The sequence below is a fragment of the Sapajus apella genome, unplaced genomic scaffold (genome assembly GCF_009761245.1).
Source record: "Sapajus apella isolate SASKATOON/1434 unplaced genomic scaffold, GSC_monkey_1.0 scaffold108, whole genome shotgun sequence".
Classification (NCBI taxonomy): Eukaryota; Metazoa; Chordata; class Mammalia; order Primates; family Cebidae; genus Sapajus; species Sapajus apella.
Window position 1 is genome coordinate 3,248,798 of NW_022437048.1, and position 72,089 is coordinate 3,320,886.

Below are 72,089 nucleotides of genomic sequence, written 5' to 3' on the forward strand. Positions count from 1 at the left end.
TTTTACAGGGACATGGATGAAGCTGAAGCCATCATCCTCATCAAACTAACCCAGGAACAGAACCAAACACTGCATGTTCTCACTCATAAGTGAGAGTTGAACAATGAGAACACATGGACACAGGGAGTGGAACATCACACACTGGGGCCACTTGGGGGATGGGGGGCAAGGGGAGGGAGAGCATTAGGACAAATAGCTAATGCATGCAGGGCTTAAAACCTAGATAATGGGTTGATAGGTGCAGCAAACCACCATAGTACACATATACCTATGCAACAAACCTACACATTCTGCACTTGTAACCTGGAACTTGAAATAAAATAAATTAAGAAAAAAAAGAAGTAAAAGAAAGTATTATCTAGCCTACCAGATATATATTCCATTAGTATTTTAACCTTTAATAACTCAGAATCTATACTAAGAAAAGTGCCCGAATGCAGTGGTGCCATCATGGCTCACTGCAGCCTCTACCTCCCTGGAATCCAGTGATGCTCCCACCTCAGCCTCCTGCATAGCTGGATCTATAGGCACACACCACCATGCTCTACTAATTTTTGTATTTTTGTAGAAAGAGGGTTAACCATGTTGTGCTTGAACTCTTGGGACTCAAGCCATCTGCCTGCCTTATCCTCCCAAAGTGCCAAAACTTTTGGAAAAGCTTTTGAAAGATTATTTAGTGAAGTTTAAAACAAGTGCATTGTAGACTTTTCTCCAAATGTATTTTGGTGTCAAAATCCATAATAAAAAATAGTTGCTCATAAGATAAATTTTCCTGTGGCTACAATCTCTATCCAAAGTGAAAACAAATTAAAATTTCCTTTTAATGCTATTGACTTTTTTTTTTTAAAGAACATACATTCACTCACTTGACAAGAATTCATTGGATATCTATTATGTGCTCTGAATCATGATAGGGATTCAAGATGAAAGTCAACTACATTTTAATTTATTGAAATGTTAAATCTGCATAAGAATTTGGTGGAAAGATGTTTTTGCATGTTTAATTGTAGTCAACTGTTTGCTCTAAACTTTCTTGAAAAATTCTCTTAGTTCACTATTTTAAACTCAGGAGGATTCAGTTTTAGTGCTAAATATTCACTGTTTGCCACATTTTAAAATTGATTAGTATGTGTGTTTTTTAAAATTGGTTAGTATGTATGCTGAACAGGATTTTCCTTGTTAAATAACTTTCCACAACTGAATTAGGGTGCTAGAAAGTCTCTTCCAGAGCTCCCAGAATCATTTTTTAAGTACTGAAACCATTTATAAATCACCACTCCTCCATAACTATTCAAAATTACTTTCATAAAGCCACGCATAGTGTCAGGAAAATGGATTCATTAGTACATAAAAAAAGAAGCTCTTAAAATAAATGCTCTCCTAGTTTTCAAATATGTTTTAACAAAATATGCATATTGTGTTAAATAACTTTTTATTGTTTTCAATAAATAGTTGAATTTGCCCTATTTTCTGCTAAATAATTGTCTTCTTTTACATAGCTTTCAATATATAAGAATAAACACAAATATGTCTGCTATTATATGAGGGTACCTGCACACACAAATAAACGAATACACCCAAGCACAAAGACTCCCTCCCCTTGTGGCTTACTCTAAATTACCAGTTTAATATTGTCTTCATAGGGTGCAGCCAAGGAGTGTCAAGCTGGAAGCTTGCCTCAATTACAGCACTTGATTAAAAGGCAGCAGGAAGTGCCAAGTCTTTACTAGAGTATAACTGTTGGTGCTTTCATTGCAGAACCAATTAAATAAATTGTTTTAAATTATCCTTCAAAAAGTCATAACTTCCATAAATAATTAGGCAGGGAAATTATTTTATTTTAAAAGACTTAATTTGAAATAAAGTATAGCAAAGATTTGTTTGTACATTTTGCCAAGAGTTGGTTGCATTTTGTTGTTAGAAAGTACTACATAGTTGTAAAGCACCTGAGAAGGTGGCATAGGTATATTGATTAGCTTCTCTATAAAATAGATATAGTCTCTCCTTTCATGTAGATGAAGGATATTTTTCATGATGAAAAATATTTGTAATTCTTTTGGTCTCAGTTGAGGAGTGAACTATTTTCGCTTTTGCCTTAAATAGCTGAAAAGTGTCAGCTATTTCCTATGGGAGCATGCTCTTAGGGAATAATTAAGATTAGGTTATACATATAGTACAACGGTTTCACATTTTCAATTTTAGGACTCTTAGTAACTATAAGATATTGAGTAAATAAAAACTTTAAATACATATTATTTCTTTTGCCTCATACTGCTCTTTTGTCTTGAATATTATTCCATCACTCTTTTCCTTTGCCTATTTCCACACTTTGCTTATGTATCAGCCCCAGTGAAACCCTCAGAGAAGACCTCTCTGATCCATTAAACCTGTGCAGGTTCCTTTACTATACATGCTCAAGTTGCCTGTTTTTCTCACTACTAGCATTTAGCACAACTGTAATGAAATTGTTAACTTTGTAATTAGTTTAGTGTGTTTCTTCTGTTACACAGCCACTGAACTATATAACATTCATGTAGTTATCTTGATGAAATATAGAACCTTTAATAATAAAGAAAGATTAAGCAGTATTTGTTCAACCATATTTATGTAATAAGATATTAAATTAGATCATTTCTGGTTTCTTTATCAGCTGAAAAGTGATGCTTTGGAATTCAGGACAGGCACACCTGCATACAGACTTTGCAACAGGGATGCACTTGTTGCATTAGATCCCAGTTCGTTGCCTGATCCAGTCAAGGTAGGCGGTCACTCGAGTATACACTCCTGGCTTATCTGGCAGGCCACACTCCTCTCCCCAGCTTACTATCCCCACAAGAAACCAAAGCCGTCGTGAGTCTTCTTGTACTAGCGGGCCACCAGAGTCACCCTGTAAAAAACAAAATGACTGATTACTTAAGTGCAAAGACAAACCCAAAATATTAAGGAGTTTCTATGGTAGTCAAGGAAGCAGTCACATCCATTATATGAATAAAGCCAGACTATTTCCTTTTGAAATATTATACCAAGTGGTGGAAAAATTACTGAAATCCTCAAAGTACCCAAGTTATTCCTTCAGCAAGTCTGAGAAGATGGGAAGTAACATTTCTCAGATTTCCCTCAGTCCCTGCCTGGTTGTTTCCTACTCATCCAGGCTTTCTCTCCTTCAGGAAACCTCTGACCAACCCTTTTCCTTTCCACTCTCACTGTTCCCAGCTTTGGGCTCAGTTGTTCTCCACTGCGTCCTTACATCCTGTGTGTGTCTCTGTCATTGCTTCACTATTTTATAAAAGCACATTTATATGCCTATTTACTTAGTCCCACTTTGTTTTGATAATAGCAGCTGCATGTCTCTGAAACACTCACTTGCATTTATGATATTTGTTCAATGTCTGTTTTCCAAGATATACTGTAAAGTTCAACAGGAAAGAGAACGTACCTATTCTGTACACTGCTGAAACCTAAGCTTCTCATCCTTAGGAGATATTTGTTGAATGAATGAGTTTCTAGAAGTCTCACTTATCTTCCTATCCTTAGCAGCTTGCATGATGTCTGATGCATAGAATATCATCAAAAAGTCTTTTGGTGAAAAATTTTATATAGTCATAAGCAAAACACTCCTTATGAGATATTTACCACCCAGTCATAATAATGAACCAACCAACTAATAAATATCTGTGCACATAATAATCTAGTTGGGGAGACAGATTGAGTATATCTTACATTCTGCACAATGAATTAAGTCTGTGGGTTCTAGAACTAGATAGTCTGGGTTTAAGTCCTTCACTTACCAGCTATGTGACCTTTGGTAAGTTAGTGAATAGCTCTCTTTACCTCAGTTTTCTCATTTGTAAATAATGTTTGTACGAGTTTAAAACTCAAAGCACTTTGAATACAGCTTATCATATAGTATAGTCAGTACTAAAAAATGTCAGCTATTATTACCAAGTGTGCTTCTAAATTAGTTTGCTATTTATTTGGCTGCTCTTAGTAGTTAGCTCACCCATACCTGTTTAATTACTGGTATAGATGGGGAGAAGGGTCAGTGTGTGAAGCATCAATATGCATGGCAAGTACTTCATGAAGCTGGTTGTCACCTGCTTCTTTTAGATGACATGTGTTTCCTTCAGTTAACCAGTTCTCAGTACTTTCTATTGTTTTTGTGGTGATTTTTTCTATAGTGAGAAATTATTTTGCATGATGTCTGAGCAAACGTGGGCAAGCAAATGTTAAACCAAAAGGGACTTGTAATTTTTCCATATCTGGCCAGCTTCACTGCCTGACTGCAGACATTTGAATTTGTGTCCTCTCTTCTAGACCATAAATTTGCTGAGTTCAGGGATAGTATTGTGCTAACACATTGTCTAGTGCATAGAAAGTAATTAACATAATTCTTTTGTATTAATGAATGCACAAATGAACAAAAGAATGGATAGAAACAAATAGGGTCTTGTAAGCCCTTATGTAAAGTGCTGTATTTTTTTTAATTTTCTTGAGGTGTAAACTATGCATTATAATATTTCAGTTAAAAATCAGTGATGTCCAATGAGAACACGTAGACACAGGGAAGGGAGCATCACATACTGGGCTCAGTTGGGGGAGACCAGGGGAGGGATTGTGGGGGGTGAGGATGGTGGGGAGGGATAACATGGGGAGAAACACCAGATATAGGTGATGGGGGTATGGAGGCAGCAAACCATCTTGCCATGTATGTACCTATGCAACAATCCTGCATGATCTGTGCATGTGGCCCAGAACCTAAAGTACAATTTAAAAAAAAATCAGTGATTCCTAGAGTGGAATACACATGGACAGTATAATGATGAGTTATGGCTTGAACTGGGCTTGAAGGAAGAAAATAATTTGTATGCACAGAAGGACAGAAGGTAAGGGGCATTATAAATGGGAAAATAATGAATAACACCCTTTTAAATCTCATGTTTATTTTTAAGTCTTAATGGTCTTACTAGATCTGGAATTTGTCAGTGTGGAGGTATGTTGCTTATTTGATTGACAGAATCTTTGGAAAGCTATCATTAAACTTGAGAATTTGTTGTTTTAGGGCTAGCAGTAAAAGAGAAACAGGAAAGAGAGCTTTCCTACCACAGAGACATCTCCACCAAAAGGAGATAAAAGACTGGGTAATTAACAGTATCTTGACAATCGAAAAACAAATCTCCACCTATACACAACTTGCAGTTGATAAAAATGTTTCATTTTGGGAAAAGTGCTCATGGATTGGGAGCTTTGCATAAATTGTGAGAACTACTTTTTATCTACTTTTTAAAGACGATGAACACTAAATATAAAAGTTAGTGACCTTTTTAATGTATTTTTTAAAATTGCATTTTAGGTTTTGGGGTACATGTGAAGAACATGCAAGATTGTTGCATATGTACACACATGGCAGTGTGATGTGCTGCCTTCCTCCCCATCACCTATATCTGGCATTTCTCCTCATGCTATCTCTCCCCAGGTCCCCACCCTCCGCTGTCCCTCCCCTATTTCCCTCTACGGACCCCAGTGTGTTATGTTCCCCTCCCTGTGTCCATGTGTTCTCATTGTTCAACACCCACCTATGAGTGAGAACATGTGGTGTTTGATTTTCTGTTCTTGTGTCAGTTTGCTGAGAATGATGGCCTTTTGATGTAAAGAATAATTCTTATCTTTCTTTATACAATTCACCCACAAAAATAGTAACAAATTCCTCAAGAAAACGGAATGATTTTTTAAAACTCCAGGCTAAAAGAATATTTAATTTCTGGCACTCGCTGTTCCTGTTACTACGTGGGGTTGGATTTCCTTAACCTCCATTACCAAATTTCTTTATCTAAAAGCTGGGGATAATCATAATGGCACCTATCTTTTTAGGTACTAAGAAAAACCTATTAAAGATATAGCCACATCAATTATGTTTAGATAATTTAATTTAAAATTTTAAAATTAAAATTTTATTCTAATTACTTTAAAGTGAGAATTTTATATTTATTGTTTGTTTTTGTATGTTGGTTAAAAATTATGGGCTAGATCCAAATATAATAGTTATTTCTTTTCTTTTTCATTTGCACTGTTTCATTATTGTAGGAGCTTTTGTCACTCAAATTACTAGGCTTTTTGTATAAATTTTATATCTTCAAGGTGCTCCAAGAATTTATTATTTATCTCTTAAAATTCAATCATTATATATTGATTAATTTTTATAATATAGTGATTAACTTTTTATTTAATCCTTCATAGCAGTTAAAAGGTTGAGGTTAAAGTTGTTGGCACCAGTGACCATGGTCTATATTAACAATAGTAAAATAGATGAGATTTCTTTGTTGCTTAATAGGTGCCTGATATAGTTAGTCTTCATTTATTTTTTCTTAGTACCTAAAAAGTTAAGTGCTATGATGATTATCCTCAGATTTTAGATAAAGAGACTTGGTAATGGAGGCTAAGTAATTCAAACAGAAGGCTTTCTAATTCTTGCACTTTGGATGGTTAACTACTCTGTAATTTGGCCTCTCAGAGTTAATGTTTTCATGATAGATAAACTTCATAAAAATTTTTATTTCTAAAATCTAGGTCATAAATTTTAGAGTTGTGTATGTTATCTTTATGGCTATCACATTATCTTATATACTTCTTGAATGATGACATGGACGAGATTGTCTTGAGCTTACCTGGCATGCATCCACTCCACCTTGAGGTAATCCAGCACACAGCATTCCAGGCAAGATGGCTCCATTATAACTATATGGTGCATTACATACATCATTACTTATTATTCTGACCTGTCCTTGCCTTAGTTCTGTAACTGTGGGGCCTGTTTGGTATAAAAGTGTGAAAAAAATTAACTTCAAGTTATGTACGTTATTGACCCTATGATACATTTGAGAATAAATAAATGTACTTCAAATATTATTTTATATTCAGCAGTGAAGGCTCTTAAAGATTTACTTTTGAGTTTATTCCCAGAAAAAATTCCCCAAGTAGATGAGGATAACCCCTTTCACTGATCAGTGTTTTTTTTTTTCTTTAGCTTTGTGACACAGTGCCCCTTAAACCTTTAGAGAAAACAAATTTGCTATCTTAAAATTGAATAAACCATTTAAATCATTCACTGACAGATTTTGGATTGGAAGATTACCTGTTGAATAACCTTTAACCTAGCGGCAAAAGAGAAACCAGTCTAGTTTCAAGGCTAAATAGTCTATTTTATATTAATGTATTCTCAGAATGGCACCACTAGTTTTTCACGACTGGCACAAATTTTATCTATTACACCAAATTACTTTGGGCCACAAGAACGCAATAGAACATTTCCTAGGACAATTAAGGCTTTGTATGATTCCTTGGAGAGACTATCTACAACATGGGTAAAAGCTCAGGGAAATTGTCAATGCTACCCTTTCACTCCTTCACTGATACTCTTACTTTCCCTTTGGTTCTAATAGCTCTTGAGCATTGTCCTAATTTTAGTTTCTATTTTATTGATTCAATATACAAATATAAGCAGTGCTTATGTGCACATAGAGCCTTTGCTATAGAGGCAGAATTTATTTTATCACAGAATACTTTCAAGGGCAGTTAATACCTTGAGGTTTATTAAAGCCTCATAGAATGTCTAATATAAATCTTCCCATTGCTTTGGGAGGCCACGGCAGGAAGATGGCTTGAGGGCAGGAATTCAAGACCAACCCTGGCTACATAGCAAGAACCTGTCTATAGAAAAAACAAACAAACTGGGTATGGTGGTGCACACTTATTTATAGTCCTAGCTACTTGGGAGGCTGAGGCAAGAGGACTACTTAAGGCCAGGAGTTTGAGGCTGCAGTAAGCCATGACTGCACGCACCACTGCACTCCAGTCTGAGCAACAGTCATTGCCTCTAAAAACCAAACAAACAAAATCTATTTTTTTGTTGTTTATAGGGAAGCCATTTGAATCTTACAGAATCTCTGGATTATTAAAGAACTCACTTTTTTTCATCACTTTCTTTTACATGTTCCTATATTTGAGAACTCCCCATAGTTCCTGGGGCATTGCTTTGCTTTGCTAAGGAAACTCAGGGGTAGCCAGAGTTTGGGCTGAGCAGAATATGGAATGGTTCTGTCTGTAGAAGAACAGAAACTCCTATTCCAGGTGTTTTCTAATTTAAAAAATTACATAATGGCAAATAATAAGACATTTCTATTGTTAATTTTTTTCTGAGACACTTACCGGAATATTCTCGAGCTCCCCATCCTGTTACATAAGCAGTAGAGCCAGGTGGACTATTCTGGGTAGCGGCTGGGAGACACACACTATGGATATCTTTGGTAAAGGTGACACTGTTCTCAAGCATCACAAGTGCAATGTCATTTTCATGAGTTGCAGATTTATAATTGTCATGGATTAAAATACTTCTTACTCTGTTTTTCAGTTTAGGATCTCTTGTGGAAATACCAAAGGTGGCAATCCATTGACGAGGATTAGAGTTGCTAAAACAGCATGAAAACATGCTATGTTAGTAGAGAATCTGTGAATATTTCAGATATATAAATTTGTCTTAACCATCCCATACCACTATCTAGAAACTACTGGTTCCGCATCTCTTTGCTGTATATTTCTGCATTATAAGCTAGCAAGTGAGTTTTTCATGGCAGAACAAATGGTCGCTTGTCTAAAGAAATGGAGAATATTTTAGAAAACATATATTGGGGTGATATTGGTGTTTTTCTATTCCAATGAAGTTATTCTGATACTTTGATGATAAGTAGCATAACACAAATATTTTTTATTTCTCTTTTGTCTATACCCCTCTTCCTATTTAAGAAACTAAGAAACCTGAAATAAAAAACATTTTAGATTTAACTAATTTCTTTCAACTCCTATCTTTTCTTTAGTCAGGAGCTCCATTTAAATATTAGTGATGATAAGGGGCATTCTTATCTTATTAATGGATGAATAGTTTTCTGCACTAATTCTAAAAGTGGCTGAAGATTTTGTTTTGTGTGTGTGTGTGTGTGTGTGTGTGTGTGTGTGTGTGTGTATACGTATGTATGTATGGGATCTTCAAAAGTTCATGGAAATGTATATTATAAACAAATTACATGGATTTCAAAATTTTTGCATGCAAATAAACTCATACTAACTTGTTATAACATAGTAAACAGGATCTAGTTTGAGGCACTAAGAGAAATAAGACACAAATTTGAAAAGATCCCTTATCAAAGCAACATGAATGCTTCTAAAATTGGAGCAAAAAATAAAATTTTTGGCGAAATTGGAAGAATGGTGAGATTATTTATGTTTTACAGAAAGTTTATGGGGACAATGTCCCCCTCCCCGCAAAATCACCAGTTTATGAATGGATAATTCATTTTTAGAAGGAAAGAGATGTTGTTGAGGGTAAAGTCTGCAGCAACAGATCATCCACATCAATTTGCTAGAAAAAAATTGCATCTTGCTCATGTCTTAATTAAAGAGGACCAAATTAGCATTGAGAAACAATATACAACACCATAGACATCTCAACTGGTTCAGCTTACACAATTCTGACTGAAAAATTAAAGTTGAGCAAACTTTCTACTTGATGGGTGCCAAAACTATTGTGCGCAGATCAGCTGCACACAGGGCAGAGCTTCCAATGGAAATTTTAAACATGTGGGATCAAGATTCTGAATTATTTCTTTGAAGAATTAAAACAGAAGATGAGATATGACTTTACCAATACAATCTTGAAGACAAAGCACCATCCAAGCAATGTCTACAAAGAGGTACAAGTGGTCCAGTCAAAGCAAAACTAGACTAGTCAAGAACAAAAGTCATGCCAACAGTTTTCTGGGATGCTGAAGGCATTTTGCTTGTTGACTTTCTAGAGCATCAATGAACAATAACATCTTCTTCTTGTGAGAATGTTTGAGAAAGTTAGCCAAAGCTTAGCAGAAAAAATGTCCAGGAAAGCTCCACCAGAGTTCTTCTTCACCATAACCATGCTCATGCTCATTCTTCTCATCAAATAAGGTTAGTTTTATGAGAGTTTCCATAAGAGATCATTAGGCATCCACCTTTCAGCCCTGATTTGACTCCTTCTGACTTATTTTTGTTCCCTAATCTTAAAAAAAAAATATTTAAAGGGCACCCATTTTTCTTTAGTTAATAACATAAAAAAGGCTGCATTAACATAAATCTCAGGACCCTTAGCTCTTTAGAGATGGACTATATGGGTGGCATTATTGCTTACAAAAGTGTCTTAAACTTGATGGAGCTTAGGTTGAGAAATAAAGTTTATATATTTTTTTATCTTTTAATTTTATTTTCCATAAACTTATTGAAGTCCCCTCATATATATGTATATGCATGTGTGTACAAGTATATATGTGTCTATATACATAGGAGAAGAGAGAGAGAGAGAACAGTAGTATAAAAAAAAGGGGACACCTGTAATCCCAGCACTTTGGGAAACCGAGGCAGGTAGATCATGAGGTCAAGGGATTGAGACCATCCTGGCCAACACAGTGAAATCCTACCTTTACTAAAAATACAAAAATTAGCTGAACCTGGTGGTGTGTGACTGTAGTCCCAGCAACTAGGGAGGCTGAGCAGGAGGATCGCTTAACCTGTGAGGTGGAGGTTGCAGTGAGCTGAGATTACACCACAGCACTCCAGCCTGGTGACAGAGCAAGACTACATTTCAAAAATAAATAAATAAATAAATACAATTTAAAAATAGGATATTACTTTTGTGACCTAAAAAGTGGGACTTTTTGGCTAAACAACAAAAGCACAAACTAAAAGGCAAAAAATGAATGAATTTTATTAAATCAAAATTAGATATACTATAGACAAATTTACCAGATGGATGAGAAACCATGGGACAATATGGCAACATTTAATATCTAAAATTTTTATAGAATATATTTTAAGTCTGTAAACCAGAAATAAATAAGCAGAAAAACCATTATGAAATGGACAAAAAATATTAATGGCAGTTCAAAACAGCTCTTAGATTTATGAAAACATACTCAAACTAATAATATGAGAAATTGAAATGACAAAAATGATCATCTGATGTACATTTAAAAGACTCATAAAAGAATAATACTAAATGCTGATGTGGAGGGAAATTGGACCTGTTTTCCATTACTGGTAAAGATTTAAGTGTCTGGAAAGCATTCTGGTATATTTAGCAGTCTGCACATGTGCTTCAGAAGTTCCTAAAGGTTAACAAAAAAATAAATGTGAATATTTTGTGTGTGCTATTTGTGGCAATGGGAAGTTAGGCCATCCAACCTAATTGGATGAAGGATATATGGTAGCTGCATACCATGGGGTGCTACACAGCAGTGCATCAGATGAAAATTCCCAGGATTGAGTGAAAACAGCAAGAAATAATATTGGACTTTTACACAATGCTATGTATTTAAATTTAAGACATATAAATGCAAAAAACCAACACTATAGGTTTTGCAGGTATATGCATATTAAAAGACATGTATATTTCAAATATATCAGTATGAGGCATGTGGGCAGGAGGAGGGCAGTGAAAGTGAAATCCAGGGATGACAGGAGGAAAAAAAATAAAATGAGAGAAATGCCTTGTACAAACTGATGAAAATAAGGATCTGTGAATTGGAGGCCTGATTAACTTAACATTTCTCCTAAGTGTTGGGTAAAAACAAAATGTAACCAAATAATACCAATTTAGGAGTTTTATGGAGTTTGAATAGTGAAGTTAATACAGAAAATAAAAATAGTGTGTCTGAAAATACTTTTATAAGGCACAGTAGTTTGTATAAGAGTGAATCTGAGTTAAAAATGTTGAAGAAAAAATACTGAAAAACAGGCTGGGTGCGGTGGCTCATGCCTGTATCCCAACATTTTGGGAGGCTGAGACAGCTGGATCATGAGGCAGGTGGATCACGAGGGGGGTGGATCACGAAGTCAGGAGTTTGAGACCAGTCTGACCAATATGGTGAAACCCTGTCTTCCTAAAAATTCAAAAATTAGCTGGGTGTGGTGGCGCGCACCTGAAGTCCCAGTGGCTCCGAAGGCTGAGGCAGGAGAATCACTTGAACCTGGGAGGTGGAGGTTGCCGTGAGCTAAGATCACACTACTGCACTCCAGCCTGGGCAACAGAGCGAGGCTCTGTCTCAAACGAACAAACCAACAAGCAAAACAAACCCATGATTGTTTTTATATTCAACTTCTTTTCCTTGGCATCTTTACAGTGAAGATTATGAAGAGACTCTTCTTTTTTTCCTTCCTTTTCTCTCTTCCCTCCCTTTCTTCCTCCCCACTTGTTTATTTTCTTCCTTTCCTTTTTTCCAGCAAGTGAATTAGAGCATGGTTTTGGAACCAGTCACATTTATATTTAAATCTTGGCTATGCCACATATTAACAGTGTTATTTATGACAAGTTAATTAATAGCTATGAGGTTTATTTACATATAAAATGTGCTTGATGATACCTTCTCACACAATTGCTAAGTATTATTGAGACAAATGTATTATGTCAAGTATAGTGTTTGGCACAAAGTGAACTTTCAATGAAAGTAGCTATTATTTTCATTAATTATACTTCAACAAGCCATTGCTAAGTGTCTACTTTGTATGAGGACAAGTGTAAGTCTCCAGGAATAAAAACATAAACATTTATGGTCTCTTTCCTTGAGGAACTCCACACTAGTGGAGGAAAACTGACAAGGGGTAAGTCAAATATCACAAATCAAAAGAACAACTGTTAAAGGCAGATAAACAAATTTCTGTGGACCTCAATGGAGAGGAAAGAGAGTATCAGGGAAAGCTACATAGAAGAGGTGATGATTCAATAATCCTCTTTTATAAGACCTCATTACTCCTATATACTTTGATGTAAGGCTTGTTGTATCCCAAACAAATCCTCACTGATGGTTCTCAGTGACAATCAGGTCTTTAGGGAGGGCTCCAATACATAGTTCACAGAGTTTGTTAGCTCTAGTGGATCAATCATGGTCGTGAATAGAAGGATGTGGGGTAGTAAAATTCAAGGTTACATGGATTCCTTTGATAATCATTGGTGATATTTATAACTATGGCTTTCATTATAGTGATATCCTTTACTTAGTTTTTGGTGGTTGGACCATAATATGGCTTAGAATTCAGTAAGATTTCTACTCCAATCTTGGTGATGCTAAGTGCCTGATAAGTCCAAGTATTTGAATTCCTGGTTCCCACACTCAAGAGTATAATTGAAATCAATATGTGTCATTTCTGGTTTTGGCCTTTCAAGTGGCAATGAAGACTGAAATGTTTTTGTAAATTTTGTCTCTTTGGTTATTTGGGATATAGTAATAAACTTGCCAGTCTACATAAGAAAACTGACAATTCTGGAAGTGTCTTTTAAAATTTGTTCACTGCATATAAAAAAATTAAGTTATAAGAAAACCATAAGAAAAATTTAAAATAATTTGGGGTTTTCTAAACCTTTAGTTCAGAAACTACCCTAGTCTTTTAAATCTTTATTCTTTCTTAATTTAACAAATACTTTTATAACAGGCACCATGAAGTAGTGCCAACAAATCTAAAAAAGACTACTTAGAAATTGTCAAAAATTTGTAAAATTTAAATAGAGATTTGGGAAATATATGAACATTTCAAGGATTAGCGGATTGAGCTGATGCTCATAGGTAGGGCAATAAATGTAAGAAGAGTCCAGGAGAAGAGAATAATGCTGTTTATCTGAAACTCAAGGTACAGGCTTTGAGAAATAAGACTGGATTGATCTGGCTGTGGAAGGTTGTGTGTGTGTGATAAGGAGGTATGATTTAGAGTAAGGGTCTGAGAAGAAAATTTATATGGCCATGGGCACACAAGTTCAAATCTTCATCATATTTCTGGGTGAACTTTTTGAGTTAAGTTCCCAACAACTGCTGTAGTAACAAGGTAGGTTTGAAACAAACAGATTTAGTTATGGCGAACTCTAAAATCCTTATTTTATGAGTTATGTGAACTTTCCTTTTTACCAATAGGGTAAGTTTATGCAACCTACTCTCCACTGGCAGCATATTACACTAGTGTTGGCATTAGTTCAGTCACCTCAATTAATAATTATTTTAAGTTGCCTAAATTAATTTTATTTTTGCTACTCATCGTAATTGATCATTATTTTTGTGTTTTCTAATTCCAACATTAGAGTGTAAGCTTTTTGAACGTAGAGGCAATAGTTTGTTTATATTAGTAGCTTCTACAATATATAACACTGTGCTTATACAGATGCTCAATAATCTTTAAGAATGAATAAACTAATGGGACAGTCCCTAGGCTAGCCATCAGCTTCCATGATATAATGTGCAAATCTTCCACAACATTAAACTAACAATTAACATATGTTTACATTAGTGTACTCAATGCTACCAATAACACTAAGACACAGATAATAGTATTGTCCCTTAATTTGGAAAAAAATAAGGCTTATGGAAGTTTAATAAATTACTTAAGCTTTTATAGCTACGATTTAAAAAGCTTCTGACATATAAATCTTTGTTCTTTACTGTGATAATACACTATTACCTGAAACAGAGAAATAGCACTAAATTAGCATGCAAAAGGGGAAAAAACACTTTTCCCCTCATGAATAGGAAGAACATTCTTATTGATTTTTTTGCTTTGAATTATTTCTGGCTCAACTCAATCCTAGGATAGTGGGTGGAAGCTTCATGACCTGTCTATTCTAATTGTTCCCAGAAGGGTAGGTAGCAGTGGCCTCACCTTCTGAAGCAATGAGCTGCTGTCAGGATCCACATGTTACTGATCAGGCTGCCTCCACAGTGATGGGCATTACTGAGCCGTAGACTGACTTGCCACGGCCAGCCTCCCTCTTCAGCCTCAGTGCCTCCAATGATTCTCTGCTCAGACAATGTTACTAGGTCTGGACCGGCCCCACATTCTAATGAGAAAAGGGCATTAATATGCTAGGAAGATCATGATTCCTTTACATTTGGAATAAGCTGTGGAGTTTTTCCATAATTTATGACTTTTATGCCTTACACATTCTTCCTCAGGACACACTGGACTTTCCAAAAAAGTATGATCAACATATTTTCACACTTCACTTGTGACTACTATTGCCTATAGATGGCATTTTAGAGAATATTTCTGAATTTAGTTGGCATATGGGCTTCAAATTTTGAACAGCTTCAGATTTCTCTGCAATTCCCCATGAGCTGAAGTTAAGATAGGTCAATATTGGATGTGCCAGCTCAGGCCACAGACTCCTGGGAAATTTCCTTTTTCTCAATAGTCTTGCTATGCACAATGTGGTCTGTGGGCCTGCAGCATGGACATCCCCTGGAAACTTACTAGAAGTGATGATTCTCAGACCCACACCATGGGACAAATCTAAAGCTGCATTTTGTTGTGAGGTTCGTGCACACATTGAAGTTGGAGGTAAATGGGTCTCATCCAAAAGATTCTTTAGTGGTACTGCAGTTCATCTTGTAGAATCCAGTCCACCTCCAAGATTGATGCTGTATTACCAAATGTGCCCTCAAAACGGAGTTGCTATAGGTCCACAGAATATTCTTGAGGGTAACAGAAGGTTTCTAGTATCTAGATAAAGTTTATTTAAATGTCTTCAGAGAGTCCATGAACACTCTACTGGCCAGAGCTGAAATGGGCTGGAGTAGGCTGATTACCTAATTCCTTTCAACTCCCATTCCCATGATTTTCTTATCTTGTGTAATCTTTTACTAAGAAATTAAAGATAAATCACACAACTATTGCTGGGCTGGCTTTTAAGTAGTGCCCTGCTTTAATAGCACAACCACCCAAAGCCTTTTTTTTTTTTTCCCTAGCAAATTTCCTGGATAAAGGAGGAATAGGTTTCATTAAGATATACTTATGTTCTTTTGTGGGATCTCACAAACAAATACCCTAGTAAATTACTAATCACACTTTCATAAACAATAAGCATGAATTAAATATATAGTGAAACTGAAAACACCCCTAAGACTAGCATCACTTTGTAAAATCACTTAAGTGCCTGAGATAGGCCAGCTACCAGGTACATTGAACTAATTTTTAACTACATTCTTTTGGCCAGAGAAGTAAGTTGCTGTTTTCTAGGGATTGCATTTCTGCTATCCTAGCACGAGAAAACATAGGATGATGCTGAAAAGTAGTGACTTTTCCTTCAGGTTATAGACCTAAAGCTGAGAAGACTTTTGATAATTCTTTTTGTTATACTTTGACCTGAATCCACAACAAAGCAAGCTACTCTGGTGGTTAGGAGAAGCTACATAAATAGTGTCATCGAACATACTTTGTAAGCCTACAGAAATGCCACCTCAGAAACAGGGCAGTAAAAGCTTCTCAAAGCTGCAAAGGAAATTTTCATGAGGTCAATTCTGAGTACAGAGTGGGTAGTACTGCGCTGCAACTTCTTCCTTTTTCAAAAAGGAAAGGGGAAACCTAAAATCCACTCCATGGACCACTTGGGATCAGCACTGTCTTGTTTCAATAAAAATCCATCTGAGTGAACTAAGAACAAAGATATCAACTTGATAGGTACTGCCTTGGCCAAAAGTACACAAAAGACTTGTGCTTTTACTCTTTATGTTTTGGCAAGCTATAATTTAAAAAATAATTTAAAAACTTACCTCTAATAACTAGATCTGCTGTATCCTCACTAGTAATTGCTAGTATTAAAAAAAAAAAGAATGAGAATAGGATAAATACAATAAAGGCTGTATATCATTTCACCATGATTTCTTAAAGTTCAGTACTCAGACAATAAGAAGCAGAATTATTTGGGGGGTGGGGAGGATTCTCTAAAATGCAGATTCCTAGGCTCCATTTCAGATCTGCTGAAACAATCTCTAACTCATCTGCCCTACAAATCTCTTTGTTTACAACCTTTTCCAATTTGTTGCTATGCATATTAAAGTTTGCACTTTAATTTCTCATTAAATACTTAGTAGATACCTCTTCTTTCAAGTTATTCAATTTAGATGAGAAAACAAACATAAGCAAGTCATTGAGATGCAATGTGATAAATGCTGTAACGGAAGTTAATTTATCATGTACTCAAATATATGTATATTACTCTAATGATACCATTGTATAATAAGAGCTGCAGATTTAACTGTGAGCAAAATGTAAAGGACCTGCCCTCACATAATTTACAGATAGAAATTAATCAAGCAACCATTCAAATAAATGTAAGTGCCAAGTAGAGAAGATAAAAGGGAGTAAGTAATGTAAATTATATGGAGGAGATAACATTTGAACTAGAGGAAATAGCATTTGCACTGTATTTTGAAGATCTAAAAGGAATTTTTCAGGCACAGAAGAGGAGAAAAGAGATTCCACATGGAAGATATAGTGGGCACAAATGCTTGGAGGTGTGAGACATTTGTGGAGCAATAAAGTAAGGAGAGCTAGTGCATGTGTTATGTTTTGGGAAATGGAGGGTGAGACTGGAAAGGAAAATATGTCAGTATCAGACAGTAAGGGTCTGTCTATTTCAGTTTAAGATCTGCATACAAGACAGTTTTCTCTGCATGTCCAACAGCCATCTCAAACTCAGTGTGACCTGATTTTATCCAAAATTTGCTACTTTTACTTCCTTTTAGTAAAATGACAGCACTTCCATCTAGAAATCTGAAATTGTCTCAAACTCCTTCTTTCTCACCATTTCCACATCTTATGAACTCCAAGTTCTGTACCTCTATCTTTTGAATTAGCCCCATCCTCCTCATTCCTTTTGCTACTACTTTAGTTCATGCTTTCATTATTTGACATCAGTACAGTTACAATAACTTTTTAACTGAATTCCTTGCCACCACTTTTGCTCCTTTTCAGTTTATCCACCTCTACCTTACCAGACTGATTTTTAAAAATATTATATTAAATCATATCCTTTCTTAATTGACATTTTTAATTGAGAAATTAGTCTTTTTTTATTTCCTGCAAGATAAATTGAAACTTCTCAAGACAGGTTTTCATGGTCTCTCAAAACAATTTATGCAAAGTTATTTCCCACTAAAAGTTTCAGAAGGTTTGGGTATCACATTTGTTTTGCAAGCATCAGTAAAAACAAATCATACTTTTGGAGACAGAAAATTTTAAAAAGCTGGCCATTCTTAATTTTTTGAACAAGACAGACTGAAAGTTTGAATCCTAACTGCCCCACATTCTGATTGTGTCAGCCTGGGCAATTTATCTTTTCTAAGAGGGACAATAAAACTATCTATGGGATATGGTTGTAAGGATTAATCAAGAAAAAAATTCATATAAGGCATTAAAGCCATGCCTAAAAAATAGTAAGTGCTCATTAAAGAAGTGTTTTGATGATGATTATGTGAATGATGAACACTAATCAATCATTCTAGCAGGCCGCTCTCTTCATTGTTCTGTCAAAGCATCTGGTACAGACTTATTTTCCTTTTTCCATGCTTTCCATTTCTGGCAAATTTCTTTCTCTCATCTTAAAATATGAAAATCCTAACCATATTTCAAAGTCCATTCTCCTTCAGGAAGCTTTTGCTAGATATCCCAAGCAAGCTGGTCTCATTCTTTCCTGGATTCCTACAGCCATCACTGCCTGGGCTTGACACTTGGCATTTGATCATATTCTATCTTGATTTCAACACACTTCTGTTGGAATATCTTTCCCTTCAACTAGATTATAAGCTCTGGAGGTGGAAACTGCTATAATCTTACCATTGTATCACCACATTGTCTAGTATAATGCTAAACAATTAAACACTTGGGAAGGGCTTTTGGGAGAATTCCTTAATGTGTGGAAGCAGAGGTAATATTCAACTACCTAACAAACTGCAGTGTGTGAGCATTGACTAGTCATAAAAGATGCAATCAGGTCATGGAGTTGGAGCAGTGTCTTAGAGTTCCTTGCTATGCTAAGCATAACTCTTTAGCTTCAGGGGTTGGGGTGGCTGAATTTGAAGCGTCTTGGAAAACAACTTTGTGGGCGTAAGGCAGTAATTATTTACCAACATATAACAAAGCATTTCAATATTTAATAGTTACTGCATCTATAACTGGTACCTACCAGTCTAGGTTGGGAATCATCAAAATCCTTTTAATCCTGAGCTCGTGAACAAATCATGGCTTATTAAACTAGCAGAACATGACAAACTTGGAGAAATGTCCTTAAATTCTGTGCATATATTTTTTTCTTTCAGTCATACAAGAATTATTTATTGAATATGTGTTATATGATGGAGACTGGGTGGCAGGAGGGTAGCAGGATGAAGAAAGTAGACTGATTCATGCTTTTAGGAAGATTACAGTGTAGGATGAAGCCAAACAATACAAAAATTACACAAATAACTTTGTAATTTCAATTGTGATAAATGTTACAAAGGAAAGTGAAGAAGCCTCTGAGAGGGATCATTAATTAAATTTTCCCCTGTCTTTGAACATCTATGTACCCTTCCTATGGCATATCCACAAGTGACATCTGACAGTAACATCACTCATAAGGAGTGTTGGAGGGAAAATTAATGAAAATTTTTAGAAAATAAAATTTACTATATAAATTCCAAATGATTCCTTAAATCTTAGAATGTTTTACATTAAAGAGTTATATGTTATATTTAGCTTTTTAATGGATTGTTTTCATAACTTAGTTTCGAAGAAAGAAAAGTCAGCCTCTCAATTAAAATGTGAATTTGAATTGGTAAACTTGAGGGATCTATTGAAATAAAATTGTTTATGAAAAATTATACTTACCTGTTATATTAGTTGAAGGGTTTATTTCCAAGTTTCCAGAGTTATTCAGCATTTGTCGTAAAATAGACTGAATTCTGCTTTTCAGTGATGCTCCATTGTTATTTCTAGTGAATCGAAATTTCATGACAACATCTGCTTTCACACCACTACCATCTTGCCTGTAAATCATAAAGATATTTTTAAAAATGAATAACGATAATTTTTCATCCTATTTATATACTCTTCTTGATTAAACCTTTTTAAATATTTTATTTGCAGAATTTAACTTTAGACAGATTTCTGTAATGGTGTTGCATACATAATATTATATCATGATGCTATCTCACAAACTTGATTGCAATGCACAGAACACTGTACTCACTATAGTACAACTGATTTTGAAGTTATAATGCCAGAGTTTTACAGTGTAACTTTGGATAAGTTATGTAAGTTTCTTAATGTTTTTGTATCTAAGTCTCCTCACATGTAAAATGGGTTGCTATAAAGACTAAATGAATTACTATATACAAAACTTCAAAGAAGAGTGAATACAATACAGTAAGTGTGCTATATTAGCTATTCTTAGACTTCACCAATGTTATTAAAAATAATCTCCTTAAACAAATTCATAAAGTGATGAGGTTCTAAATTTATGTGAGTTAGAGATTCAACTTAACTTTTTGTTACCTAGACTATTCATCTGGCTACAACAGCAAATTTTAGCTTTTGTCGTGTATTAAAATTTCATCACTCATTTTAATTAATCATAAATATTTGTCACAATAAACCCTGATGACTTGATTAAATATTCTGATTATCTAAAACCTCAGTAATTTCCATTTTCTTCTATGAAAATTACCTCATAAACCACTTCCTCCAGCTGACATTGGCTGGAGGAAGTAACATTCTGAAAAAGTACGTTAAACATATTTGGTTTTGAGGCTCTTATACTCTCTCTTGGCTTTTTGCTCTCACCTCAATGACCAGCTCTAACTTAGTATTTATTCCTAAGAAACTAATTTAACATTTACTTTAAAGAATTTTAGATAAGCACCTTGTTGTGCTAGGCATTATTATAAACTTCAGAAATTAGCTGTGACTAAGATTCAGAGTTGCCATACAGGTCTTGCAGTTTAGATACAGAAACAGGCACTGAACAAATAATTACAACTTCCATATCTAGCAACATGGAAGCTTAAATAATTTTAGAAAACATTTTCCATAAAAAAAGTAGAAATACTGGATAATATATAATAAATTCCATTTCAAATGCAAGGCTGGGCTCATAAAAAAGTAAGGAAAATCCTGGAAGACCAAAAATAAAGCAGAATGTGAATAGTATGTGGTAAGACTAGAATATTTCACAGCCTTACGTTTAGCATTTACATAGAGACTGGAGATGGGACCTTGGGCTAGTGCAAAACTGGAAGCTGAACTTGAGGTTTTAGAGTAAGGCCAGGAGTCTCAAAGAACTAAACCCCAATAACAGCATGAACTAGAATGAAAAAAATATGCTCGTCATCTCATAAAAAATAAATTTATCTGTTTCCAAGATCCAGCTTTAAATTAAGAAAAAGAACAAGTATCACCTAAGAATTCATAATCATGGGCCTAGCTGTATGAAGTCTGAATCTTCATTAATATTACCTGAATACTCCCAGAACCTTTATTTATTTTTTAAATTTATTTTTATTTTTAGAACCTTTAAACTAAGGAAATAACAACAACAAAAAAATTCCATGTGCTGCTGATTCTTTTAGAATGTCTGACAGATGCAACTGCTCTGGAGGTATTCATGTTAAGTCTAGGCTGTCCCAAATGATATTAAATTTAAGCATACAATTTCAGTGGTAGACAATACATCGTGAGATATGTATTAGTTCATTCTCATGGTGCTATAAAGAATGGCCCGAGACCAGGCAATTTATAAAGAAAAGTGGTCGCATGGCTGGGGAGGCCTCAGGAAATATATCATCGTGGCAGAAGGGGAAGCAAACACATCTTCCTCACATGGTGGCAGGAAAAAGAAGAACAGAGGGAAGAGGAGAAAGCCCCTATAATCTAATCACCTCCCACAAGTTCCCTCTCATGACATGTGGGGATTTTGGGAACCAGAATTCAAGATGAGATTTTGGCGGGGGCACAGCCAAACCATATCAAGGTAGAATCAAAGTAACAAAAAGATCATTCTCAAAAATTTCACGTAATAGAATTAACAAACAAGTAAGTATATTTGAAATGATAAATGACATAAAAAAGGAAATCATAAAAATGAGATTAAGCAGAAAACATTTCTTTCTTTCTTTCTTTTTTTGAGACACTGTCTCGCTCTGTTGCCAGGTGCCAGGCTGGAGTGCAGTGGCACAATCTCAGCTTGCTGCAACCTCCGCCTCCCGGGTTCGAGCACTTCTCCTGCCTCAGCCTCCCTAGTAGCTGGGACTACAGGCCCGCACCACCAAACACATCTAATTTTTGTATTTTTTAGTAGAGATTGGGTTTCACCATATTGTCCAGGATGGTCTTAATCTCTTGACCTTGTGATCCGCCTACCTTGGCCTCCCAAAGTGCTGGGATTACAGGTGTCAGCCACCACACCCGGCCAGAAAACATTATTTTTAAAAAATCACATAGTATGTGATAGCACAACAGAGTGACTAAGGTCAATGATAACTTAATTGTACGTTTAAAAATAACTAAAAAAATATAATTGGAGTGCTTGTAACACAAAGGATAAAGGACTGTCTGAGGGAATGGATACTCCATTTTACACAATGGGATTATTATGCATTGTATGCATGTATCAAAACATCTCATGTACCCCATAGATACATATGACTATTGTGTACCGACAATAATTAAAATAATTAATGTAAAAGACCAGGCAGATTCTCAAAAGAAAAAAAATAGAATTTGCAGATAGGAAAACATACTCAGTGAAATTGAAAATGCAATAAATGGGTTACACAGAATACAAATCAAAGCTGAAGGGAAATTAGTTATCTAAAAGAGATGAAGAAATTATACAGAATCTAACACAGATAAAAGATAAAATAGAGGTTGAGAGACATGATAAATTTCCATGTATACCTAAAGCAATGCTAAAAAGGAGCCCCGAAAAAAATAAAGAAGCAGTTATACTGGAAGAGATCATGAGTATTATCCATGCAATGGTATCAAGTAGATGGCTGCATATATTCATGTCTAGAGACAAGAGGACTGGCCTTGAGTTACAACTTTGAGAGCACTCAGCATATGGGTGGCAGTGAAGACCAATGAAAAAGAGAGTGTGACCTGAGAAGATGAGAGGCCTAAAGCACAGCCTGATGTTCAACAGCATTTGAGGAATAGAGAAATAGGAGGTAGTAAAGGAAATCAAGAAGGAGTAGCTAGGGAGGTAAGGGGAGAATCAGAGTGTATAAGGCCATACAAACCAAGGGATAACCCTATTTCAAGGAGTGACAGGCCAGCAGTACCAGATACTCTTGAAGGGTCCAAGAATAGGACTGATGTGGTTTCTTTGGATTTTGTTATGTGGATGTCATGGATGGATTGACAAAAGCATTTTATATTTTGTGGTGGTATTGAAGCCAGGTTGCAGAGGATTGAGTGATAAGTGGGAATTGGACAAAGGAGAGAAAATGCAGAAGGCTCATGTAGTCCTACAGGTTTTCAGGGCTTACCCACTTTTGAGCATTAGTGGCTGATATAGATACTCAAAAGAAAGTACTAAGTGAATATGCACTGAATCGACTGAAAGTTGTTTTGGAAAATACCCTTCTCGTGGACTCTTCTTATCTCTTTAGCTCTTCAAAACTTACTTGATCAGGCCTCCATGCTCTGGATACTTACTAGGTGACTCTCCAGAGAATGACATCTTGTGATGCTAGTATTGGAGAAGGAATTAGTATAATTCCTCTTCTACCAAAGAACTTTTGCTAATTGTTTGAAGGATAGAGCAATGTGGTCATTTGAGACATTTGAAGGAGAGTTAGTTAAGGTGACTGTTTCAGGTGGAAAGGCTGGTTTCATCACATCATATTTAACTAAGGCAGGAATGGCAAATAACTAGCATGCATGCTGCTACTTCTCCTAGTATTAATTTATGATAGACATGCCTTGGATATGGCCATAATGCCCTTTTATTATAGCACATTGGGCAGATTAAAAAAAAAAAGCCACTTTTGCTGTTGGTCATGGTGTTTTTATCTTGGATGGATATGCCCAAATCACAGCATTGTACAACTCAAGGAGGGACTGTTTACATAAATTGCACTGTGAGTGATATCCACTGGAGCTTTACAATAGGATGGCCTTGTTACTGTACCTTCACCCCAAACTCTTTCTCTGCCCTTTCTTCTTCCTTCCACTAAGAATAGATGTAATATGATTATTTACATTAGTAGCTAAATAGATCGTATGTTTGACATTTTTGGTATTGTTTTTTAAGCTGACTAAAATACTGTTTTCATAACATTGCAATAAATTATCTGAACATATAATTTACTATTCATTCTGTGACAAAAAATCAAATATGCCACATTGTGTCTATACTTAAATATTTTTTATATAGTTCCACTCACCTCAGTTTGACAACATGAGCTCTGATGAACTGATTTCTTAAATTTGATTCTTTGAATGTTTTAGTAATCTGTAGAAATAAAATGGGGGAAACTCTCTGTAATTACAGTTCTTCTCCTTCCTCTCAACCTTGCAACCGACACATGTTAATGTAGAGTAGAAAACTAAATTTTCACTTTAGTTCAACCCAATTCTATCGCAAAACACATGAGATGATTTGGGCAGGTTCTGCAAGCTTTCGATGGAGTGCCTATTCATTCCTGTGTCTGTTACACAGAGATGATGCTGGACAGGATGTGTTTTTGCTAGAAATCATTTTAAACACATCAAATGTTTTACTCTGAGGGGTTAAGTTATATGACTTGGTGGCTGTTACTAAGGGCTTGGGGCAGGAGTTATGCCAGCATGAGGGAAGTCCACTGAGACAACTCAAAATGTGTGATCCCCCAAAATAATGGATGAAACCTGATTAAACTGGACTAAAATGAGTAGCAATGGAAAACTTGAAGAGAATAGGAGAAGAAAGCAAAGGGCAGGTTTTTAAATTTTTTTTGTCATTTCTTTCTGATTCATACCTAAGCATCAGAGACTTTTTTTAGCATCAGTTGGTCATTTCTTTTTTAATTTTTTAAGAAATTGAGTCTCACCATGTTGTCCAGGTTCAAGTACTACTCCTGTCTCCGCCTCCTCAATAACTGAGACTACAGGTGCCCACCACCACATCTGGCTAATTATAAATTATATGCATGTAATAATACTGTGCTATTAACAACATACGTTATAAAATATTTATAAAATTAGAAATTAAAAAGACAGTTATAAAATAAATACTTAGGTATTTTATTTTTTAATAATAATATTTTTGGTATTATAGTATAACTGGATAGAATTTATAATTTTTGAACATAGTCATAAAATGGTTCAAAGGTCTGATTCTAAGTTTAATTTCAATACTTGATTTTAAGAACTGAAAAAGTTTCCACATAATTGCCTGGCCCCACATGCATGAAGTTTATCATTGGCAGAATTCATTATTTCATGACACTAAGTTGTCAGTCTCACTCATCATGCAAATATTTGTTGAAATTAAGCAAATTAATTTCCATTTTCCATGATGTCAATTGGTTGTCCTTGCAAACCAATTGAAAGTTGTTGTGTTTTATATATTTTTAAAGAAATGTGTACAAAATCTATTAAACATTATAGTTAATTATTTCTCCCAAATTTTTATGTGTTCATGTCGGAGGACTTTTACAGATAACATACTTTATATGATTTTCAGCAAGACAAAACAAGGAAAACCCAGTCACCTAATGATGGACATACTGCTAAACATATTTTCAGTCTTCTCTCTGTCGCATGAATTTTATCTAAGAAGTGAATTTTGTTTTTTGAGATGGAGTCTCGCCCTGTCACCCAGACTGGAGTGCAATGGGTGACCTTGTCTCACTGCAGCCTCCGCCTCCTGGGTTCAAGCAATTCTCTTGCCTCAGCCTCCCAAGTAGCTGAGATTATAGACACCCACCAACATGTCTGGTTAATTTTTGTAGAGATGGAGTTTCACCATGTTGGCCAGGCTGATCTTGAACTCCTGACCTCAGGTGATCCTCCTACCTTGGCCTCCCAAAGTGCTGGGATTACAGGCTTGAGCCACCACACCTGGCCTTAAAAAGTGATTTTCTGATACATAGACCTTGAAGGAAAAGGTTGTGTGTGTTTGTTGAAATGTTACTCCTGATGGCAACGGAGAGTTTTAATGACTCAGTTGATCCCAGGTATGAATCCTGATTGAAGTCTTCTGTTTTATTTGGAGAAAACCCTTTAAGTAGAATGCATTCATAGTTTTGATACATGTACTTATTTCTAAATGGCCTCATTTATTTACTTATTCAACAACTGTTTTTGAACATCTCTTGTGTACCACCCCACTTTCTGTCAGGTATTGGAATACAACAATGGATAGAAAACCGTAATCTGGCCATCATGAGCTTACATCTAATGGATAGAAATGGGAACTAATCAAATCATCATTCACAATTAAATAAAACTATAACTGTGAAAAGTGCAACAATACTGTAGAGGGACCTGAGCCCATTAATGATATTGTAGAGATTTCTCAAAGGAAATGCTTATTGAGCTGAGATTTTCAGGAAGAATCAGACGTAGCTGGTTAAAGAGGAAGGAAACAAATCCTTGGTGGAATGAATGGTACATGCACAGTTCTGAGGTGGGAAGAAACAGGCTGTGCTTAAGTAATGAAAGAAGGTCAGTGCAACTGCGCTGTGGAGACCAAGCAGGCTAGGGTGACAGAAAAGTCCACAGCATGCCGGTCTTTGCACTGGGAGCATTTGGTCTTTATCATAAACACTGGGAAGCCACAAAAGTGTTTTAAACAAGAGGATAATATAGTCAGATCTGCAATATGAGAACAATCTCTCTTGCTGCATGTAGATAATCACTTTTAGAGAAAAATAATGCAAATGAACAGATTAGTTTTGTTGCTATTTTGGTACCCTGGGGTAGAGGCGATGGCTTGAATAGTCATGGCAGCAATGAATATGGAGAAAGGTGAATAAATTTGAAGGAAATACAGGGGATAAAATGAACAGCGGCTGGCAATGGATTGGATATTTGGAATGATAGTAGAATTTTCAGGATGAATTATAGGTTTCTCATTTGGATAATTAATAAATGGTATTGTTATTAATAGGGATAGATGTTGGTAGAAAGCTAGGATGGTGTGGGGATATCATGAGTTTGATTTTGAGAGATAATATATTTGAGTTGTTTTGAAACAGCCATGTAAGGATTTCGAGCTGGCAACTAGAGTGCCCAAGAACAGCCTGGGCTGGAAATATAGTGAATCATTGGTGTATAAGTAGAGGTTGAAGTAATGAGCATGTATGGGATCATAGGAGAGGTCGGCATAAGCCAAAGCCTTGAGGTATTTCAACATTTAATGGCAGTGTAGAGGAGGGTGAGCCTGTAAAGAACACAGAGAAGTAATGACCAGTGAGGCAGACTGAGAAAAACAGGTGAATGAGTGGCATGAGTATCTCTCATTAAAATCACACAATCATAGACTTTTTATATGAGACTGTACTATGCAAATTATCTAGTCCAATTATTTTCTTTTACTTATGAATGACAAGTGAATTGCTAAATAAAATAGAAGATTCTGAGACTATTCCAATGCTCATCCAGTGTTATCATTTTGTCTATGGGATGATAATATTATACATGTTATCTTAAAAAATGATATGATCCTTGGATTTTGAGTCAAGAGACCCTGGTTTGAATTCTGGTTATACCACTTTCCAGCTCAATGGCCTTTGATGTGTTTCTTAATCTCACAACCTTTACTTACCAGTCTATACACATGATTTATTACTTTTTATGGCTGTTGTGAAATAAAGGTTAGATAATACATGTGAAAATGCTTTGTAAACCATAAAGCACTATATTAGAGTACTATTTATATAACATTTTAAATGTTCAAACTGTTTCTACAAAAGGATACATATGTAAGATTAACTAGGGAAGTCATGCATCAGAAGAATTTTGAGGAAATCTTGAAATACTAAGTATATTGTCAAGCCACAGTACTCTAAATGTCCCGGTAATGGTGCAGGCAAAGATTAATTACAGAAAGAGATTAGAGTACAGAAAAAAAGACAAGGAAAAATTTACTGTATGATAAAGGTGACATGACAAATCAACTGCACTATTTAACATATGTAGTGTTTAATAGTGTGTTAAATAGGTGTTTAGAAGGTGGCCCCTCAGATACCAAATCTGCTGGTGCATTAACTTTGACTTCTCTAAATTTCTGTTGTTCACATGCCACCAGTCTATGGTATTTTGTTGTAGCAGCCTGAACAGATGAAAACAGCAACTGACAATAAACTTTGTGTGGGGAAAAAAAGGGTCCTGAGTTAGGAATAGATATAAACTCCTGGGAGTTGAAGGAAGTCCCAGGGATGCTAAGGCTCCTGCAGAGGGAGGAAGTCCCCTGCCAGAAGCTGACACCCCAGGGAAGTGCAGCAGCAAGGACTCAGTGCCAGCTCTGGTGGGGTGACAATCCAGAAGAGAAGAAGGGTTTCTGTGTACTTGGACAGGTGGACCCCCAGGTCTGCATGGTTAGGATCTGCCTCCAAGGGGACTTGTGCAGTGTCAGTATGCGTGTGTGCACTTGCATGTGTGCCTTCATTAGTCTTTAAATCCCAACCAATCAATCTTACATTTCACTCCCTTTCTCCACCATGCCTGACATTTTTAGCATTCAGCCCTAAAAAGCCCAAACCCCAGTTTCACCATTTTGTAGTACTTTACAACTTCAACAGCTGCACACACACTCATTCATTATTTACAGCTCAATAGATCTTACTTTACCCATGTGGCAAGTGAAGAAAAAGCCTGTGAGACTTCGAGTGACTTGCCTGGAAGTGGAGGAAATCAAACTAGTCCTTTGACTACTTGCCCAGGGCCATTTTTGCTGCCCCAGAGCAAACGTTTACACACAGGCTGAGGGCTTTGGAAATGTACTGCAGAGGGAGCTGGTGCTGTCCTGGCATTGACTCAGTTCCCTGCTATTGTATGTGTACGGGAAGATGCACTGGTTTTAATGGAGATCTACTGCAGCCATTCCATCCTCTATGCACATTCACTTAAGTGGCGGGTCCAGTGTCACGATTCAAGATAAGTTGCATCAATAAAGCTTCATTACTTAAACCAACAAGCGGTTCAGAAAATACACTCACAAACAACTGGGGATCCTGATCTCTAGGAATAATAAATTTCACCCATCTCCCAATTCTGGACTGCACTTGTATGTAAAGGCAGGAAATGGCTGAGAGACAGCTCTGCAGAGAGAAGCTAGGACAAAAAATATCAAAAGATCTCATCTTCCCAGAGCCAATGGTGATTTGCTGTCCTCTGCTGAGGGAGGGGCACCTCCTAGCCTTGCCTAGACTGTAAATCTGAAGTGGTTGGGCTGGGAACATGGCTGAGGGGAGGTTCGTTAGAGATTGTTCATTTTGTGTCTTTATTGCTGGCTCCAGCCTCCATCTTTCTCTGAGGTGGTCTAGGCATCCATTCCTTTGCCCACTGAATCACTCTGCTGAGATGTCCACAGTGAACTTTTGTCTCCCTGAACAATCTGCTTTCATTTTGGTTTCCTCTTCTAGCCAATGGCACCACCATCTACCCACATTAGACATTTCTGTGTCAGTGTTAACCTGTCACCTCTCATCCTGTCTTGTAGTCCGTTGCCAAGTTTTGTGGATCCTACCTTAAACCCATCCTTTCCTCCCTATTCCCTGGCAGCACTCCTAGTGCCTGGTGTGTCTCTGGTTTGGCCCTTGTGGGTGCTGCTCTGCTGCACTCCCGCCCACCTTTGGACTCTACTTCCACTCACACCATCAAGGAGGTGGGGCAACTCATACCCAATGGTGGAGGATGAATGCTTAGGGCCCATCTCCTGCCCCCTGCCTCCGGCCCCCTTCAGTCTTCTGTGGCAACAGCTGCAGTTTGACTCTGTCTCTGCCCAATGCTGCTTCCTTGTCTTCCCGAAGGTGTTGGTTGAAAGAGATACTCCCTGTATGCAAGTCTCGGAGCCTTCTTCCCTGGGAGACTAACCTGTGATACTTGGTGCCTGGATAGTCCTAGGAAGCAAACTAAAATGTAGTTAGAATTGGAAACCCTCCTGCGGTTTCAATAGAGGAGCCTGTCATTGGTGGGAGATGAGCGCTGAAAGCTTTGAGTGGAGCTCCATGGAGCAAAAGGACCAGGCTGCACTGGCAGGCTCATTAAAACACAGATTTCTAGGCTCCAACATCAGAATTTCTGATTTAGTAGGTCTTGGTAAAGCCAAGATTTTGCATTTCTAACAATTTCTAGGTGATGCTAGAGACCATACTTCAAAAACCACTGAGTTAATCTTCATGAGAACCATCACAGCTGGAGGACTGAATCATAAGCTTATTTAACACATTTTTTTCTCTAGAAGCAAGCATCATTGAAAACCAAGTTATGAGAAGACTGCAGGGTGAACAGAGACTAAAGCAAGGAAAGTTAGATATATCATTTAAATGTTGAATGAAATCAGAATGAACAGTTGAATCAGAATGATTTGGGAGGAGAATCTAGGGCAGGAACCAGACTTAAGCATCAGTCCTGCCAAATGTTGTGGATATACAAAAATGGAATGGATATGGAGCTGTCCTCATGGAGCTTAGGCTAACATGAAAAATTAAACCAGTCTAAAATATGTATAATATAAAATATATAGAGGTATATGGCATGAGATCAACATAGATATGATTTTGTGGTGAGGTGACGTGGAAGGAGGATTAATTATATCCAATCATGGAGATCAGAGGGAGTTTTTTATAAAAGATAGCTTTTCAGGTTGGCTATAAGAATAAATAGGGCACACAGTGACTGAAATATGAGCCATGGCATAGACATGAGAAGGTGCTTAGCTAACAAGTTTGAATTATACTTCGTAGGCAAAAAGTCTTAAGCTGGAGGTAACATGAAGGAAACAGGCTATGAGAGATTTGTGTTCAGAAGCGTGTAAATTAGATTAGAAAGAAAAGAGCCAGTACACAGTGAGAACAGTTCGAAGCTGATTGCAGTGGTTCAGAAAAGCACCAATGGATTAAAAACTTGGATTAAGGAATATTCTAGAAAATGTAGAAATGCTGATAAAACTTTATCTTGAGCTCACCAAAGCCAACCCTGCCAGGTGACTTGGTTACATGCTAAAATTTTAGAACCATTGAATTCCTTTATATCCTTAGGATATTTTTTGAAAAGGCAAGGGTAAGTGAGCGACACTGAGACTGGTCAGACCTGACTCTGCAAAGCTAAAGGGCAGCGCCTGGTTTGTGGTGGGTGATATATGAATGTTAAAAGTTCGCTTGTGAGGTTTCCTGGCAGGTAGCCAGAGTGCCTCTTCAAGTTAGAGCCCAAAATTGCTTTGCATATTTCTGTTCGAACTTCCATGTTTATCATTGAACCAAGGTGCAATGTTGTCCAAACTATGTTATTACTGATATGGTAAAACTATCTTTTAACACCTCCTTCCTTGTGTCTTTAGTTGAATAAGGAAGTGGGAAGAGGGCAAAATGAAAAGAATTTAAAAAGACAATGTTGATGTTTAGTTACACAAACTAAAAACTTTCAGTATTCGAAGTCATAAGCAAATAAAATGCATATTTGCTCATGGCCTTTCTAATACATTTTACTCATGACAAAGATGTGAATAAGAACCAGTACCCTAGTAAACTAAATTGATCAAAGCAGAGAGAAACACGTTTCACCATGCAAGGAAGTAAAATTATAGAGCACCTAGCAACTGAATATATTTTACAAAATATTAGGTTTATTATTATATTCATTTCATAATGGAACAAAGAGCAAAGATAAATATTAACTTACCAGAGATTCAATTCTTCCACTCAAAGTCCTGTATTCCTGTGTAGCTGGTGAATTTAGCTGACTATTATATTCAACATTTAGGAGTTCAAAACTGCTTCTGTAAAAATAAGATTTTTGATCTGGAAAAGAAATTAAAAGGCAGGGTTAGTCTTACTTTACTAAGTAGTTGTATCTTTAATTTATTCAGGATAATGGGAGGCTATATTATAGAATTATAAATATTTGCTTTCCTTGAAAGAAAGAAACAGTTCTATGCTTCATATAGGCGTAATTATGATAAAATTATTATTTTTTTCAATTTTTTTTTTTTTGAGACAGAGTTTCGCTCTTGTTACCCAGGCTGGAGTGCAATGGCATGATCTCGGCTCACCGCAACCTCCACCTCCTGGGTTCAGGCAATTCTCCTGCCTCAGCCTCCCGAGTAGCTGGGACTACAGGCACGCGCCACCATGCCCAGCTAATTTTTGTATTTTTAGTAGAGACGGGGTTTCACCATGTTGACCAAGATGGTCTCGATCTCTTGACTTTGTGATCCACCAGCCTCGGCCTCCCAAAGTGCTGGGATTACAGGCCTGAGCCACCGCGCCCGGCCCTATTTTTTTCAATTTTTAAAAAGATTGGCAAAGCAAGAGTGGTGTAGATGTTTAAAAATCAGAGTGGAATTGTTATTTGAGAAATTAAAAATTGTCAGAAATACTGCAATTTTTATTCTTGCTATATTTTAGGGGAGATTTGTGGTGTATGCATTCAGAAAATATTAATGTTTGTATATACTATTATTCATTTATCATTAAGAAAGAACCCAAAGTATGAAACTTTTAAAAATTATTTCAAATAATATTCTTTATAGAATAGGAGTTAGTGATTTGCTATTAGTTTTTCTGGAGTAAGCTAGAAAATAAGTCTTCTGACACGATATCTAACCTAGTAATCCAGTGTAAATTATTTTCATCAAAAGGCACTTTGCAAAATAAAAAACTAGAACAGACCAGTAACAAGTTATAAGACTGAGTCAGTAATAAAATGTCTCCTAGTAAATAAATGTCTGGGACCAATGGCTTTATTACCATTCTACCAAACGTTTAAAGAAGAACTAACACCAATTTCTCTTCAAACTATTCAAAAACATCAAACAGGGGGGAGTTCTCCCCAACTCATTCTATGAAGCCAGTATTACTCTGATAGAAAACCAGACAAGGACACAATAAAAAATACTACAGGCCAGGTGTAGTGGCTTACACCTGTAATCCCAGCACTTTGGGAGGCCAAGGCATGTGGATCATGAGGTCAGGAGTTTGAGACCAGTCTGGCCAACATGAAACCTCATCTCTACTAAAAATACAAAAATTAGCCAGGTGTGGTGGTGGGCACCTGTAATCCCAGCTACTCAGGAGGTTGGTACAAAAGAATTGCTTGAACCCAGGAGGCAGAGCTTGCAGTGAGCCGATATTGTGCCACTGCATGCCAGCCTGGGTAACAGAGCAAGACTCCATCTTGGAAAAAAACAAAAAAACAAAACAAAAACAAACAAACAAAACAACTACAGGTCAATATTACTGATGAACACAGAGGCAAAAATCCTCAACAAAATACTATCAAACTGAATCCAACAGCATCTCAAAAAGATAATATATCACAGCCAACTGGGATTTATCTCAGAGATACAAGAATGGTTCAACATATGCAAATCAATAAACTTAATACATCACATCAACAGAATGAAGACAAAAACCATATGATCATCTCAATAGATGTTCAATAGATTCAATATCCCATCATGACAAAAACTCTAAAAAAACTAGGCATAGAAGAGACATACCTCAACAACATAAAGGCTGACCAACCCACAGCTAACATTTTACCAAATGGAGAAAAGCTGACAGTTCTTCTTCCTCTAAGAACTGAAACAAGACAAGGATGTCCACTTTCATCACTTATTCAACATAGTACTGGAATTCCTAACCAGAGCAATCAGATGAGAGAGAGAGATAAAAAGGCATTCAGATTGGAAAAGAAATTACATATTCAGATTGTTCCTTTTTGCAGATTACATAATTTTATACCCAGAAAAACCTAAAGACTACCAAAAAACTCTTAGATCTGATATACAATTTCAATAAAGTTGCAGGATACAAAATCAACCTACAAAAGTCTGTAGCATTTCTATATGTCAGCAATGAAGTAGCTAAGAAACAAATCAAGAAGGCAATTCCATCTTCTACAAGGAAAACTATAAAACACTTATAAAAGAAATGGAAGAGGACACAAATGGAAAGATATTCCTTGCTCATGGCTTGAAAGAATTGATATAATTTAAATGACTATACTCTTCAAAGCAATCTATAGATTCAATGCAATCCCTATCAAAATACCAACATCATTTTTCACAGAAATAGAAAAAAAAATCCTAAAATTTGTATGAAACAAAAAAAAAAAAAGAGCCCAAATAGCCAAATAGTCAAATCAAACTTGATAAGAAAGAACAAATCTGGAGGAACCACACTACCTGACATCAAACTATACTCCAAGGCTATAGTAACCAAAATAGCATGGTATTGGTATAAAAACAGACACATAGACCAATAAAATAGAATAGAGAGCCCAGAAGGAAATTTATATACAGCCAACTGAGTTTTAACAAAGGTGTTAAGAACATACAATGGGGAAAGCACACTCTCTTCAATAAATAGTACTAGGAAAATTGGATATCCATTTGCAGAAGAATGAAATTGGACCCTTATCTCTCACTATATACAAAAATCAACACAAGATAATTAAATTCTTCAATGTAAGATATAAAACTATGAGAACTATTAGAAAAAAAACAAGGGGAAACACTTCATGTCTTTAGTCTGAGGAAATGACTTATGGCTATGACCTGAAAAGTACAGACAACAAAAACGAAAATAGACAAATGGGAATTAATTAAACTAAAAAGCTTCTGCACAGCAAAAGAAGCAACCAGCAGAGTGGAAAAACAACCTGTTGAATGGGAAAAAATATTTTCCAACTGTTTTTCTGACAAGAGACTAAAACCTAGAATATACAAGGACTCAAACGACTCAACATTAAAAAAAATAAAAATTCTGTTGAGAAGTGGGCAAAGAACATGATGAAAATTTCTCAAAATAAGACATACAAATTGTCAACAGTATATGAAAAGTGCTCAACATTACTAATCATTAGAGAAAATGCAAATCAAAACCACAATGAGATATCTTCTCACCTTAGTTAAGATTACTATTACCCAAAGGACAGAAAATAACAGATGCTGGTGAGAATGGAGAGACAAAAAAATTCTTATATACTGCTGGTGGAAATGCAAATGAGTGCAGCCATTATGGAAAATGGTATGGCGATTTCTCATAAAACTAAAATAGAATTACCATATGATCCAGCAATCCTGCTACTGGTTACTTATCCAAAAGAAAATAAATCAGCATGTCAAAGAGATACTTGTACTTGTGTGTTTATCTCAGCACTGTTCACAATAGCCAAGATGTGGAATCAACCTACATCAAAAAATGAATGGATAAAGAAAATATGATATATATACACACACAAACAATGGAATACTATTTGGCCATAAAAAGAATGATATCCTGCCATTGCAGCAACATGAATGGAACTGGATGTCATTGTGTCAAGTGAAATAAGGCAGGCACAGAAAGACAAAATTAGCTAGGCAAGGTGGTTCATGCCTATAATCGCAGTACTTGGGGAGGCAGAGGTGAGAAGGTCACTTGAATCCAGGAATTTGAGACCAGCCTGGGCAACAAAGTGTGACCCCATCTCTACTACTGAAAAATAAAAAAGAATAAAAAAGAAAGACAAATATGTTCTAACTCATATGTGGGGGCTAAAAAGTTGATCTCATCAGTGTAGAGAGCAGAATGACAGATACTAGAGACTGGGATTGGTAGAGGAGTGTGAGTGTCGGTTACTGTTAACCAACCTCTCTATTGAAGAGAGGTTGGTTAACAGGTATAAACATACAGTTAGATAAACGGTGTAAGTTGTATTGTTTAACAGCAGAGCAGAAGGACAACAGTTAACAATATATTATGTTTTTCAAAGCAGCCAGAAAAGAGAACTTGAGTTGTTCCAACACATAGAAATGATAAATACCCAGTGATGTATTCCTCAAATACCCTGGATTGATCATTACACATCCTATGCATGTAACAAAATATCATATGTATCCCATAAATATGTAAAATGTTATGCATCAGTAAAACAACAATAACAACAATAACAGGGGTCTTCCAGAGGACCTATTGAGTTGTGTGGAGATAAAAGTCTCTAAATCGTATCTGTACACAACTCAGAAACATTATGAAAATGTTCATAACCTAATGGAATCTGTCTCAGAATAAAAATCTCTACTTGCTTTTGATCCTTCATGTGCATTACTTACACAGACAAATAACTTGGTAAGGGGCAAGTGTTGGAAATCCTTAGGAAGGGTGGTTGTTTGTAGTGGAAGATAAAGTCATTTGGGGGCCTCAAGTGATCACTGAAACACAGTTTGCAGATGACTTACCAATGGGCCTACTTTTTAAGCATGACAATGCAGCATCATTAAAAGTAAAAATTCATTAATTTAATCTGAAACTCCATGTCCTTTTTTTCTACTTCTGTAGTTCACATGAGGGATAGGTGAATTCAGGTGATTTGATAGCAAAATGTAGTCAAAAGCAAAATTTAGCCACAACATTTACATTTGATTGGCTGAGATAATTGTATATCATTATTGGTATTTCTAATGTTGGTAATTTTAGTGCACCATTGGAAGTATTTCAACCTTTGCATGGTTAAGAATTTTTGCCTGTTTACAATTGGACATACTACAAGTTATATTCTGTCTTTTTTTCTCTTCACACTCACACATACCCACGTACACACCTGTACACCCATACACATGATTTGAGTGATTTAATAGAATTATATTTGAAATAAAAATAACCTCAAAGTGAATTTTAAGTGAAGAAAAGATTCTAATGTATGATATTATTTAGTAAAACTTGACACATTTTGCATATCTATGGTAAAGCATCTGAAAGAGCCTTCACGGAGATTTTTAAGGGAAGTTGTTTATGAATGAGCATGGTATATATATTCTTTATATTATTTTTTTTCTTGTCCATGTTGTCTATTTTTAGTGATATAATGATACATATTAAACAAAATAAAAGAGACAACTAAAGAACATAATGTTTTAAAATGTTTGACTTTACCCCTTTTTACTTCTCAACCGAAATTTTATCTCCTGACCATCATAACAGTTAGGCTTGTAAGATACCGTTTTCAGAAGACAGAGCATTATCTGTTAATAAAAATGGACAAATACTTAGGAACATCCAAATTTTAGGTGTTTAAAGTTCATTGCAATATTTCACTTTTATAATTTTATCTGGTTATCAATGAAGGAAATAATAGTATTAATGAAAAACAAAATGAGTAAATTTTAGCATCAGAAAATTATTGAGAGTTTTTGTTTCCTTTGGATAGAATAATTCTTTTCTGAGTAACAATGTTTGGTTTGCTCAGAAAGTATGTTTGGGGCACTAAAAATGGACAAAATAGGAAAGAGAAAAAATACTGATTGAGGAAAAATACAGACATGAATTATATTTAGGAAAGATTTACAAGTAAGATATATAATCACATATATTAAGTAATAAAAGCAGTAATAAATGAAATAATGCCAAACTAAATCTGATATTGTATTTAGTTATTAAATCTGAGGAGTAATAATGTTCTGGTACTTACCAAAAGCTAAAAAGTAAACGAGTAGAGCTATGGTCACTGCAAGGACCACTACCCCTGCGACAACAATGAAACATACTACATACGGATTCAGAAATCTTGAAGTCGATGGTACACGTGCTGGCCTTGCAAGAGAAAGAGATCAAAAAAAGGTCACTCATTGCACCCATCATTTTAGTGCTCATGATTTTCTTCTTTCTTGGACTCTTACCTTGCACACGATCTAGCCATAGAAATATATTCCTAGAAATGAAACTGAACTTAACAGCATTGTCCTTAGTGGTTTTTCTTTCAAGTTTTTTTTTTTTTTTTTTTTTTCAGCACAAAATATTGAAATTCAAGTAGTCTGATGGAAAAATAAGAAAACCTGACTTATGGTTTGGAATTGCTTTCCCTTCTGTCAACTGATAAAGTTTTCGAGAATAACAACAAGTCATTCTCTGTTCTACTGCAATGCCTTCCAAAATACTATGCTGGACACTACTGTAGTAACCTTCTTTGCTTGGGCACCATCCCCAAGGTTGTACTGAAGAGAGATCATTTGGGTGGGAAGAAGTGTGGAAGAAGATAAAGAAGCAGGGGTGGGGTGGTAAGAGGGGTCAGAACAGTAGCATTTCTCATTACCAGATTCCCCATATTATTGAAAATCGGCAGAGGCAGAGAACTAGGATCAGGGAGAATAGCAAGCACCTGAAATGAATTAGAACTGCTCCAACAGCCAATGATTTATGTGATTTACCATATTTTACTCATGAATTTGTACTAATACAAAGTCACACACACTCACACTGGGGAAATCACCAGAGGAGCTGGGTGTGAATTCCAGTTTTACCCCTTGTTTGCTTGGAGGTCATATTGTCATTTATCTGAGATTTTCTTGATCTGAAAAATAGGAATAATAATACCTACCTCAAAAGGTTGTTTTGAAGATTAAGTGGGGTCATGTTACATGTTATAAAGTATATTTTTCTAGTTCAATAGGTTATCCACTTGGCTGTGAACACCTTAAAGGTAAACAAAATTTTCATGCCAATGTTTAACATAGGCAAAGGGTTTAACACTTTGTAGAATGCTTGGGTTATATAGGTGTTTTGTAAATATTTATGGTATTTATAAATATTTATTGGTTGTGTTAATTCTTGACATGTTTCAGATTTAAATGCCTTAGTAGAGCTGAGAAGCAGTTATAGTTAGGCATATTCTAATTTTTATATTTTTCTATTTTGTTTTGCTAACATTCTGGTATAAGTGAGAAGGGAACGTTCTGAGGGTCTGTGCTGTGAGGTACAGTTCACTGCAGTGTTGCTTAGTATTGTTTGGGATTTACCCAACTCACAGGCCTATAAAAGGGCACCTCTTGATATTTTGCATTGTGGCACCTGCACATTATATGCTGCGTTGCTGGAACTAGTAACATTTCAGAAGATTGTTAGAAGCAGAAATATATTTGCCAATTTTCCATTTTGTTGAATAAACATAGGACACTTATAAAAATTGACCCTGTTCAAATATGATCACTTAAAAAAAAGAGGATTTAAATATGTAACATAGGAAGAAAATAACCTCAGAATAATTTTTTAAATGCTGTAACTTTATGATGTCTTTTTGCTATATTTGTCTTATTTGTTCATTTTGCTACACTAGTGAAAAGTTACTTTCACTGACATGGGTTGAGAGTCCAGTATTCAGCAGTAGTTGGAGAAAATTGTCAGTTTGACATTTACTAACTGTTTGAGTTTCAGTTTACCCACTTGTTACCTTATGGGGTTATTGTGCTTGTTACATGCAGTCACAAATGCATAATGTTTGGTATTTGTGATTTCAGTAATTATTAATGGCTGCTGAGTAGTGAAAGAGTCAAAGAGAGACAGAGTTGGAGGCAAATGTAACCCCAAAGGCTAAATAAATCTCAAATTGTTCCTTTCTGCAACAATTAGAGACTGATTATGTTTCCAGAGATAAACTGATGTGTCAGGATCTGTAAGTGTGGAGTTAGGAGAACTATAAACAAGGATTAAGTTGAAGGCTAAAATCCCCAAAAAATAAAATCAAAAGGCTAGAAACTGTATGTGCATTAACTTGAATAAGCCTCCCATGGGAATGACGTTACAGCCAATTTTGCTTTTAGTTCATGATAAACATCTTGAACTCAATAACTGAAAAGCACTGTGAGACATATGACTCAACAAAGAAAGGGTGTGGAGCCCAAATTACCTTAATCTCACAAGCCATAATTAATTACCTAAGAAGGAATTGTTCCACCCTGTAGAAACAACTGAAAAAAAAGCTGCTCTCTTGTTAGCAGTGCAACTTCTAGTTGAACCTCTGCACATTGCTGCTAACACAAACTAAATTGTGCATAATAATTACTCTAAATATGTTTGTAAACAGTGAATTTTTATTCATAATGCAATGGAAACCTGTGCAAGAAAATATTTTGCTTTTAAAGCAGCATCCTGGTCAGTGAGATTTTTAGTGTTTGCATTTAAACAGCAAAGCAAATATTCAGTTGTGAGGCATTTAACCATTTTCCCTCTCTTTCTCTATTTTATTGACTTGAAAAAATTGCATGAAAATGGAAAATTTATCTTTTTATACTTTTATTGTGACAGCTTATCTGTCAGGCATTGTACATGTACATTATCAATCTTCACAATTTTTTCATAGCCTTGTGAATTCTGTGTTATGATTGCATTCTAAATATAGGGAAGGTGAGGCTCAGAAAGTGAATAACTTATGTTTATTCAGGAGTGACAGAGCTGGAAACAGAAACTAGGTAGATTTGAATAAAGAGATATGAACTTCCGCTCACATACACTTTCCTGAGTATTTTACTTCACACTCCAGGGAATGGAACAGCTTTGGGTTTCATGTCTCTCCTGACCTCACCTGGGGGAAGCAAAGGGAATCAACATCTATTAATAATATTTCTTAAGATATCTCTTCAGCCCAGACCTCTCTCTTTTAGCTCCACATCATCATTTCCAAGTACTAATTGAAAGTGTTATGGATGCTTTACAACCACCTTAAATAGAAAAGTTCAAAACTGAACTTGGTATTTTTTCTGCCATTGGTGATATGCCCAGGGTGGTATTAAACAATTTTTCTACAGGACATTTTTTCCAACTAAGACATAATCATTTCTCTTTTTTTTTTGAAGTTTCCTTTGTTATAATATCAGCCATGTCTTTCAAATGAAGAACCTGAGATACAAAAGATTTCTTTAATTAATTTTAAACTTCTAAGCACAGTGTTTAATTCCTACATCATAAAGCACTTCTAAGGGGATGTGAAAAGGGAGCTGGACTAGAGATAGGAGATGTGGATTCAAGTACTCCTTCTGTCAAGTATAAGGTATGTGATCTCGCATTAATCATAACTATTTTAAGTTTCAGGTTTCAAAAAAAATCTTAAGTGATTCCTCATAATTTGATTTTTTAAATCAAATAAAACAATGTATATGCCAATGATGTGTAAACTAAAGATCACTGGAATTTAAGATATTATTATAGAAGAAACTGAAGTATAACAGCAAGATCTCTAGAACTGAAGATTTTTCTGCCAGTAACTGTTGTGTGAGCTTGGATGAGTCCTTTTAATATTGTGGAATCTTAGTCTTTGGTGACATGTTGGTGATAACAACAGTTATTGTACAGTATATTTTGTGAGAATTAGAGCAGATGACATGCATGCTGTATAAACTACAACGGGCTAAATAACCATAAAAAACTTTTGAGAAAAATAAATTTTTATTTAGTTTAATTTATTTATTACTATGTGTTTATATTTTAACTTATACTATCAAGAGCAAAAACTGCGTTTCTTTAAAATATTCAGTTTTATCTGTTTACCAATTTACCTATTTCACCTTTTCTCCACAATTTTTATCTTGCTCTATATCATTCTTATCACACAGATAACTTTATAGTAAAGAAGAGGAATGCGTCGACACCTACCTCCATTGAGGTACTTTTGGAGTAGAAGAGTCAATACTAGTTTTGTACTCTTCTGTAGTAACTAATTTCTTAACTCTCTAGACTGGCTCTGCAAGAAATGCTCAAAGGAATTCTTAACATGGGAATGAAAGGTCATTACTCAACTATCATAAAAACAAATGAAAATATAAAACTCACATGTCTTATAAAACAATTACACAAATGAGAAAGAGAAAGACATAAAATGGCAACACAACAGAACTACACCATACCATGCAGCTTATAAAACAATTACAGAATGACAAAGAGAAAGAAATCAAATGGCTGCATGACAGAACTCCAACTATATGCCACTTACAAAAAAACTTACTGATAAAGACACTTATAGACTAAAGGCAAAGGTATAGAAAAATGTATTCCACACAAATAAAAACCAAAAATAAATATAGCAGAAGTAGCTATATTTATATCAGACAAAACAGGTTTTAAATCAACAACAGTAAAAAAAGCCAAAGAAAATTATTATATAATGATATAGTCAACTCAACAAGAAAATATAACAATCCTAAATATATACATATCCAACACTACAGCATCCACATTCATAAAACAAATATTACTATATGTAAGAAAAGAGATAAACAGGAATACAATAATGATGGAGAACTTCAACAGGATACAAAATCAATGTACTAAAATCAGTAGCATTTTTATACATCAATAATTACCAAGTGGAGAGCCAAATCAAGAAGCCAATCCTATTTACAATAGATTAAAAAACAAAATACCTAGGAATATATCTAACCAAGAAGGTAAAAGATCTCTACAAGGAAAACTACCAAACACTGATAAAAGAATTGGAGATTATACAAACAAATGGAAAACCACCCCATGCTCATGCATTGGAAAATCCAATGTCATTAAAATGACCATAATGCTCAAAGCAATCTACAAATTCAGTTAAATACCTATCAAAATACCAATGTTATTTTTTATAGAATTAGAAAAAGAAATCCTAAAATTCATATAAAACAACAAAAAATCAACAAATTGCCAAATAAATTCTAAGCAAAAAGAGCAAAGCTGGAGATATCACATGATCTGACTTCAAATTATACTGCAAAGCTATAGTAACCAAAAGAAGATGGTGCCTGTATAAAAATAGACACATAGATCAATGGAACAGAATAGAGAATAAAGCCACATATCTACAGCCAACTGATCTTTGACAAAATTTACAAAAACATACACTGGGGAAAGGACACACCATTTAATAAATGGTGGTGGTAAAATTGGAACGCTGTATGTCAAAGAATAATATTGGACCTCTGTCTCTCACCATATACAAAAATCAAGTCAAGATGAATTAAAGAGGTAAATTTAAGATCTGAAACTATTAAAATGCTAGAAGGAAATGCAGGGAAAACTTCTGGACGTTAACCTAAGCAAATAATGTATGACTAAGTTCTCAAAAGCAAATACAACAAAACAAAAATAAATAAATGATACTTACTTAAGCTAAAAATCTCTGCACAGCAAAAGAAATAAACAATAGAGTTGAATAGACAACCTGAAAAATGGGCGAAAATATTTGCAACCTATGCATCTTACAAAAGACTAATGTCTAGAATCTATAAGAAACTCAAATAACAACAGCAAAAAAACACAATAACCCCATTAAAGAGTGGACTAAAGAAATGAATAGACATTTCTCAAAAGAAGACATACAAATGGTCAAAAACAAATAAAAAGTGCTCAATAACACTAATTGTCAGAGAAATGTAAATTAGAACCACAATGAGATATCCCATTACACCAATTAGAATGGTTATCATTAGAAGGTCAAAATATAACAGATGTTGGTGAGGATTCAGAGAAAAGGGAACACTTACATACTTTTGTTGGAAAAGTAAATTAGTGTAACCTCTATGAAAAACAATGTGAAGACTTCTGAAATAATTAAAAATAGAACTACCATTTCATCCAGTAATCCGACTATTGGGTATCTACCCAAAAGAAAATAAATTATATCAAAGAAGATACCTGTACTCATATGTTTATTGCAGATATGGATTAAACCTATCAACAGATGACTAGATAGAGAAAATGTGGTATATAGGTATACATACATATATATATATAATCTCAAAATGCCACTCAACTATAAAAGGAAAAAAAATCATGTCTTTTACAGCAATATGGATGGAACTGTAGGCTATTATCTTAAGCAAAACAACTCAGGAACAAAAAGTCAAATATTGCATGTTCTCACTTATACACAGGAGCTAAATGATGCATACACATGGACAGAATGAGTAGAATAATGGAGATGTGGAAGGCTGGGAGGGGAATGAGGGAGAAAAATTACTTAATGTGTACAGTGTACCCTATTCAAGTGATGGCTACACTAAAAGCCCAGGCTTTAATGCAATACATTTATGTAACAAAACTGCACTTCCATCCCTTAAAACTATCATAAAAATCCTTCACTCAGAGGAGGGAGGAGGAAATGTAATCAGTTTTCATGGAACATGTAACATGTGAGCTGTGCCATGAAAGATGAGCAGGCCTTCTGGGTAAATGAAGAAATAGGAACAGAAGAGGTAGAAGTGCAAAGTTTGTTTGGCAAACAGTAATTGGCCCAGTGTTGTTCTTATATGGGAAACCATCCAGAAAAATAAGGCTGTTCAAGATTATGGAAAACTTTACAAGTAATGGGTTTGGACTCTTTCTTTGGCTTTAGAGTATCCCTGAGCTTTTTAAAATGAGGAGTTATAGAAAAACAGCAGTGTTTTAAAAGGTTAATCTGGTGGCCTGGTTGGGCTGCAAGAGGTGGGAGTTATGAGGCAGAAGGTCTCATTGCGCAGACAAACTTATTAGTCCATTAATGGGATATGAAATGCCAAGGGCCATGTAGGGGCTGTGTGGATGGAAAAGAAATGGTTGAGGAAAATATGGGAGATGAAAAATTAGGACCATTCCCTGGTAAATAATTCAGTGCCAGGGGCAAGAGTAGAAGTCCAAGATGAAACTTTGAAGATTGTGTGTGACTGGGGAGTTAGTTATACTAGTCATATGACTAGACAATGAGTTTTATTGAGATGTTCTAATAATAATTTTAACTTTAATAACTGTTAGTATTTTTGTGTTAATTCCCAGCAGTCAGCTGGTAAGATGGGTCTAGGCTGAGCAAAGGTCTTGGAACTGGAAGTGTTCTTTATGAATTCATTATCTTAGAAGTAGTATTTGAAGCTCTGAAAAAGAGTATGTGAAATCGCTCATTTCACTACCTTTGGATTAAAAAATACAAACCTACAGTATGAATCTCTAGGCATATACATAGACACGCATGCATTTGATATAATAAACAATTTCCCATTACTATAGCCTTAGGTATCTAGTAATAATAGAAAACAATTGGCAGTTATGATTACATATATATTATATAATTTATAATATATGTAACATATATGCAACATTACATGTATATAATTTAGGTAGCTATCAATTAATATTTATAATCATATGATAATACAATTGCTCTAAGTGAAATCATTTTACATATGAGACTAAAAACACAGTGAATGATTTATGACCCAGGGAAAATGAAACTTTACTCTGGCTTACAAACAGAAGAGAAAGAAATATGAAATTTTGTGTGTACTTCATTTACCAGCCTATGCTAATTACTAGCCTATGCTAATTCTTGGTAATGATGAAAACAACATAAATAATTACTCATGCTGGATGCATGGGTGTGTGTTTATTTAAAAATTTGATAGAAGGACCACACCTACTGCATTAAGCCATCAATCAGTAGCTGGTTATTTTAGGTACTTAGGGCACAGTATAATGAGACCAAGGTCAAAGGTTTAATTTCATATAAATTTTCCCTATTAGTTCACAGATACAGGCTCAACCCTTATTCTTACTTGCTATTTTGCAAATTTGTGCTACTTTTTAAAGCAAATATCCTCCCCCACCAAAAATGGAAGGAAATCTCTAATTTAAAAAATGGTTTTGGCACAAACTACGCTACCTGTGGTGCTACACTAATCACCCAGTAAGGACTTCATGCTGAGTGTCATATGCTTTTCTTATGTGTGGCAACTTTGTCTTTACATATTTTAAGATTTTCTAGAATATTTAAAATAAAACTGTCATAGTCAATATGTTTATTAGACATCCAGAAAAGCTGTGGATATTTATCTTGTAATATTTTGCCTCTTAATTTCTTGGTGCTGCATCAAGACACTTCTTCCAGGAATTTCTAATATGGTTCAATATCTCCTTAAGTCTCTGACTTTATCTTTTACTTCACTCTACTTCCATATCCTGCTCCAGACATCCTGGCCTCTCTGTTGCTCCTCAAGCACAATAGGCTCTCTCTACCTCTGGGACTTTGTGCTTGCTCTTTCCTCTGCCTGGAGCACTCTTACCTAAGGTTTTCACAAGCCTTGCTCCCTCGCCTCCTGGATGTCTTTGCTCAATTGACATCTTCTTAGTGAGACCTTGCAAACTACCCTATTAAAAATTTCACCTCCTCTCTCTGCTTTATTATTTGCTTTATTATTTTATAGTACACTTATAACTTTCTAATATGCCCTACAATTATTTTGTTTGTTATCTGTCTCCCTCCACCAGTTAAGAAGCTCCATAAAGGTGAGGATTTTTATTTTCCTTCCTTTCTTCCTTCCTACCAACTCATTAATAATGCCTTTATTTTAAAAGACAGTGATCTCATTACTCTGGCTTCTGTATATTTAATACATTCAAGAACTGTTCCTAGAAAGGCATTGGCTAAGAGCAGAAATTGATTCAGTACTGAAAAGTCTATAAAAGAATGAGGCTTATACTAAAGCCAAGAGTCTTTATTCATAAGGCAGTCTGATTTTATAGCCTTTTCAGGGAAAGAACTTCTTGACTGCAGAAGACTTATTTGAAGAAACTTGAAGGGTTTCCCTTTCAAGTCAGAGCTCTGATACAGCTCTGCATTCATAATTTGCAAGGCAAGAAATTTCATATGCTGTTTCTGATCCTCATATGATATACATCTTATTTTAAACTGAGGAGGGAGATGGCATATCTGTATTGTCACTCTTATACCTCATCTTCCTCAAGCAATGGCCTGGCTAGGAGGATGATGTAGACTGCTGAGTAGGGTTTCAAGAATGCTGCTGACACAAGTCAGTAAAGTTTGCCAGGTTTTCTTTCACTCAGCATATATCCCCATATTTAAAAATAAAGTCAGTCTTGCATAATTATCAATAGATGTCTGAAGACTACTTGCCATTTTTGTGAAGAATCAGTTGAAGACTTAAAGACATATTCTGGCTACTGCTCTCTTACATGTAACATACAGTTACTTTGGTAAGGAAAGTAATCTTTTCTGGCATTTTAAATCTGCCAAAAGTGTGGATTCTTTCCTCCATAATTCAGGTTATGAAGGCTTTTCTGTCTGCAAATGAGCATGGTGGTATTATGGTAGGGGTGGCACCACCTACAGAGGTGAGTCTGCCTAAATTATTTGAAAACAACAGAAGAAATAGAAATATTTTTTTTCTGGAATTTGATGATGCTAAGATTTTAAGTACATTTCTCTCGGAGTCACCAGATTTGAAAAGTGATGGGCACAATATTTTATTGACTCTACTGGCGTTTAAGGACATGTACTGAGTGTTGGCAACCTGTTACCAAGAACCATATCAGACAGCCCTGACAAGTTAGCTGACTCCTTACTGATTAATGTTAGTTAGGGATAGCCCAATATGTACTGTAGAGGGCACTGCTGTTTAATGTTAATATTTTTTCTGTGTTCCAGAAAGTGTAGTCATTGACAGAGCCATGAAGCCCATACTAGTTTCAAAACAAGAAAAACTTACTTAAAGACTTGCTTGTTTCCTTGCCTATTTCCCCCCAAAATGGCCAAAAATAATATTTTTCCTATCTGGATTTAGTTTCCAAATAGATAGGTTTTTTTCCTTCCTTCATTCATTCTTTTCATTTTCTTTCCTTTCTTCCCCCTTTATTTTTAACTAAAGATGTTTTCTAACCTTTATTGGCACGACATAATTTTGCCAGCTACTGCAAATTATAAAGAAATACTCATGATAGCTTAAATATGTGAAATTTTATTGTAAAAATGCTCTTTGGGAAATGAGTACTTGAATATCATGTGCCCCTGAATATTTTTTGGGATGATTAAAATATTTTGAAATTAAATTTTGGTTATGGTTGCACATCTCTATACGTATAGTAGCCATCTTTGAATTGTGCACCTTAAACAGGTGAACTTTCTGGTTTGTAATTTTATTTCAATAAAGTGGTTAAAATTAAATTTACCTTTTAATGATTGTTAATTTTCTGGAATAACAAAATTACCAAGTTTCCTGTGAGTAATTCACAATGATGGTGGACTTAAACTTCCAGAACAGAAAAAGACTCAATAGCCCATTCAGTTCAGGTTTCAGTGCTATTTCCTAGATAGCAGTTGTTAGTGAGATACTGGAATACAGGAGTGTGTTACTATTGATGTCAAGCAATTTGTCACACATAATGGTTAAAACACATCAGAGTTTTGAAATGATTTACTTCTTATACAATTTCAAGTACTTAATTCTAGGATAATGTTCCTCCCACTCACTTTCATCTTCTTATTTTCTGGGTAGAATTACAAATAGTGCATTGGAAATTGCTTTAAACCTGGTTGGACCATGGAGATGTGTCACACATTTCCATCAACTGTCATGTGTCAGAGTAGAAAAAGGACTGAAAAAGCCTAGAGAAAAATTCATGTTTATCCTCAAGATGCCAAATGACAAAAAGCCAATTGCTCTTTGCACATTCACGATTCTATTTCTTCTTTTCCTTTTGTAGCCTGAACTGATGAAATAGCACTGTTTCCCAAACTGACTGAAGCACAGAAACATTTATTTCTGAAATACCTAGCATTTTGAGGAGCACAGTGTTCCCAGAACTTAGGAATATGCTGCTCTGTGAGTTCTAACTTGCCAAGGCATTCAGAGTTTCTGCAGGAGAGGAATGGGGAAATCTATTGCACACTTAGGTTAGAGAACATTTTTATTCATATTTCAACACACAAGGAAATATCTTGCTGTACACCTCTCCTCTATTTTGGGAATCTGGGAGACTAAGCTTGTAACTGTATATAGCAGTTTTTTTAGTCCAGTGCTTCTTAATTTTTAGTGGCTATGTGAATTGCCTATTAAAATGCAAATTTTAAATTAGTGAATCTGGGTTAGACCTGAGTCTGCATTTCCAACCATCTCCCAGGTGATGTCGATTCTGTTGGTTCAAGGACTGTGTTTTGTGTAGCAGGGTCTAAGATACAATTAGATTTGAAAAGATCAGAGACAAAGTGGAATGATTGTACTGAAGGTATAATAGATCCTTCTGTTTCCTAAAATCCAACTACATACACAATCCTCTTTGCTATAGGATTATTATGAAATGTTCAAAGCTTTAACTTATTACTTCATCAAAATATACTGACTCTATCATATAACTAAAGTCATGAAACATATAACAATATCTTTGTCAATCACAGATCACATGTATGACATGATCCCATATGATTGTTATATACATTTTTACTGTACCTTTTTATGTTTAGATATATGTAGATACACAAATATTTACTACTGTGTTACAATTACCTACAGTATTCAGTATAATAACATGCTCTACAGGTCTGTAGCCAAGGAGTAATAGGTGTGTAGGTGATATAACCTACTACACACCTACCTAGCCTAGGTATGTAGTAGGTTATATTATCTAGGTATATGTAAGCATACTCTGTAATGTCCGCACAAGGACAAAATCACCTAACAATGCATTTCTCAGAATGTTTCCCTGTCAGGTAACACATGATCCATGTTAACTTTCTGTAGGATATAAATGAATGAAGGATTTAGAAGCTCCTGTATACAACTCAGTGTGATCTGATTTGTATTGCTCAATAGAAAGTGTCAAGATATTCTCCACTCATCATTATCTCTACAAAACGTGTCCCAAAGAGGTGAGAAATTTGGCACATCATACACTAAAGGAGTACATGGCAGTGTTTTTTGCTTCAAATGTGTGCATCCTCCAATGTTTGACTTGATTTTTTATAGCTAGACCTAAACCATAACATTGGTTACAATGTTAAACATTTGGAGGATGGGAGTGAGGAGATGAGAAGGGAGGCACCATGAATGATGGAGTAGAATAAATAAGAAAGAAATATTTCATTAAATGCACAGGTTAAATAAATAAATTTCAGCACACATTGGGTGAAATAAGTCAGATGACATAATAGAATAGAGAATCCAGAAATTTACTGAAATTATTTCCTCACAGCAACTGGTTGAGGGTCACTTAGTAGACAGGAGTGGATACTGGAATCAGAGCCTCATTTGTATTCAACATGGTTCATTCTATTTAACTATATCTACTAAATCATAATTGTTCTCAGAGAAAAAAGGTGGCTTTTAGTGAATCATGGACCAAACCCAAGATTAGTTCTTTGAAATGTGCTTGAGTAATATTTAGTTGCATCAATATATTTTTAAAAACAACATCTTGTATTCAATCCCTTCTGAATTTAATCCTACTGGCTTCATGCCTAGATTGTCTTCAGAAGCAGAGGAAAGAACTGAGCTTCTCAGTTTTATTTTCCCAGGATGATTTTGTGTTATAATGAAATGAACAAAGTTCCAAGGTCTATGAAATGAGTACTTTTGATGCTGTGTAGTGTATTCCTCAGAGCTCATGAAAAATGCTGTACATATATTCTCTTATCCAGGGAGGCAGTATGCATGGTATAGGGAGGGGTGAGAGGGAAAAGCTGTTGTAATCAGAAAACGCTGCTCGACAGGAGGCAAATCCCTTCTTTGGATTTTAGTTTTCTTCCTTGTCATTGAATGAAGAATCAGCAAGTTTCCTCATCACCTTCACAGTGTTCTCTTCCTCCTCCCTTCTTAATAAGAAGGCTCCTTCTTTCTTCCATGACTAGCCCATGGATAGCTCCTCCCACCAGTCCTAAATACTCTCAATCTTTGCAAACACTTTATTCACCTTAGATGATCTGTCTGCTTATATATTTATTACCTGTCTCCTCATCCACAGCCTGTCTCAACAAATAAACTGCTGCATGAGAGAGACAGCACAAGATAGTAGTGGAGAGCACAGACCCTGAGACTGGACTAATTGGGTTCAAATCTCACTTCTGCCATCTATTTGCTGTGTGAACCTAGGAAGCCATCTAACTCCTCAGTTTCCCTGTCTGCAAAACGGAAGTGACAATAATACCTACCTCCTTGTTGTTATGACTATAATGAATTAAAAATTTGTTAACACAACTCAATGTCTGGCATTTGGCCTTCTGTCAGTGCTTGGTAAATGAAATAAAATGAAAGCAGGCACCAACTGTGGTTTGTTTTCTGCTGTATCTACCAAAGTATTCAATGATCTGTTTATTAAGTGTATCTGTACAGTAAAAGGATAGGTTAGATGATAGAAAGCAGGCTCTGTCTACTTTGTGAATCTTGCCATAGAATCCAATACTGGCACGAAAAGCCACATAAGAAAGGAATATCTTTCTGTGTCCTGAACAAACTTGTCTTTCTGCCTATTGAACAAATGTACTTGCTTGCTCTCTTTCTTCTCTTTTTATATAAAGACTACTATGAAATACTAGTCCTGTCCAGAGGCCTGTGTTTTTAATTACTACATGGGCAATGCAGAAAGGTAATATATTACAATAGTGATAACCATGAGTTTTATAATCAGACCCATGTGATCACTGGGAAGTAACAAAACCTCTCTGAGTCTTAGGTTCCTCATTCATAAAATGGAGATAATTAAGTGCCTCAGAGGGTTGTGAAGATTACATAAGATGCTGTTTATAAAGTCCTTAGATTCTGGTGTATGTTCAATAAATTGTAAATTTGGTAGTCTTTCTATATGTAGAACCTAATGATGGCTAAAAATAATATAATTTTTTAAAACATGCAATAGAATATATATACTTTATTTTTATTTTAAGATACTTAATTGAAAAATATAATTTTATATATTCAAGGTATACAACATATTTTTATAATAACATTTTATAAGATTGATAACATTCTGTGGAATCATAGAATGCTAGCAATGGAAGAGAGTTTCCAAAATATTCACTTCAACTTTCCAATTATGCAGATAGATAAGCTGATCTTCAGTTTGATTAAGTGGCACCACAGAGGGGCCAGCATTTACACCTCTTGACTTTTTTGTCTGTGCTTTTTTTCTGAAGCTTTATTGTTTTTTGCAACCCAAGACATGATAGGCACTCTATAGATACAGTGCTTATTGAATAAGCGTTGGAAAAACTAATAGCTATTGAGTACTTATTCTAATATTCTGCTAGGCACTTAGGACACTTTTTAAAAGATGGCCAAAGAATTGTCCTTGCCTTAAAGTACTCATGTCTTACTGAAGAAGGATATTACATAGTCCCCTTAGCAGCCTTTCCCACCCTTGAATGTCTCTTTTTGTTGAAACACTCTTTTTCTGTTGATTTCCATGATTCCATACTCTTTTTTCTTTCTTGTCCCATCTCCCCTTTAAATATCTTTGGCTAGTTGCTTCTCCTCTATTCAACCTTAAGTGTCTGGTGTTGCTCTATGCTCTGTCCTGGGTGTTCCCTTTCTCTCTAGTTGATCTCATTCAGTCCGTTTCAATTACCATCTGAGCCAATAGTTCTCAAATGTTTGTGTGCACAAGAATTACTTGAAGACAGCCAGGTGTGGTGGCTCATGCCTGTAATCCCAGCACTTTGGGAGGCCGTGGGTAAATCACCTGAGGTAAGGGGTTTGAGTCCAGCCTGGCCAACTAACATACAAAATTACTAAAGCCTGGCCAACTAAAATACAAAATTACTACTAAACATACAAAAATTAGCCAGGCATGACTGTAGTCCCAGCTACTTGGGAGGCTGAGGCAGGGGAATGCCTTGAACCTGGGAGTAGGAGGTTGCAGTGAGCCAAGATCATACACCTGCACTCCAGCCTGGGCAACACAGTGAGACTCCATCTAAAAAAAAAAAAAAAGAAAAGAAAAGAAAAAGAAAAGAAGAGAAAAAAGGTAAAAAGAAAATAATTACTTGAAGACTTGGAAAAGTGCAAATTCCTGTACTGAATCCAATACCCACCCATACTATTTCAGTAGGTCTGGTTTTGCATCTCAGAGTTCTGCATTTTAAACAAGCAGTCTGGGGGATTCAGACAGAGATAAACCAAAAAACTACACCTGAGAAACCCTGATGTGTATATGACTTCCAGACTATAATATCCAGCTGCATCTTTCACATATCTCTATTCAGTGCTTAGAATTCAGCATTTCCAAAGCTGAATTGATCATCTTCTTTCTAATTCTCACAACCTTCCTTTGCCTCATCAAATAGGCCTTTTTCTGACATTTTCTTTCTCAGTAAATGACACCAAAATTCACCAAGTTACTCATGTGAAAAACCTGAAAATCATACTTGATACCTCTCTCATCCCTCACATCCAATTGAATGTCAAATCTGGTTCTCTCGGCTTCTTAAACATGTCTCACGTTGTACTGCCACTCCCACCACTTTATCCCAGCCACGTTTATCCATTTTCTGTAATACTGAACTAGCTTCCAACTAGTCTCCCTTCATCAATAGATAACTCTTGTCTCCACAGAGATTGTTCTCTGTATGAAGCTAGAATCATCTTTTAAATATTCTTTTATTTTTTAATTTTTTTTAGATGGAGTCTTGCTCTGTTACCAACCTGGAGTGCAGTAGTGTGATCTCGGCTCACTGCAACCTCCTACTCCCAGGTTCAAGGCATTCCCCTGCCTCAGCCTCCCAAGTAGCTGGGATTACAGGTGTGTGCCATCATGCCCAGCTAATTTTTGTGTTCTTATTAGAGACGGGATTTCACCATGTTGACCAGGGTGGTCTTGATCACTTGACCTTGTGATTCGCCCACCTCGGCCTCCCAAAGTGCTGGGCTTATAGGCGTGAGCCACTACACCCAGCCTAAAAATTCTAATGTAATAACATCTCGGCCCTGTTTCATCTTTAACAATTTTGTGTTTCTCTGAGGATATAATCCCAAATCTTTAATATGCTCTTCAAGAACAAGCATGATCTGCTTCTTGCCTCCCTTAAGTTTCTGCTTAAACAATGCTTCTTCAGAGAGGTCTTCCATGAGCTTCTAGACTGGTTTAGTTTTCGCTATTATAATACTTATTTCAGTATCATCATGTTAAACAAATCATAATGAAATTACATAGTCTTATGTTAATCACTAGGACAGTTGCCTTTTGGGTAGGAAAGTTTGTGGTTTTAAGTAAAGACTTCGGTTTGCTTTGCTGAAATTTCAACAGAATAAATGTTTTCAGTGACAGTTTCCATTTATCTTAATTACCCAAAGTTCTTAAACTTTTCTTCATAGCACCACCGCAACTTTAATTAGATAGATATTTGCTTGTTTAATGTTTTTTGGTGTCTGTCTTCCCAGTGAGTACCATGAGAACAAAGTCTGGGCTTTTTTTATTCCTGTTCTGTATAACTAGCACATAACAGCTCTTCACTCAGATTAGACACTCAATAGATGAATGAATGAATAAAGCATAATATAAGGCATAATTACATATATCATAAAAGATGTATAAGTATAAATAAAACACTAGGGTATGTAGGATTCAAAATGGTTTATTTTACCATATGATATTAAAAGTTGCTTTGAAGTAAGAGCATTTTGTGTTTTCCAGTGAATGATAGTGGACTTCAGGGATCATTATCTGTCCTAGGGAATCATTAGCTTATGTAATATTGAAAACCATTAGCCTGATGGAGTCACACAGAATGTAAGTGGGGCTACAGAAGAAAAGCACTCAAAATCTGGGGGACAGAGAAATGAGTAGAATCTAGTTACAGAAACTCAGAAAGTTTGACCCATGGAGTAGGCAAAAAAAACAGGAAAGAATCGTGTTTGGGAAGCTTTGTGAAGATCATGTTTCAAGAAAAGAATGGTCTTTGATGGAGTAATTATGTAAACACACTGAGATCTGACCCCTGGATTTTGCGATGTGGAGCAAGACAAGAGCTATTTCAAAGCTGTGACGAGCAGAAACTATTTGCATTGGGAAAAGAGAGAATAGATTAAAGATAAAAATGCATACACTGTGTGACTCAGAAAATCTATTTCTAGGAGCATACCCAAGAGAAACTCTTGCATATTTGTACCATTGGACCTGTGAAAGAATATTCAGTGCTATATCATCTGTAATAGTAATATACTAGAAAAGTGGATATATAAGTTATGGGACAGTCTTACTTTGAAATATTATATAGCTGTGAACATGAATAAGCTATGCTTACTTTATTGTCTATAACATATATAATATTGATCTCATTTATACAAATTTCAAAGGCAGGTAAAATTAAACCGTATTTTTTGGGGGGAATATATCCATGATGGTAAAACCATGAAGAAAATGAAGGAAATGAAGATACAATGCCATATAACAGTTACACTGTGAAAAGTGGGGAAAGGTCAGTTAGTGGACAGAGGTGCCCATAGGGTCTTCTAAGGTACTGGGGATGCTATAAGGTTCATTTTTTAAAATTAGACTTTATATGATATGCTTAATAATAAAAAAGCAAAACAAAGTTAATGGAGGAAGAAAATAAAAATAGAAGTAATAAGTCTAGACAGATCTTTAAAATAGTTTTGTTTTTAAGAGCAAGAGATGAGAAATGAGGCAATAGCTGGACAGGGGATATGCGTCAAGGGAGGGATTTCTTTTTTAATTGGAGATAGTGTGGCATGCCTTTATGCTGACAGAAATATTCAGCAGAGAAGGAAACGCTACATCTTAATTTATTCTTGTACTATTAAACTCATGTGGATATCTTGGCTATAAAGTAAGCTTATCAGAATAAAAGCTTGACTGGTTTAGAAAAAATAGACTCAGTGGCTTTTATTCATTTATTTATAATTTTTAATCTTTTTTTGAGACAGGTTTTTGTTCTGTCACCCAGATGGAGTGCAGTGGCACAATCATAGCTCACTGCAACACTGAACTTCTGGACTCAAGTGATCCTCCTATCTCAGCCTTCAGGGAATACAGTCATGTACCACCATGCCCATCAATGATTTTTTTGCCCCACTACCTTGAACCCTGAGTGCATATATTATTTTATTAATCATTGATACACTTGTTCAAACCTCTGGCAAACAGATACTGTAAATATTTCATAGAATCTGCTTTGTGTTTCTGCTGAATGACTCATCAGCATAAACTTTTCTAAAGTCCCTTTTATTTACAACTATCATAGGCAGCTATCCAATTAATGACTTTAGACTTGGGATGATGCTTTTATTTTACATGTCATGAGCATATACTAAAGCTGGACAAAGAATACTCCCCAAAACTGTGAAAACATACCAAGTCTTCTTTACTCAAAGGAATGGGATCCTTCAAGTTGAAACAATACCTTTTAAGAAATGGGATTGGATAACTTCAGGTTCTCTTATAACAGTACATATTGGCTTCCTTTCTCATGAATTATTTTAGGGGTGCCATAGCTATTTGGGAGTTGCAGTAGCATAAGAATAGGTAAGTTATGAATTTCTGAGAAAATAGATTGGGAGTGCCTTCTGGAGGACAAATTGGAAGTGGCATGGGATAATTTTCTAGAAAATATATAATCCCAGATGACTGACTACAGCTGATCTGCCTGTATGTGGATTGATCCCACACTGTCATTAGAAAAACATTTTGGACAATTCAGCAGCTGTTTTAACATGTGGCCCAAGATTCCGTAGGCAAAAACTTGTACTTTAAATGCAGTATTTTGGGTTTCATGACTGTAAAAAACTGGTGTCCACCTGCCTAATTTCTATGAAGAAATATATCTTTTGCCTAATGATTTACAATTTTAAGCATATTTTTCTAAGTTGTCATAGCAGTTCAAAAACCAGGATTGAAACAACAGGCATAATTTGGAATGCATTTTTGATAGCAATGGCTTTTCTCCCCCGACTTTTGACTCATGTTCTTTTGGGCTGTTGGGAAGCAGGACATCTGATTGTCTTTGGCATGTCTCTGCAGTCAGCTAATCATGTCTTGAACACAGACAAAAGGGAAGAAAATGGAAATAAGATTTGTTTTGTAGGAAGAGTCCTGCTAAGACTTGTCTGTCCCTGAGCTGAGATATGCTTATTTACCTTAAATCTTTCCATAAACCACATTGTGAATTCCAGTTTATAAATCTTTAACCTGTTTTCCAAGCCTCATCTCATACTTTTTATGTAATCTGGTTGTCATAGATAGTCCCTTGGTGAACCTGAGAATGACCAAGGATCTGAAATGAGTTAACACAGCTGTTCGTGTTCTTGCGCCCTATGGTAGAATTTCCTTCTTCAGGGAAGGGTACATACAACAAGGTAGATAAAAAAGGAGCATTTCACCTTGCAGCAGCTTGGAAGAGAGCTGGGAGTTTAAATTTTATAAAAAAAGCAATCCAATCATCCGAGACAGCCCATTTTCAACCAAATTATTTCAGAATTTACCTGAAGATTTATCTAAAATTATGTCAAAATTACCTAGAATTACCTAAAAATATATATTGTACAATTTCATTTTCCTTCCGTTACAGGATGTGGACACCCAGCTACTATATATTAGTAGTAGATATAGACTGTTTAAGAAACAAAATACTCCAAAAAGTGTGATCCTTAGAAACCAAAATTCCACAGAAGAGTTCTTTGTAATTGGCAAGGTTGGCTCTGATTGTCAAACTTCCTGTACAATGATGGATCAACTTAGAAATTTGATTAATCCATAGCGTTCTAAAATTGTACAACTCTTTCAATATTTATATTATTTACATGTCTTCTTTTATTATTTTCCATTGAATGATGTTTTGATATACATTTGGCTGCTTATAAGGGCAACATTTTAAAATCACAGCAATTTCTTTAAAATTAAAATGTTTAGCAAAATACATTTTAAATTGCACTATATTACTCAAACAATATTAGACTATTATAGTTTAAGAATAATAAAAAATATAATGCATAAATTCACTGCTTTAATACAATAAACCTGATTATGTTCTATGTTCTGTATTAGACTTTCTACCATGTAGCTTTACAAAGTAGTAGTTGATGAGTAAATACAATTTTGTGATTTTTTTTTTTACAAAAAATGAGAACAAACTCAGTATGTAAATTAGGTCATAGGTTTTTAACCTACTTAAATAAATTTCTTATATCTATTATATGAATATAAAATAATTTTATTTCTTCTGTCATTGGAAGCTTAGACAGCTATCCACTTTTTACTCATATTCAAGTGCACATAATTGTCTATTTATTTTTATTATTTAAAAGGGTTTGACTTTTGATTGAATTTTCCAATGTTCAAGAGATTTAAAATAAATATAACTGCTCTTATCATAGCCAACACATTGTTCATGCTTTTGTTGATCCTTTCAATATAACTAATCAGTATCATGTTTTTCCATTTTCATGGAAAAATAATATGCATAACATATACACTCAAGGGCACACATAAACACATGAAGTTATATAATTTTTTCATTGTTTTGAGATTTTTAACATGTGAGTTGATTAGCCCACAACTTTTTGCTTCTTTATGTGAAATTATATGAAGACAATTATTAATTAACTAAAAAGAAAACCAGAGAGACATTATTTTTTTTAAACACTAGCAAGAACTTTCTTGAAAATAATTCCACAACTATATAAAAAGTAGAAAAATACCATGCTTACTTTCTAAAAAGTGTACTTTAGGATTCATGGCATATTTATTTAATAGCTAGCAATAAAGCTCTAATGGAAGTCAAAATACAGAACCCTCAAAAAGTTCTAAACAACAGAAGAATTATTTCCTAGTTATACTTTTAAAATCCACATACCACTTTTTGAAATGTTACACATGAGAAACAAAACCACTTCCTTGTTTAAAGATAGGTTGTTATAATGCTAAGCAGTATTTTTGGGGTTATTAGTTTTATTAAAAATTCAGTTAAGCAACTATGTACCTTATGGAAATAATATCAAGCATATTATCTAAACAATATCTAAGAGTTTCAACGAAGTTTTCAGAGAAGTAACTAGAGGTTTGCTAGACATAGTCAAAATTTCCTAAGCTTCTTTACATTTTTCACATACTGTAAGATATCGTAAAACATTTAAAGCTACAAAGGACTTACCTATACATTTTAATCCTTAGTGAAGAGGTTCTTTTTTCTGCCTACTCAACTGCTTTGAGATTCCCACTCAAATGAATGACTGTCATGTATTACGTGTGATCTATAGTTGAGGACAAAGGAGGAAATCTCATGTAATTAGAATCTAACTTGTTAAACAAGTTTGAGAGAATCAACTTAAACCAATAGTATGACTTGTGGAACATAATTAGAAACAGACAGAATTTCACAAATTAGTAAGAAATGTATTTATTCTGGTAAATTGAGATTAAACACAATTACAGTTGACAGATATTTTGTGAAAGTCTGTGACTACTTCACAATTGTAAAGTGACTTTTAGTTCAAGAGGATTTGACATTTTTTGCTCATGTTATCATATTGTCATACGTCTCATTCCTTACCACATCCAGGCAAGAACTATCAGAATATACTTTCCATACATTAATGGGCACTACTTCTGAATTACCTCATCCCTATGATTAAATACTGCTTTTTTCATAATATATGAAACGGAGATGTGGAGCAGTAATTGAGTAGGTGCACGAAGTAAGACAAGCAAACAGAATAGTTGGAACTAAAATCCACTTTGTCTTTTTCCAAACATGATCATTTGAAAAAGGTATGCTAACACACTACTGCTAGAAGAGGAGCAGACAGAAGACAGCAGTGTGAGTGCGTGGGCGGTAAGGGTAAGGATGGAGAGCTCAAGAAAGCAGGCAAGAATACCGTGGAGGGGAAAGGGGACATTCCTGTCTAACATTGCAAAGAAGCAGGATATAAATTTGGAAGGTTATGCTGGGATTATTTTGTGAGAAATAATGAATGCTAAAGAATTGGAACTTGTAATATAATGATATTGGGTGTTAAAATTTGAATGGTAGTCTTAGCTTTTTCACCAACTAATTGTGTAGCTTAAGAGAAAAAATTTATTTATTTCTTCATGAGTCACATGTACCTACTAAGAAAATGAGAAACTGAATCAGGAGGTCTTAGAGGACTCTTTCAATTCTAAAATTCTATGACTTTATCTTGTAAAGCACTGACAACTAATGGTTAATAAATTTACTCCAGTACTGCAATTTCAGATATGTTCAATTACTTGTACATTTTTCATATAATGTGCAAACCAGACAACAGAGACAAGAATAAGTGGTTATTCTCTACCCTTCCAAAATATATTTTTACATACTGTATCTCATGCCTGACATTCTGCCATTGGGTTTTTTTTTTTTTAGCTATATATATTATATATATAATAATATTTAAAAGTTTAAAAAAATAAAGTTACCTTAACAAACCAATTTTAATTTTTACATGTTAACTTCAAGTACCTTTAAATATAGTTAGTTATATCATGGTATGTAACTTTGTGTTATGCTTATTATACTTAATGTTATTTCACAAATATATCACTATTACTAATTTTTATTTTTAGTAGCTATATATTTATAACTTTGTATTTTTTATATAATTTAAAACTCACAGATATGGTACCAAAATTCATCAATTATTAGCAGTTTTAATGGCTGCATTTTAAAAGGTAGATCATATTACATTGAATGAACTTATCATAAAATACCAAAGTTATCATCTAATGTGAAGTATTTAGATTTTTTTAAAATTGTAGATGATTCCTTCAATGACCACCTTCACAAATATAGTCTTTCCTTGTCATACTACAGTTGACATTTTCTTCAGACTAAACTGAAGAGGCTTATTGAGCCAAGTAATTTAAATATTTTAAAGGCTTATAAAATTTTACTTTTGTTTTAATAATTCTAACCAGTTTTTAAACTGTTATTTTCTGTTTTTTTTTTTTGTTTATGAAACTTTTCTCTAATTATGCATGCTCTTTCTGGTATGTCTTTTTATTTCCTGGAATACCCAGCAGCAAAGCCCTTTTTACCACGTAGGTACTTACTCAACATATGTTGTGTAGATGTCCAGCAATTAATGTATTAGCACAGATCCCAGTGCCCTATTACTATTCACAACAGAACTTGCGGATAAGTTGGGGGAAAGGCATGGGGAAAATTGAATTCAGTCTGAAAGTGACTTCCTGCATGCTCAAGATGAGCTCAACACAGAAAGGGAGGTGGGGCAGGAAATTATGGTTTGTGAGGCAAAGGAATTGTTCATAACAGGGACCAGTTTAAAGATGTTGACTCTTCATCTTTACATCCTCAGGGAGTGGCAGGATGAGCCTTGACCTATTCTCTTTTTAAGAATTTGTATGAATGAGAAATATAGAATCACATTATGCAAAAAATATGAGTCCTCTGTCTTCCTGTTACAGGCTGATTTTATTCTTCTGGTTGAACAGTCACAAAACCAAGGCAGCAAGACTGAGACGGAATGACAGGAACAATCTGCAGGGACATAGCAGAGATCATTTATATTTCTGTATGCGATGTAAGAACTATTAAGATTGGTTCTTTTTCCTGCTGAGGGGGAGAGAGTGTGGCTAAGAGACTCATGAAATCTTAAACTCTGGATATATTTCTCTGCAAATGTGTATTAACACAGTTGGTTTAGAAGGAAGTATGAATCATTCAATGGAACAGTCATAACAACATTAGCAGAAAAAAAACAACCACCAAAAAGCAGATGACCTAAGAAGGTGTGGGCCAGTAGTGTTTTTTGAATTTGGAGTTTGTTTAGTCATCAAGTCCAGGAAAGCACGGTCATATGCCTGTGTTAGGCAATATGTCTGTCATGACCCTCCTCACAGAGTTATTATAAAAATAGAAAAAGAAAGGTAATGGATGTGCTCACCATGTGAAAGCTATAAATGTTATTTAAATACAAGTATTTATATTTATTATAAATGTAAACTTTAAAACTGGGTAATAATTGGATTTTGCAAGTGTGGCTAAATGTAATTTTGTGGCTTATGACTTGCAGGAAGTTGGAGGCAAAAGTACGAATAGATTCTACCATGTTTCAAAGGCATTTGTCCATTCAGAAGGGATGATGTAGTGAAAGCAGTGTTCTATTTGGAGCTAGAATACACTTTAAATAAAATATTGACTCTTCTCTTTACTACTTAGCAAGGTCCGGAAAAGTTACTTATCTCTGTGAGCCTCAGAGTTTTTTTACATGTAAAAATTGAGTTAAAATACCATTCTCATAGAATTACGAAAAGTAAATTTGGTCAAATCAAATCAAATGAACTAATAAATGTAAAGCACATGTCATGTTCAGTGGTTTGCAGTGTACTTGTTCTCAAGGCTGTGTGTGTGTGTGTGTGTGTGTGTGTGTGTGTGTGTGTGTGTGTGTGTGTGTGTGTTGGCGGGGGGGGTCATTATTGCTAAGGGGTGGAGAACTCATACAATTTGAAACTGGCCCTGGATGTTTCCACAATACTGCCCCCTACTTAGATTGGCATGTTACTTTGCTTCCACAAATCAGTCTTATTCCTAAAGCACTCATACAAACATGGTTTAAGAAATCCAACACTCCTTACAAACTGATGGCTTTCATGTTGACAGTCAGTGATTTTCTTGTTTTCCACAAGTAATTTTTTTTTACCTGCATTTAACCATAGAAGGCCAAAGAAACATCTTGACTATAGGCATTCTTTAATCTTGCTAAGGAAGAGGTGTGCATCCTTTACACATCTCCTAAGTTCTCTGCCTCAATTCCCTTTGAGATGCATAGAGTTGTTTTCTTATATGGAGAGTAATTTTCACTTTCCTACATGCATTCACAAATTTTACTCTTGTAATTTTTCTCCACATTGGGAGAAGCTTTCAGAGTAAATAAATATAATACCTTTAATATGCAACATCATACATCATTTCCCCTACTGGAGGGTCTGGCTGATAAACTCTGTTATTAAAGTATTTAGTATATTCACAAAGGCTTTTAAGTGATCTTTTATTTGGTTGATAACCAGAACAGTACAAATACGGAAGACTATCATATGTAGTATCTATTTTAACAATGATTGTATTATGAAGTTATGACTATTTGTCTTAGCTGGGCCTTCCATACTGCCTAGGAATACAGCTGGGTTTCCCTAGTCAGCGTCAAGCATGGCTTTATTAAAGCCATTTCAAATCTTTCTTCTCTTCCCCAACATGTATTTTCCATCCCTTAATCATTGCACTTGCTTTCAACAGATGAATTATCTTTCTACTATTAGAGAAACAAAAGAGAAGCCTTCAGATGGACACTCCCTGCACTTCCTGTTATCTTGTCTACAGATTCATACCCATCTGCCCATATTCTTCCTGTTATAGCAGAATAGGTTGCCTCATCCTTTGGGAGGCTAATCTTTCCATTGTGCTCTGTATTCACGTCTTCTTCTTTTCTTTTTCTAAACCTGCTTCTCCAGTATTCCCTGTTTCCACAAGTCCACTATCATTCACCCAGTTTTGAACCCCAGAAACCTAACAGACTAAGGTGTCATCCTTCACTCCATCTCTTTTCTTGGTGTCCTATGTACATAAATATTTATTGAACAAATTTCTTTCCCTCTCATCACCACTGCCACCACATGACTCCAGGCCACTGTAATCATCAGCTTGATTACTGTCACAGCCTCTGATTAGCCCTTCTGTCTCTAATCCTTTTTCCCACTCTGGTTTACTCAGCTACAAGAATGATGATTACAAATTGAATTATGTCACTATTCTTTTAAAAACTCTTCAGTAGCTTCCCATACACTTAAGATAGAATCTGTTCTCCTTAACATGGGTGGCAATGCCCTGTAGTATCTGGCCCTTGCCCACCTTCCATGCTCATTCCCACCATACCTCTAATACTCTACACTCTATCCATTGAATTTCTTTTGGTTACTTGAATATGCTGTCTGTCTCTTCCGTTTCTGTTCCTGTATGTTGGATTATCCTTTCCTATCTCTTTCAATAATTTTTTTCTTTGTTCCCAAATCAGGCTTTTTCTTTTGGAGTAGGTTGCTTCCTCTGCAGGGTGATCCAACCTCAGTTTACTTCTCCTCTTATACTCATTACAACACTCAGTATACTTTTTTGTTTTATTTTGTTTTGAGACAGGGTCTCACTCCATTGCCTATGCTACAGTGCATTGACATGATTGTGGCTCACTGGAGCCTTGAACTCCTGGGGTCAAGCAATCTTCCCACATTGGCCTCCCTAGTAGCTGGGACCACAGGTGTGCACAACCATGCTCAGCTAATATTTTAAGTTTTTGTAGAGATGGGGTCTTGGTAGATTGCCAGGTTGGTCTTAAACTTTTGGCCTCAAGCAATCCTCCTGCCTTGGCCTCCCAAAGTGCTGGGATTATAGGAGTGAGCCCCTGTGCCTGGCCTCAGCATACTTTTTTGAAATTTGTCTACACAGTAGACAATAGAGTAGTCCACAAAAGAAAGGATTGCTATGTTCTCAGAAATTGTCACCCTACCTGGCATGGGGTTAATCATTCATTTAATAATTTAAATAATTTATATAAATTACTCAAATAATTTGAATAATTTTTGAATTATTGAGTGAATTAAACTTCACTGCTTTCTGCTGTACTGCAACTATGTTTCAGCTGTTACAAAATTCACTCTTATAGCATAGGTGGAGATATCTTTCAGATTCTTCTTCAAAACAAAGCTTGGTGCTTAGCTGCAAAAAGTATGAGTATCTGTCTTTTAATTGTAGATTTGGTTTTTATTTAGGTATGCTGATGCTAACCGATCAGGAGATGATTCTCACTGAAAGGATAGTTACTCAGAGTTCCCAAGAGGAGGGTGCATACCATGCCACTCAGGGTAGCACGAGGGTCACTCAGGAGGAAAGGGGTGAAAGAGGTACTATAAGGAAGAGCCTTTATTGTAGTTTCTGTGGTAAGGAACAGGTGGGACAAGGTAAGCAGGCTTAGGGTTGGATAGTTTGAATAATTTCAGGGACTCTCAGGTGTAGGGTCTGTCATTAGTTACATGATACCTGACCTTGGGGTAATTAGGGTAGGGCCCTAATAGTGGCTTGGAGTATAAGAGCTCCATAAGGCAGATGGGAAAGGTTGACTTGCATATGAAAGGCTGGTCCTTAGTCATTCCCTATCTTTAGGAATTAGTTAGCCCTGGGTGGGGCAGTCCCTCCAGGGTCAGCAAGGCTGCAGAGTGAAAGCATCAGAAAAAAAAAGGACGTGCTTATTACAACCTGACCGCCTGATAGGTTTGTCAGGGCCTACCTTAGCTTTCAAGCCAAGGACGTGTTCTTCTCCCAGTGGTCCCCAAGCCAATGATTGAGCAAGGTGATGATATAAGAATCTAGCTATTTCCACTCAGTGTGGATTTCTCTAACAAGTAACCTTTATTTCAGAGTTCCCTGTTGGTCTGGCAGAAATTTTGTCAGATTGTCACTGCTGTCTGACAGCTACCCCTGCCCAATCCTGCTTCTTTCCTTCTCCTTTAACAGGTGCTACTTTTCAATAAACTTTTGTACTTTGCCTTGTGTAAATGTTTGCTGTGCAGAAAGCCCAACTTCTAATAGCTGATACCAAGACAGCTTCAGGAAAACAGGCATCAAGATGAGATTTAGGGACTGGATTCTTCACTACCCAGCTGGTAATGAGGACTTTTTGGTAGGTGGCAATCTGGCAACCTCTAACAAGAGGTGGTAATCTGTTGAAACTTTCTTTAGTAGTGAGCTAGGTCAGCATGCAGTAGAGGTGCATTCAAACTAGCAAGACCCCATCTCTACAAAAAATTAAAATGTTAGCTGAGCATGTTGTGCACATCTGTAGACCCAGCTACTAGGGAGGCCAAGGTGGGAAGATTTAACGAATGCATTTAATATAGCTAACTTGCCTCTTAGGCGCCACAAGTCCCAGGTTTTCTAAACTAGAGCCTTGACTTTGGAAGAGCAGATCTATTTCAATTGAGCATTTAACCATCATTGGAATTCAGCAACTCTATCCAATTCTGTGCTTGGTAATCCTCTTTTCCTGCTCATCAACTAATAAGGTTAGGGCTTCTTAATAATCTACCAACAGGAGTCTCTGGATCACATACTTAGCTTTTTCAATTATGTTCATTGTCCTCAACTTTTCATTATCTACCTGTTGGACGTAAAAGCAACCAAGCAGCAACCATGCACTTTCACCTCCTCAGAATGCCAAACTGCCATTAACAGATAAACTCTACACCCACTGGATAACTCTGTTACTCAAGGAGGCCAGTTGGACGGTTGATGGCAAGATAGCTATACTGAATACCTTCCATCCTGGAAGGGCCAGCCATTTCTTTTCACAGGAATAGAAATCTATTGCAGATACAGATTTGTCTTGTCTACCTAGTGGGCTTTAGTCAACAGCACTATTTGGGTTGTTGTAAACATTCTAACTGGGTAGATACCTTAGAATTGAAGGGAGCCTCTCCTGTCTCCCAGAGATTTATTTTTTAATAATTAATTTCATTGTGATTGTTATGTCATTAAAAATACCTTATATTTTCCTGTTCATTTGGAAGTGGAATAAATAAATTATTTTCACTTTTCCAGAGAAGTCACAGGTTTTTTGTTTTGTTTTGCTTTGTTTTCTGCTATGAAATATGTTTTTTTTCAGGTTATGACTAAGTATAATTTGAGTGGGACATGGAGTTGATTTGTTTTTTTCCAGTGTCTTGACATTTATATCTATCTTTTCATCTTAAAGGAATTCTCGGCCGGGTGTGGTGGCTCATGCCTGTAATCCCAGCACTTTGGGAGGCCGAGGTGGGTGGATTACGAGGTCAAGAGATCGAGACGATCCTGGCCAACATGGTGAAACCCCCTCTCTACTGAAAAATACAAAAATTAGCTGGGCGTGGTAGCATGCGCCTGTAGTCCCAGCTACTAGGGAGGCTGAGGCAGGATAATTGCTTGAACCCAGGAGGCGGAGATTGCAGTGAGCCAAGATTGTGCCACTGTACTCCAGCCTGGCACCTGGTGACACATCAAGACTCTGTCTCAAAAAAAAAAAAAAAGGAATTCTCAGGCAGTGATAATACTATATAATGTAGTAGAAGGAAATTAATTACAACCTTTAAAAGTCAGAGACATTGTCTTATTATGTATTGATGTAAATATATGGTAATATTTTAAAGTAGTTATTTTGGAAAAATATATCTATAGCTATGCAGTGCTGTAAATTAAAGGCCTTAGAACTCATGTTATGAATTCCTGTGGTGAGTGCTCTTTTTAATAACCTACAAGGAACACAAACCAGGCCTCTGCAAAAACACAAATCAGGCCTCTGGCAAAGATGTAGTTTCACTGGAGAGGATGAACAAGTAGAAGTTTTGTGGAAAGTAAAATTACATTAAGTTTTGACCTAAAAACTGTTTTGTTGATTTTTGTTTTTAGATGCTTCAAAAGAAGCAACATTTATCCGTTTAAAACAGAGCAATTAGACTATAACAAATAATAACAGCAAATGATAAGTAGTAGTAAGTCTCCCACCAAGGGAGGGAAGTACCTAAAAATATTTACTAAGATCTCCGTTGCTCTGGGGATGGGTGTGTATTGAGGGAATAAAATATAGATGATTAGGAAGTTTTCAAAAAAATAAGAAATAAATGGTAGAAAGCCTTTTTTTTCAGCATCTGGTGAATTCTGCCTGGCCTGAGACTCCCCCTTTAGGGCAATAGGCTCTCTTCTGGCCTAGAGAAGGTCCAGAAATACCAACCAAGGGTCAAGTCTTAGTGGAGACCCCAAGAGCCCATGAGGTGCTCTATCCCCTTGTGGCCAAGCTAGTACCTAAAGTGCAGGACAAAGTCCCCTTTGCTTTTCCCTCTGCTTTTCTGAGTGGGAAGGAGTCTCACCCCTTGCCCACCACAGCTTGGAATATTCTGAGTCTCATCTGAGCCCAGCACATCTTAGAGTCTCTCCCAAGGCCTTCAACATAGTACCCAGGTATTGCTGCTAGTTCTTCAGGGCCCAAGGGCTCTTCTGTTAACAGGGGATGAATCCTGCCAAAACTGGGTCCTTCTCTTCCAGGAAGCAGGGTCCCCTCTGGCACAGGGTGTGTTTAGAAATGTCATCCAGGAGCTAAGACCTGGAAAGGGGGTCTCACGACTCTGACCAGTGCCCTATCCTGCAGTGGCTGAGCTTGTATCCAAGAGGCAAGACAAAGTCCTCCCCACTATTCTGTCCTCTCTCCTCAAATGGAGGGAATGGGTCTCTTGGGACCATGAGTTGTGCAGCCTGGGATTAGGGGACAGGTGATGCAAGCGCTCTCTCAGCTGGTGTCTCAGTAGGTTACATGTTGTCTCCAATCCACTCTTTCTGGACCTAGTTCAGCACTGGGACTCACCTAAGTGTTTCAATCCTTGTTGCCTAGCTTGGCTGTCAAGTTTATTTGAAGCTGCAGAACACTTTAGCCCACGGTGATGAGGCTCACAGGAACACAAGGTTGGACCACTGGGATAAATAATTCTCCTCTGGTTAGGGCTGGTTTACATGCTCCCTGCATGGGTGGGTGTCAGCTGAGTTGAGTCTGTGTTTGTTTTCTGTTATAATAGGGCAGCACTGAGTTCAGTGTCTCAAAAATGCTGTCATTTGTCTTTACCCAGCACGCCAAAATATTCTTTGCACCACACTGCTGCTTCCAGTGCATGGGAAAGGCATGATGTGAGTGATGCAGAACTGTTTTTCCTGTCTTTTCAGTGCCTCTTTTAGTACCATAAAGTTAATATCAGATACTGTGAGTTCTCACATTATTTTTGGTTCTGATGAAGGTGATCATTTTGTGTAGATAGTGTTAAATTGGTGTCTTTTGGGGAGAGGAACAATCGGTGGAGACTTCTATTCTGTTATCTTGTTCCACTCCTCCCCAAATGGATGTTAATAATATACTAAATGCCCAGACTTCACCACTGTACAATGTACCCATGTAACAGATCTGCACTTTGTATCCCTTAAACTTATACAAAAAATATAATAGTGAGTGATTATTTGAGAACATTTTATTGGCATTGCCAGTCATGATTGATTAGATTGTGAAATCAATTTAGTTGATGAGGTAAATGTTTTTTTAAAATTGGAATAGCATTGAATAGCAAAGAGTACAATAATATAGAAAACAGTAGATTTCATTACATTTTGTAAGGGTAAATATTGTTTTATGAAACTTCTGTTTCAAATTTTGTATGTAGTTTGTTGTATATGTATGGAGCTGTGATGTGAAACATATTTCCGACTGCAGATCGTGGTCAATCTAGAAACTTCTCAGAGTGTTTAAAGAAACTCTGCTAGAGGATGTCTCTCATAAAGCCCTATCTTCATGAAAAAATTTAATGGTCCTCTATGACTATCCTCTAGCTTAGGCCGAAGTATAAGATAAATTCTTTGAGCACATTATGTGTGGGGAGATAAGTCTGTATTTGAAACAGCCACAGACTGAAGCACTAGTCATGTATTCTGTTATTTCTTTTTGGAACATGATAGTGAACATTCAGTTTGATCAGAAAACTACAGTTTCTTAGTATTTGGTGTCATAACTTTGAGGAGTCTCTCACATTTCTAAAAATGATCAAATGGATCCAGAATAGTGGTTCTCAATAGGGGCCAATTTTATACCTTAGGGGACATTGGCCAATGTCTGGAGATATTTTTGGTTATAATAATTTGGGAAAAGGGGTATGCTACAGGCATCTAGTGGGATGCTGCTAAGTATTCTACAATGACCAGGATAGCCCCTTACAATAAAACATTATCCAGACCAAAATATTAATAGTGCCAAGTTTGTGAACTCAGCTTCAGAGTGATCCAAATTATTATTTTAAAAAGCTGTGATTTTTAATGACCGTTGAAAGATTCATGATATTGGCCTAAAACAAACTCAGTGATATTGTTTGTAGAATGCTCTGATCACCAACTTTATTAGATTAAAAATGACATATCAATATCTGCTTACATGTGACCCATAATGAAATGCTGCACCAAATAGTTTAAAAATACAATATTTATAGTTCTAAGATCATTTCCTGAATCTGAACAACTAAAGTCAGCATTAAATTTTACCACCATAATATAGAATAACTTATATGCTTATGTATATTTATATATGAAGAAGAAACTTTGTCTTGAAATGAATTCAGAGAATCAGCAGCCAGCTGCCTAAATGAATCTCATCATTTAAAATTCTTACCTTAAGAGTTTTCTACCTTAAGACAGATTTTATAGCTCTCACTTAAAATTTTGTAGATCTGATGATTCAATAAATATAGGGGATAATAAAGACACTTTGTAAGAAAAAGGGAAGGTGAAATTGGTACCTATGTTCTAGGCCCATTGGCGATGCAAGACTACCTACTGCTTCACTGAGGCATTTTTGTTTTCTGGCTTCAGCTCTCTTACACATAACAACTGTATTAGCCTATGTGACATGCAATTTCTTCTAAGCTCTAAAATTCTATGAGTCTAAATTATGAAGCAAATGTTTTATGAATGAACTGCATATCTCTTTTAGATATTTTAGGATTATTTTCATGCCTCTCAATAGTGCCTGAGGGAAATTATTATAAAGTAAGTTCATTGTTCCAATGATTTGTCTCATATTTGGATTACATGAGTAAATGACTCCCCAGCCTGCAGACCATAAGGTTTCACAGGCATTCCATATTCTGTGGAAGCAGAATGGCTGCTTCCACAAAACTTCAATTTAATTGTATTACAAAATACATGTATTTTGTAATACAATTAAAGAGTATTAAAATACTCATTTAATTACTTCATGAGACACATTGCTTATGGCGTATGTTGTCTCTTTTGGACCACTTTGTTCATGTGTTATATGCAATAGGTGCTCAAATTTTATGTTTATTTTTAAATTTTTCTAAAACTAGGGTTTTATGGTTGCAATAGATGGGACATTACAATAAGCTTTATAAGCTATTTGGCTGTAGCAATGCAAGGGCATAAATTTTTTCTAGCTACAGAGGAAGTCAATGTTCTTTTATTTTTTTGAAGGAATTAGTAAATTATCATTTTTTTCAGGTATTTAATCATACAATAATAATGTACAAAATTTCCCCCTTGTGGTCAAAATATGTAAGTGCGTCAATGAAATGCCTAATTCATTGAGTAGTGTTTTGAGACTACTCATGAAATTACCATCACCTTCCCCCAAATTTTTAACAAATACATAGTTTTGATTAACTAATCACTATATAGATATTATTTATTAACCAGGATTTTACTGGTTATATCTGTAGGATAGGAATATCTGTGTGTGTGTGTGTGTGTGTGTGTGCGCGCGTGCATGCGCATGTGTGTATAGAGAAGTCACTAAAAAATTAGAGGTTTTATAACTTAAAAAAGGTTAGAGGATCTCTGGCTTGTTTTACAATCAGACTTCATTTCCTACATATGACTTTCTTTTATTGGTATCCCTCAAAAGGGTTTAGAAGTAGAAAATTCATTTCTTATGACGGAAAAGTGCTTTGGAAAATCTGATTGAATAAGGAAAAAAAATGTATTTGTGAGGTCTAGAGAAATGTAGGGAATTATGCAAGGGTTTCCTGAACTTTTTGTCCGTTCAAAAATTTCTCAGTTAAAAGGAGACCCTTGACAAAGACATTCTAAAAATCTCATGGACTATCTTCAAAAATTTGTATTGAGTCTCATTTGTACTTCAACATTTGTGATTTAAAGAGCTAAGTATCTCTACTGTATTTTTCAACCCAGGCTAAACAGATCCATTACTTTACAAATAAAAGTCCCTTATAAATTGGCTAAGGATTATTGGTTGATTAAAGTGATTCTAAATAAGTTATGTTGTGTTTTATGTTGCCAGATCCAGTAATTTAATATCACTTTGTTGTACTACACCCACTAAATAGTTGGATTCTCATGCATATATGACCTGCATACAGCTCTCCTTGTTTTAACTTTTATGGTGAATTAGAGGCCTGTTTTTGAAGCAATCCAGTTTCGATAATAAGTCACTTGTGTGTAGACTCCAGGCTTGTCCTTTTGACCACAGTTATCTCCCCAGCTCACAATTCCAATAAGATACCAGGTATCTTTCAGATCTCTTGTGACTAAAGGTCCCCCAGAATCACCCTAAAAATAAAAGGGTGGGAAAACAGAATGAAAATTAGCTAAACATAAAGCTCTTTTAAGATATTTTGATGAATCACATATTTTGTTGCTAGACAATACATGTATAGACTATCAACACAGAGTACTTAATTGAGACGGATTTTAAAATTACGAAGAGCCTTAGGTTTAACTTTCACATTTAAAAATTTAAGTTTATTTTGTTTTACAACCTCTTTGCAACTTTTCCATACCACATCTTTACATTATAACATCTCTATTTTTGGTTAAATTAGCCTATGTTTAATGGAGTTTGTAAATTGTATTAACTGAAAAGTCAAGTAACATACTTGGATCACAGAAATTTTTTGGCTTTCTTAGAATTAATAATTCTTTTTTTTTAGTGTGGTTAGTATTCTATATGCCTAGTA

The 72,089-nt window shown here is 35.6% G+C and overlaps 2 protein-coding genes across 2 annotated transcripts in view; both read right to left on the reverse strand.

Annotated features, from left to right (window-relative positions):
• Positions 1-2,646: 2,646 nt before the first annotated feature.
• TMPRSS11D (transmembrane serine protease 11D) lies at positions 2,647-60,668 on the reverse strand. Its single transcript, XM_032259303.1, has 11 exons — positions 60,588-60,668; positions 58,669-58,768; positions 37,471-37,592; positions 31,699-31,817; positions 24,258-24,325; positions 19,699-19,856; positions 16,602-16,640; positions 14,713-14,890; positions 8,203-8,462; positions 6,663-6,805; positions 2,647-2,887 (listed from the first exon to the last, which is right to left on the reverse strand). Exons 2-11 carry the CDS (start codon positions 58,674-58,676, stop codon positions 2,726-2,728), a joined length of 1,257 nt encoding a protein of 418 aa, XP_032115194.1. The 5' UTR covers positions 58,677-58,768; positions 60,588-60,668; the 3' UTR covers positions 2,647-2,725.
• Positions 60,669-70,861: 10,193 nt separating this feature from the next.
• The window catches only part of TMPRSS11A (transmembrane serine protease 11A), a 48,568-nt gene continuing 47,340 nt past the window's right edge, over positions 70,862-72,089 (reverse strand). Inside the window, exon 10 of the mRNA XM_032259277.1 lies at positions 70,862-71,682. Within this exon, the coding sequence (XP_032115168.1) occupies positions 71,521-71,682 (162 nt within the window). The 3' untranslated portion in view covers positions 70,862-71,520. The remainder of the gene's footprint in view (positions 71,683-72,089) is intronic.

Coding starts and splice junctions, on each gene's coding strand:
- TMPRSS11D (XM_032259303.1), bottom strand. Junction 24,326..31,698: donor GTGGAAGAATTGAATCTCTG/GTAAGTTAATAT, acceptor TTATTTCTACAG/ATTACTAAAACATTCAAAGA. Junction 6,806..8,202: donor GGGAGCTCGAGAATATTCCG/GTAAGTGTCTCA, acceptor TATACCAAACAG/GCCCCACAGTTACAGAACTA.